Source organism: Schistocerca americana, chromosome 1, assembly GCF_021461395.2.
Source record: "Schistocerca americana isolate TAMUIC-IGC-003095 chromosome 1, iqSchAmer2.1, whole genome shotgun sequence".
Taxonomy (NCBI): Eukaryota; Metazoa; Arthropoda; class Insecta; order Orthoptera; family Acrididae; genus Schistocerca; species Schistocerca americana.
The window spans coordinates 1,047,312,156-1,047,384,244 of NC_060119.1; the positions used below are offsets into that span (position 1 = coordinate 1,047,312,156).

General features: G+C 41.1%; 1 protein-coding gene across 1 annotated transcript; it reads left to right on the top strand.

The window, feature by feature from the left end:
* The first annotated feature begins 20,910 nt into the window (after nucleotides 1-20,910).
* On the top strand, nucleotides 20,911-33,216 carry LOC124596179 (putative uncharacterized protein DDB_G0286901). Its single transcript, XM_047135223.1, has 5 exons — nucleotides 20,911-21,075; nucleotides 21,153-21,687; nucleotides 22,422-22,996; nucleotides 32,880-32,942; nucleotides 33,103-33,216. The coding sequence occupies exons 1-5, from the start codon at nucleotides 20,911-20,913 to the stop codon at nucleotides 33,214-33,216; spliced, it is 1,452 nt and encodes a 483-aa protein (XP_046991179.1).
* The last annotated feature ends 38,873 nt before the right edge of the window (nucleotides 33,217-72,089 follow it).

A 72,089-nucleotide genomic window follows, 5' to 3' on the forward strand; every position in this document is an offset into this window, starting at 1 on the left:
TAATGGAAGTGGTGGAATCGGTAAAATAAAAGAGACGTGAAGAATTTTTTAAACTGTAATTACACCCTTTATTCCTCACCATGTATGTGACAGTGACGATGTTGGGGTGGGAGGGGGGGGGGGAAGGCTACTGGGCAGTGTGAACCAACACCCAGCTGGTATGAGTGTGGACACAGCAGAAGTTTTTGGATGATATACACCTATAAATGATAGTAAAAAATGTAATACTGCTTGAACGTAAAGTTACTGTGGCTTAGGTTCCAACATATCACCACACATATGTGGGAAGTGATCGAACTACTATTCATGTGAAAAAATTATATATGTCTGTTAGTAAGGGGTGGATAGATTTGACAAGGGTAATTGCGATTTCAGCGTCAATGTTCCCGATCGTAAGGGGGTGATAGTTTCATTTCGTAAACAGCTGCACAATATTGCAATGCATGGTTTCAACTGGATATGCTATAGCGTACAAACAGGGTGGGCAATACTGCTGTAACAAAATGGATACATAGAACGTCTTCTCATCAGCTACTGTAAGCAGATCTTTACATGTTCTTTGTAGCACTATCGACTGTGTTGTTTATTACAATACACCAACCCATATCATTGATGTCTTTCCAACCCCTTTATCTATGGGAGTGCTGCTGATTATCACATAGTGCTGGGCGCCTGTGCTTTACACCACTTGTTTGAGAGTCTTGGCAGAACGCAGCACGTTCTGGAAGCACTGACAGAAAATACCTGCAGTCTATTCTGATTGGCTGCAATATATTGTATGTGTTCGAATGTAAGTTACTGTAGTCAGTGCTCCAACAAGTCTGATCGTAAAGGAGGTATGGATTTGACTTGGAAAACTGAGATTTCAGCGCATTGGTAGCCATAAGGGGGACAAAAGATAAATTATGTCCAGTCATAAGGAGGATAAAGATACTGACGTTTCCAGAGTCACAGCCAGCTTCTGATACTTTGCTCATTATCGAATGTCACCAGATTGGTGCTGCAATCGCTTAGTGCCTGCTGCTTCACTTGTGTAGACTGTATGGCCTGTAGAGACTTTTTGTTTGTATTTGATTGAATTTTTATGTTTATGACAAATTCCAACACCTTTTAAGTTTTTCACACTAAGTAAGGCCATATAAGCATGGTCTTTTCCGAATGTACTTCATACCAAAAAGGGGTTCTGGTAGCTGGAGTCCAAAGTTTTAATTGATCATGCCTTTTGCGTTCTCATGGAGATATTTCCATAGCAACTTTCATCCCCTAACAAACATTTCTTTATATGTAAGTGATAAGTATATTGGTGATTTCCTAGGACTCTGTCAGCCATACAGCTGTGTAGCAGAAGTAGCCGGTGACCATAGTGAATTTACATTTCTGGCTTAAGGTGCAAGCCATCGCTAAGCCTCACAAACTGGTCAGGTGGGGCACACTGTGTAGCCCTCTCACCAGGTGACTAGCGAACTAATACTCTGTATGTGTTGGTCAGCCTTTGTGATCGCGTGTGTTACGAGTATTCTCCAATTGTTATGTGGACATTTGAGATGATTCATTATCAATCACTGACAAGTGTTGATGCTGGAGGTATTGATAACCTCTGAATTCCTACCACTGCAGTCATCACTGGAGGCTCTCCATGGTCGTGTAGCCCTGCCCTGGTGCGATTGTTGAGATATGCCTACACGGTGGCAGCTAACACTGCACTGTTCTTTGGCCGAGGCCACTGTGTGAGGACATCGAGACATGAGTGTGAGGGATGTACAAGTGTTTCAGCGATCTCTGACGTGTAACCGAGAAAACTACTGTGAAATGGGAGGTGCTTTAAGTGTGTGGTGTTTACTGCTTCTCAATACAGTCCAGTTGACTTTGTCTTGCAGCGGAAAGGTGGGAGTGGTATTCGTTGTGGTTACTATTCTGTCATGTGCTAGACCCATCCCCTACTTTCTTCGTCCTGATGCAGCTGAGGAAACCAACTTTGGCGATATATAGTGCTTTAAAAAACCAAATCGCAGTGTCAAATTGCCGATTGATGAATTTATTGTTTCCAATTGTGCTATTGTGAGCACACACATGAATCCCAGCCCTTTGCAGATCGTTTAATGACACAGCAGGTAACGGAGCTGAAATTTGAAATTTTCAGCTCCTCTGATGGAGTGGACTTCCTACCAAATAACCTACCTGTGCCAGTATCGACCAGTAGGAGACAAAGGGAAAAATTCTAGAAGGGTTTGAAAACCGGGCACTTGTGGGATCGAATCCTTCCAAATATACCAGTTCTTGTGTGTACCAAAAGGATGCAAGAAAAACTGGTTGCAAACAAACGGGATCGATTTAATAATTAGTCAATCAGTGTGATAGATTGAGGGAATATTTCCAAGACATCCACAGCTGGGGATTTACTACGTATCCACTTCTTTGTTCAGGACAAAGGAGGGATTAGTGTGGTGGAACATGACAGATGCTACCTACTTCTTCTTGAATGTCTTTGTTTCGTCTGTTACAGGTTTCTACAGCAGTGGAAGAGTGAGAACAAAGTGATTCATGTGGAGAGGGGGATAGGGGGGGGTGGAAGGGAGGAGGACTGGGGAGGACATCTTGGTCTGTGTGTTTTTGCATTTGTTGGTTCACACAAACAGGATGTAATCACTTGAGACAGAAAGAGAGAGATAGAGAGAGAGAGAGAGAGAGGGGGGGGGGGAGAGGGGGGAAGGAGAGGCAGGAAGCATGTTTAGTATCAAATTTCAGAGAGATGCCGCTATCTGATTCTTTGTTCGCAAAGTATTAGTGCAGTTCCAGTGCTGCAGTGGTCCCTGACTGGTGGCGTGCGCTGCATGTTGCGATTGGTCCACCAGTGAGCGATGTGATCATGAGTTTTTTTTCGCCAGATATGTTTAGCGCGATATACGCAAATGTAAGGGCCGGCCGAAGTGGTCGAGCGGTTCCAGGCGCTACAGTCTGGAACCGCGCGACCGCTATGGTCGCAGGTTCGAATCCTGCCTCGGGCATGGATGTGTGTGATGTCCTTAGGTTAGTTAGGTTTAAGTAGTTCTAAGTTCTAGGGGACTGATGCCCTCAGACGTTAAGTCCCATAGTGCTCAGAACCATATGAACCATTTTTTTTGCAAATGTAAGTACATGTGTTGAGTGTTTCATGATAGTATTCTTTGCTTGATTGGAATAAGAAAGCGCCACAATTATTTGAATGTCCTATATTTTCATGTCACCCAGAAATTGTTTAAATAAATAGTATTCCATACACTGCAGTCAGTTTCCCCTACAAATTCTTTAAATAAATAAACTATATTCCATGCATTGCATTGTATTGCACAACTGCTCAATATAGAATAATGTATGTATTGCTATTTTATCAGAAATTGTTTAAACAATAATCCATACACTACCAAATGGTCAATCAACTGAGTCTTTTATCCACTAGTTTCCAGGTTGGGGAGTGCAGGGGAAGGCAGGGAGTGAGGAGGCGTGGGAGGAGTGGAGGGAGCAGGGGAGAGGGGATAGGCTGGGTGATTTCCTATTGTAGAGTAGTTACTTAATTGATCAATTTAATTAATTAGTCAATTAATTTTGTATCAGTGGTGTGCTTGTATCGATGGATGGTGTTCCCAGAAGGATGGAGGAGGTGCAGCAGGAGGGGGAGGGGTCGAGGGTTTCTCGTGAGTATGGATTATCCCCAGGGGGTCATAAATTAGCTCCCAGGGGTCATAAATCAATTAACAGAACAATATGCTAAGGGGAGAGGGAGGAGGAGGGTTTACATATAAAACCATATAGCAGAACAATAGGTTAAGTTTATAAATCAATCGCCTGTCACACTTTAATTAATTTGAATTTCAATTTGATATTAAAAGTGCATCAGAACCGGCTGCTCTCTACTACTAATGTACCATCTGCTGCTCCATGACAGGCATGCAGATTGTGCGGGGCCTTCCACTGTCAGTGTTCTGAGGTGCAAGTATACCTGTGCCCCTCAGATGTTGGAAATTACCGCTGAACAGATTGTTAAAGGATACTCTGTGCTGTGGATATTTTTCAGTGTAGGGGGCACAGACTTTCAGGCTATGTCCATTTGCTAAACCATAGCAGAATTTTAAATTGACCATTTCACTTCTCAAATAGTGGGCTCCCATTGCTTACAAGTAGTGGAAGATAAAATATGTAAATGTACTACACCATTTGTATGTACAAACAGCGCAGTAACAGTACACACAAAAGTGAATCCGCGTTTTAAGAATGTAAAACGCCATGCCACATACCAAGGGTTGACAGTACTTTACAATAAGGCACACAAACACGACGAAAACTAAAGTAGCTTACAACACGACTTGAAACCACACAACCGACTGCAGACCACCTAATGATAGATAGAGTACTGTGTGTAAGACATCACAATAGCCTACTGACACATTTTAAGGAGCGCCGATGCAACGACTGTGCTAGTATCCGCAACCAAGCCTCGTGCAGCCCTTCCTATAAAGATGTGTTTATCTCGGAAAGTATGCTTTTCCAGACCCATGTTTGGACTTATATTCGACAAATTTTTGAACAACTTATATATATATATCGCGATATAAAGAGAAGCAGTTGTTAAACTGTGTGCTTTTTTGAAGACATTCTACTGGTTGTCTTAGAGGTAAACTAGATTTATTTGTTTATTTTCCGTGTCCTGAACACCATACATTAAAAGCTAGTATAAATATAAATACTTTTCTCTCAATAATCATCTACACAGCTGGTCTTATCATTAGGTGTAAATGTAGTGGGGTACAGCTTATGCTGATGTTTGGGCATATCAGTAGATGGTCGTCAATTTGGACGTTTCCACAGTCACATTGTGGTTTCCCATTGATGAAGCTCCATCGGAAAAGGTTATACTCGAAATTTTAGACCCTGGTGCTCAGCCTGTGAGAGCTTTCCAGATTGTGAAACATTTGTCAGTTCCAGCTGCAAGGTCTTCCTATAGCTTCAGGATAGGATGCGGTCTCCTCTCTTAGACAGCAATGTTGATTGATTCTGACAGCCAACTGAAGCTCTTTCTTGAGGGAAGCTGCCTTTGTTGTTACTAGTGCCCATGTAGAGGATGACAGTTATCTGTCATCTGTTTCTTCCTGTTCACCTCAGGAACTACTTGTCACTGTATACTGGGGGAGCTATTCCTAGGACTGGTTAGATCTTTGTCAGTGTGGGCCTCAGACATTCTAATATGTGCAGTACGACTCATTCACAGCCACATCAATGTCTTTCATGTGGGCCAAATCCTTCCACGAGGGCTGGCCTGGGTGGCCGAGCGGTTCTAGGCGCTTCAGTCCAGAACCGCGCGACTGCTACGGTTGCAGGTTCGAATCCTGCCTCGGCCATGGATGTGTGTGATGTCATTAGGTTAGTTGGGTTTAAGTAGTTCTAAGTTCTAGGGGACTGATGACCTCAGATGTTAAGTCCCATAATGCTCAGAGCCATTTGAACCTTCCGTGAGGGTGCAGCATATTCAGCTGCCAACAAAGTGAGTGTAATGGCAATTCTTCGTAGCACTTGTGGGTCACCATCCAATTTGCTTTGGTCAGTTTACCAGTCAATTATTCCTAACATTTACCTTTTGCTTAATGTCCAGACAGTGCTGTTTAAATGACAGAGTTGTGTCCAACTTCACGCCAAAGTGTTTGGGAGTGTAACAGTGGTCTGGCTCTTGCCCTACCCAACTCACATGGAGTTTTCTTTTGGCTTACTTATTCCTCAGGTGGAAACTACAAATTTGCGTTTTTGCTTGGTTTGCTTTCAGGTGGTTTGGTGATAATGGTCCCACAGTGTTTCAAGGCTGCCAGTTAAATTTTCGTCCACTTCCTTGAAGGTGCTCTCTTGGGCAGCCACAGGTGTGTCATCAGTATATGCAAACTGCCTGCCATCGTGATGTGATGGCTGGGCGTTTGTGTATCCAGGTATATTGAACAGCAGCAGAACTAATAGACTGCCCAGAGTGAGACCCTTTTTTTTAATTCTTCCAACTACAATTTTTTCCCTGCATGGTAACATAGAATCGCCTATTCTTTGATACACACTGCACAAATCTGGAAAATCCATAATCCTTTGTCATCTGGTAAACCTTATACTGTGGTTAATAGTATTATAGGCCATGCTCAGATCAATGAAAGCAACATCATTCACCTATTTTCTTTCATAACCATCTCCAATGTGCTGGGTTTAATTATAAATTTGTTCAATTCATGAGCGTCCTGGTCTAAAGATGGCTGGTTCAGGTCTTAGGACCTCATTTAAGGGTTTGGATATTCTGTTCAGCGCCATTCTCTCGAGGGCCTTAAACATGTGGCACAATAGAGATACTGGATGGAAGTTCTTAACATCTGCTGGACCCTTTCCGGTTTTAATAGGGCTCCCATTCTTACTTGTCTCCAGGACATGGGGATCTGCATGGTGTTCATGCAGGTGTTCATTAGCACCATTAGCCACATAAGAGTTTTTAGCCCAATGTGTTAAATTTGTTCGCTCCTTAAATCTTTTTGGCCAGGTGCCTCAATATTTTACATTTAGTCTGCTACCATCTGCAGCTCCTCAACTGGTAAAAGTCCCTCAAGTAAATGGTGTTCATTTTCCAGATCTCTTATGATAGAAAGCCAAGAAAATCTGTGGTTGGTTTTTCCATTGAGAAGAAGCTGATGGGCGATTTGGTTTGATGAAACATCAGTTTGAATTGTTTTGGAGCTTGTTGGGTCATTGTGGAGACTCCTGGGCAGACTCCAGAGTTGCCTGCTGTTCTCTTTCACTTCCAGTGATATGAGTAAGTCACAACAATTCTCCCTTCTATTGGTGATTAAGGCTTGGAGCAGTTCCTTTCCGTCTCCAAGGTGTCTTCAGAAAATGGATCAGTGTTGCAGAGCTGCTTACACTTTTCCAGGGTTGTCACTAGCTTAGTGCCTGCTGCTTCACTTGTGTAGACTGTATGGCCTGTAGAGACTTTTTGTTTGTATTTGATTGAATTTTTATGTTTATGACAAATTTCAACACCTTTTAAGTTTTGCACACTAAGTAAGGCCATATAAGCATGATCTTTTCCGAATGTACTTCATACCAAAAAGGGGTTCTGGTAGCTGGAGCCCAAAGTTTTTATTGATCATGCCTTTTGCGCTCCCATGGAGATATTTCCATAGCAACTTTCATCCCCTAACAAACATTTCTTTATATGTAACTGACAAGTGAAATGCCTATTTTCATAAACTTTGCTTCAAATCTTTTAATATAACGAAGTATTTTCTTAAAAATTATCATCCCCTATAGCACTGCCTTAGGGGTTGAATTTCCAGCAACACTGAAACAAATACTTTTTTAAATTCCTAAGCGAGAGGTCAAATACCAATTGTCATACATGTAGCCTTAAAAAACCTTTATTAGTTCCTTAACAATTATTTATTTTCAAAAAAACTTTCACCCACTGTTTTACGCCATTAGTAATTGAATTTCTAAAAATGCTGAAATATATGTTTTTTTATTTTCTCACTGATAAACCAAATACCATTGTTCATAGTTCTAGCTTCGTAATTGGTGTGATAGCTACATGCTTTCAAAAAGCATTTCATCCCATATGCCACCACCTTGGGAGAGGAATTTCAGACAATCCCTTCTTAAACGATGCCTACAGTATAAGATGCACACCCTTCCCAAAGCTCAAGTTTCTATTCTTAGCAGTTTGGGCTGGGCAATGATGAGTCAGCGAATCAGTCTGAGCCTATTTCACCCCTCTAGGGGTCCAGTTTCCAAAAATACTGAGACAAGTATTTTTTTATTTGTAATCGAGAAGTTCATAGACGTAGCCTTAAAAATATTTCAGTAGTTCTTTAATAATGATACTTTTCAAAAGAAGTTTTCACCCACTTTTCACCCCCACAAGGTTAAATTTACAAAAGTGCTGAATCACCTGCTTCTTTATATTTGACTGAGAAACTAAACTACACTGTTCGTAGGTCTAGCTTCAAAATTGCCTTAATAGCGACACTTTCCAAAAATCCCTTTGTGCTCTGTTTCACCACCTTATGGTTGGAATTTCGAAAAATCCCTTCTCTATCGATGCCTACAGTGTAAGATCCACACATTCCCAAAATTTCAAGTTTCTTTCCTAGCGATTTGGGTTTGGCGATGATAAGTCAGGCAATCAGTCAGTCAGTCAGGACATTGCCTTTTATATATACACAGCGTTAATCCCAGCTAGTTGTTCCTATTGTGTGTGTTTTCGAGATATTCGTCTAGTGAACTCTATAAATGTGTCAAGGGAGCTAGTGACAGCAGGTATCTCTTCAATTTCGCCATCCAGCTCTCTGTGAAAACTGCCTTTTTTACAGATGAACTGCCTTTTAAATGAGATGATATCTGGGCACACTGCACCTTTTTCAGTCAGTGTGATTGGTCTATGTTGAGCCCTTGGTAGCATGTCTTCTAGCAACTTAACTGATAGCTGAGCTATCCAATCTGCTGCAAATATGTTGTCCGATTTGTATCCACGTCCCTATCATTTACTGTTGAAAGAGGCTGGTAATTTGGGATTGTGTATATGCTTGAGTCCAGATCTCTCTGTCCACCTTTTGATTCCTTCACCATTGGAATCTGTCTTGGTATCCCATGTTGTGCTGTGACTATCCAAATCTCCGACTATGAACTGGACTGATTGGCTTTAAAAATGACTTGGTTCTCTGAACCTGAAATCTGCCCCAGGTGGCTTGTAGATGCTGGTCACTGTGCATGTCTTCCATTCGGTTGTTAAAATTTCTTTATTATCTATATGCATAATCTATATATATTTCTTATAAGAAGCCCCTTTGTTCTGAAAATGCTATCCCTGCGAGTTGAATTTCCCATAAAATTATTTCTGCAAATAATTAGCGATTTATGCAGAACTAACTGTTTTCTTCATTTTTATATTGCCTATAGCAGCAAAGCTTCTATACTGCAAATGAAACTGGGGTGAGGTATTTCATAAATTAACGGGTGTATGTTTACCAATTACGTTTTTGATCTGCCTTCAGTCCTAAAGATTTAACCTTTTTTGCCTCTAGTATTTCACTGTTTTAGGACAGTATTTTCATACCCTCGAGTGACCACATAATGTGGATGGACTTAGCAAGCTGGGATTTTAGAGACTTTGGACAGTGATATTACCGTTTCCGCCTCACCTGTGCGCATTGAGATGGCGGTTGAAGGCTGGTGCACAAAAAGTTGCGAACTGGCAGACAGAAAGGTTGCTCAAGAAAGTGTCAATCAGATCACTCATTTCACTGCGGCTGGAACAATATAATCTTGAAATGTATATGCCTCAGAATGCTAGGATTTTGCAGATGTAGATGTAGATGTAGATGTAGATGTTGACAGACTCTGCCTATCGAAAGAAGTTTGCATGTACAATTGAATTTCCTAAGGACCACAAATTGACTGCTGTATACTGTCTAAATTACGAACAAAAGCAATGGAGGAAACACTGAAAAAGTCATGGATTTTGGCTGCACCTTTGCAGAAATTTGCACTACGAAACACAACAAAATGAAGTAGAAGAAATTCCATCCAGCCAGAAGAAATGTTGTTAAAATAGTGCACAAACATAGGATGATGGGAGTTGGGCAGTATGGAGTGGAAGATGGGAGGGATGAGGGATATTCAGTTTAAAGACATGGAGAAAGAAACGTTTGATACAGAGAAGCAGGAGAATTTTCTTTCCGCGTACTATACGAGATTGGAATAATAGAGAATAGTGAAGGTGGTTCGATGAACCCTCTGCCAGGCACTTATATGTGATTTGCAGAGTACCTATGTAATATAGATGTAGAATTGAAATTCTGGTACACAATGTTGAAAATGAAACTGTCGCTTGAATGAGAGATGGCAGGTGACTAGTCCCGGCAGCGGTTCGAGTCCTCCCTCAGGCATGGGTGTGTGTGTTTGTCGTTAGGATAATTTAGGTTAAGTAGTGTGTACGCTTACGGACTGATGACCTTAGCAGTTAAGTCTGATAAGATTTCACACACATTTGAACATTTGAGAGATGGCAGGACGCAAGTCTCCGGCTTCATCAACGCTTAATGCATATTATAACACACCAAGCATCCAGCTGGGTACTATCCTCCTACTCAGGAGGATGTCGTTAGTCTGGTGTTCTATGGATCGGAATATGGAACGTCAGATACCTTATCAGACAGGTAGGTTAGAAAATATATAAAGGGAAATGGATAGGTTAAAGTTAGATTCAGTGGGAGTTAGTGAAGATCGGTGGCAGGAGGAACAAGACTTTGGTCAGGTGAATACAGGATTATAAATATAAAATCAAATAGGAGTAATGCAGGAATAGGTTTAATAATGAATAAGAAAATAGGAATATGGGCAAGCTACTGTGAACAGCACTTTGAATGCATTATTGAAGACAAGATAAATACGAAGTTCACACCCATCACATTAATACAAGTTTATATGCCAACTAGCTCCACAGGTAATGAAGAGATTAAAGAAAGGTATGATAAGATAAAAGAAATTATTCAGATAGTTAAGGGAGACGAAAATTTAATAGTATGGGGGGGGGGCACTGGAATTAGATAGTAGGCAAAGGAAGAGAACGAAAATTACATGACTATGGATTGGGGGAATAGAATGAAAGAGGAAGGCGCCTCGTACAAATTTGCCCAGAGCATTATTTAACCATAGCTAATACTTAATTTAAGAATCAAGAAAGAAGTTTATATACTTGGCAGAAACCTAGAAACGGCAGAATATTACATATTGATTATACAATGGTAAGATGGAAATTCGGAACCAGATTTTAAATAGCAAAACCTTTCTAAGGGCAGATGTGGACTCTGACCACAATTTGTTGGTTATGAACTATAGTTTAAAATGAAGAAATTGCAAAATGGTAGGGATTTAAGGAGACAGGATCTGGATAAGTTGAAAGAAACAGAAGTTGTTGGGTGTTTCAGAGGAAGCATTAGGCAGCAAATGACTAGAACAGGGGAATGGAATACGGTAGGAGACGAATGAGTAGCTTTAAGAGATGAAATAGTGAAGGTAGCAGGGGATCAAATAGGTAAAAATACAAGGCCTAGTAAAGATCCTTCGATAACACAAGAGATATTGAACTTAACTGATGGAGGGAGAAAGTATAAAAATGCAGTAAATGAATCAGGCGAAAGGGGATACAAACGTCTAAAAAATGAAATTTGGCAAAAGAGCAAAATGGCTAAACAGGAATGGCTAGATGCCAAATGTAAGGATTTAGAAACATATCACTAGGGAAAGTCAGCTAATGCCTACAGGAAAATTAAAGCTACCTTTGGAGAAAAGAGAACCACTTGTATGAATATCAGGAGCTCATTTCGAAAACCAATCCTAAGCCAAGAAGGGAAATATGAAAGATGAAAGAAGTACATAAATGGTATATACAAGGGCAATATTATACTTCATAGAAACAGAAGAGGACATAGATGAAGATAAGATGGGAAATACACTACTGGCCATTAAAATTGCTACACCAGGAAGAAGTGCAGATGATAAACGGGTATTCATTTGATCAATATGTTATACTAGAACTGACACGTGATTACATTTTCACGCAATTTGGGTGCATAGATCATGAGAAATCAGTACCCAGAACAACCACCTCTGGCCGTAATATCGGCCTTGATACGCCTAGACATTGAGTCAAACAGAGCTTGGATAACGTGTACAGGTACAGCTGCCCATGGAGCATTAACACGATACCACAGTTCATCAAGAGTAGTGACTTGTGTATTGTGACGAGCCAGTTGCTCGGTCAACATTGACCAGACGTTTTCAATTGGTGAGAGACCTGGAGAATGTGCTGGCCAGGGCAGCAGTCGAACATTTTCTGTATCCACAAAGGCCCATACAGGACCTGCAACATGCGGTCGTGCATTATCCTGCTGAAATGTAGTGTTTCGCAGGGATCGAATGAAGGGTAGAGCCACGGGTCGTAACACATCTGAAATGTAACGTCCACTGTTCAAAGTGCGGTCAATGCGGACAAGAGGTGACCGAGACGTGTAACCAATGGCACCCCATACTATCACGCCGGGTGATACGCCAGTATGGCGATGACAAATACACGCTCTCCAATGTGCGTTCACCGCGATGTCGCCAAACACGGATGCGTCCATCATCATGCTGTAAACAGAACCTGGATTCATCCGAAAAAATGACGTTTTGGCATTCGTGAACTCAGGTTCGTCGTTGAATGCACCATCGCAGGCGCTCCTTTCTGTGATGCAGCTTCAAGGGTAACCGCCACCATGGTCTCCGAGCTGATAGTCCATACTGCTGCAAGCGTCGTCGAACTGTTCGTGAAGATGGTTGTTGTCTTGCAAATGTCCCCATCTGTTGACTCAAGGATCGAGACGTGGCTGCACGATCCGTTACAGCCATGCAGATAAGATGACTGTCATCTTGACTGCTAGTGATACGAGGCCGTTGGGATCCAGGACGGCGTTCCGTATTACCCTCCTGAACCCATGGATTCCATATTCTGCTAACAGTCATTAGATCTCGACCAACGCGAGCAGCAATATCGCGATACGATAAACCGCAATCGCGATAGGCTACAATCCGACCTTTATCAAAGTCGTAAGCGTGATGGTACGCATTTCTCCTCCTTACACGAGGCATCACAACAACGTTTCACCAGGCAACGCCGGTCAACTGCTGTTTGTGTATGAGAAATCGGTTGGAAACTTTCCTCTCGTCAGCACGTTGTGGGCGTCGCCACCGTCGCCAACCTTGTGTGAATGCTCTGAAAAGCTAATAATTTGCATATCACAGCATTTTCTTCCTGTCGGTTAAATTTCGCGTCTGTAGCGCGCGATCTTCGTTGTGTAGCAATTTTAATGGCCAGTAGTGTAAGATATTGTGTGAAGAATTTGACAGAGCACTGAAAGGCCTAAATCGAAACAAGACCCAAGAGTAGACCACCTTCTGTTAGAACTGCTAATAGCCTTGGGAGAGCCAGCCATAACAAAGCCCATCTAGTGTCAAGATGTACGATATAGGCGAAATACCCTCAGAGTTCAAGAAGAATGTAGAGCACTTGCCCGCGAAAGGCAAAGGTCCGGAATTCGAGTCCTGGTCCGGCACAGTGTTAATCTGCCAGGAAGTTTCATATCAGCGCACACTCTGCTGCAGGGTGAAAATTTCATCCTGGAAACATCCCCAGGCTGTGGCTAAGCCATGTTTCTTCAATATCCTTTCTTTCAGGAGTGCTAGTTCTGCAAGGTTCGTTAAATGCACTCGAGCGTAATTGCCAGTCAGACAGCCTTTAAGAGGGAATTTCATCAGGTTTTTGAAATACGAATATTTTGTTTTTATTTTGGTTTGCTTATTATGAGAATTTTGTGGCAAACTTGACTAAAAGAAGGGGTTAATTCATAGGAAACATTTTGAGGCAGCAAGTATTCATCAATTTGGCAATGGAAGGAAGTTATAGAGGTAAAAATTGTTGAGAAAGATCAAGACTTGAATACAGTTGCAGATCCAAATACGTACATATAGGTTGCTGTAGAGAGCTGCATTCAACCAGGCTTCAGACTGATGGCTAAACCGACAACATTAGAAGAATAAACATAAAAAAATCAACTACTAGAGTGATTGAAAATAAGCCCCGACACCCCATTGTTTTGCATGTATGCAACAGTATTTCGTAAGGTGCTCAATTTATTGATGTCACTTCATGGGAATGGGCATCATACAATGAAATTCTCAGTTAATGAATTTAATTAAGACCTCTTTTGTCATTCAGGATATGACACATTAAATAAAATTCATACACAGTGCCACAAGATTCTGGAAATCTATGAGAAGTACTACATTGTATGTAATGTTTCTTGTTAAAATATAGCAATAATGCATTTGACGTTATCCATATGTTCATGTTTTCAAATATTTTGTCTGCCTTTTCATCGAGGGGACTGGCACTTCATCTTATTCCAACATGTGTATCATCTGCAAAAGGACGAAATTCGCATCTTTTGATAACACAAGCATAAGGTTATTTATATATATCACAAATGAAACAGAATCTAAAATAAAACCATAACAACATTACTGATTACTTCAAATACCGAGTGTCTATTGTTGTGTGATTCATACAAAACTAATACAAACAGTCTTTATTATGTAGATAAGATAAAAATCATAAATTTTTCTGCCTAATGTTTAATATTATTTTAACTTTTACTTAAGGATATCATGGTTCACACAATCAAAAATTTTAATGAACTCAAAAAATATTTCATATGCCTGTAATTTTTTATTTATTGATTCTAGTATATAAAGCATCCAATTAAATACTGCCTGTTCAGTTAACATCTCTTATTGAAATCGAAACTGTTTCCTACTGAGTGTGTGCTGTACGCTATGTGTTTATAAAGTCAATTGTAAATAACTATCTCCAAAATTTTTTATAATGCTGGCAATAATGCGTTGGTCACTTATTGTGTCAGATACCAAACATTTACTTTAGTGTGAAGAATAATAAAGAACAAATTTTATTTACTCCTCAGATTATCAACACTGTATGAATTGCTATGTGAAATAAAATGAAGAGCTTCAATGATTAGTTGAAGAGATATCCCTTTCCAGCTATTGTGCTTTTATAGCAATTTTGTACTGAATTTCCTTGGTGTGAATGAAGCAAATGCATTGATTATGTAACTGATTACATGTTTAACAGATGTGTTATATTCAGTCGACAAGATAGCTAAATTTTATGGTGTCTTCAAGCACACTTGGACTTAAGTAGTTTTTAACGATTTTTAATTTGTAAAATTGCTTTCAAAGTCATTGAAATTGTCATAAATATCCTCAAAGTTATTTCACTGTCTGCGTATGCATACCTTAGCCTATACTTTGAAAAATATCCAAAATTCGATATCCAAATGGGAAGCTATGCATTGCTCATCATCAGCTCTTTCATCTGCAGTTGGGAAGCAACTATTTGGTTATATCAATATGTCTGCTATATTTGACACCAAATCAGCTGCACGTTTTTCAAGATAAGACATACAGGCTTCATTTAAGGTGTTTCCTGATAAGCAATAAAAATCAGGTTAAATTGTGAGATATATGTGAACCTGTTTTCCATTTCACTTACTAATCTAGCAAATAAATTGAAGCACTCTACCTCAAACACTATTGTCCAGTACACAATCGGCAGAAATCGGAAGCCTTCTGTCAAACATAACAAACAACAGCATAATAGGCTAAAGCTGGTCTATATGCAACTATATGTAACTTTTGACATCAGTCTTGCACCTAGTGGAATGGCCATGCAGTTTGAGGCGCCATGTCACGGACTGCTCAGTCCCTCACGCTGGAGGTTCGAGTCCTCCCTCGGGTGTGGGTGTGTGTGCTGTTCTTAGCATAAGTTAGTTTAAGTAGTGTGTAAGTCTATGGATCAATGACCTTAGAAGTTTGGTCCCTTAGGAATTCACTCACATTTGAACTATTCGAACATCTGTCTTGCAAGGTGATAGAAGACTGACTACAAGACTGGCACAAATATACAATTCAAACTTTTGCTCAGTCATTCCAAAATCGTCTTGGAGGAAGAACTTTTACTGATGATGGGAGCGGTATTTAGGTGATTCTACACCATTGGCATCTACATACCCCTCCTATAAAAATACATTTTTTCATTTTTCTACATTGATCTGGCTTATTTTATAATTGAATAATATAATTTAATTTAATTATATTCAAACACTCAATTATATTTAAACACACAATAAATTAAATGTATCATTGTATTAAATAAATTAAAAGTATTACAAAATTTCTAACAGGAAGTAAAACTATATTGTATTGTTTATGGAGAAACTGTCCATTAGTTTTAGTATGCTGCATAATAAAGAACCAATTTAAGAATCCTATTACATGTGTCATTGAGCAACTTAGCAGAGATAAAGTATATCAAAAAACTATTAGTAATTTCCCCGGACACAAATTCACCCACAGGAATGGTGCCAGATCGATTACATTGTGTCAACAAAAATATTTGAAAATCATGTCGACCTCCCTGAACAAAAATTTTGGAAAGCAAAAGACCTGGACATAACCCATGTAACTACTTGATGAGTATCAAGTTCATCATATTGCTCTCATATACTTTTCTCAGGAAGAATTTCACAATGTACAAATCCACAGATGTGTAAACATGTGGATCACTATCTTATCTACATAAGAGTTAAAATTCCCCCAAAAAAGCACATTCAGAAAATTTACACGATGATGATCCAAGAAACTAATATAGAATAGGAATAGGAGAAAGAAGAGGCAGTCACCTGGGAGCAGTTCCAAACCTAGATTATGGAGAAACCCAAAAAAGATAGCACACAGAAAAATTTCAAACTACCTGTGTGGGACTAAGCACGTGAAGGCAATTTGGAAGGACAAAAGAAAATTTCCAGAAATGTAACAGTAAAATATTACCCCACAACACATTTTCGAGATCAGAAAACAGGTGGCAACAATAAGAGACAAACAAGGAGGATACTCGTGAGAGAACAATATTAAAATATTGAAAATTACTTTATGGGAGACCACAACACGGCTTTTACAGAGCATTCAGTCTGAAGATCCAGGGATACACACCACATAATCTATGTTTCAGGAAGTAGGAAGCCAAACTCGATCTGACAAATCACAACAATTGTTGGGGGCAATTTTGATACTTCCCTGATGTATACAACTGTCTGGGACCACTTTCATAATCTCCCAGGGAGGCATACACACAACCAGAATCACAACCATCCTCCAAAGATAAAATCTACAAACATATCGTTACACTCAGAAGCAACAATATATTTGGGGAAGTTGCCTTCATTGCAGAGTATTGAAGCTTATAGGGACAAACACACTTGAAGAATTTATATATAATACACAGAAAAATCTGCAGACAACTGGAAATACACACTCTGGCCACCTCCATCCTCTTGTTGCCCAAAGTTGGTTTATTAATGTTTGGAGAAAGTTAGTAACTTGTGTCCAATCACATTTTCACAGCACTTGCCATGCTGAGATAGTGACTCACAGTAGCTAGTGACAGGGGCAGACGAATTTAAATAACCAGCTCTGTTAATAATAAAAATACTCATCCCTTTTGTTGTTCTTCTTTGTTTGCATTGTGCCTTTCCTTTTTGTGGTTTATCTTTTCACAATCGTCTAGACAATGATTGGGTTGATGCTCCAATAATAATATGAATTCTGTGGACTTTCTGCAGAACTACACATACATTTACAGTCCTTTCACTTCACAAATACAAATCAGTAAAACACGTTCTCCATCCTCGCACAACCAATAGCGCAAAAGAACCAATATAGAAGGTGAGCACAAAGTCTTGCCCTGATTATAACAATTTATTACAGAATAACCGCTTGACATAACAACTTACATTTAATGCCGTTACACAGGTTAGTGTTACTAGTATTTTTCAAGACCACTTACGTTAGTAAACCTCAGCGTGTGATCCCTTCGTAGCTCAGAGAATGTAGAGATGGTATTCCAGTTCCCGCTAGGTGTTTCGTAACATATGTTCTGTCACAGTTGCTTGTATCCTAGCCTTCAGTTCGTCGACGTCAGCAACTGGTGTGATGAAGATTCTGTCTTTGATATAGCCCCAGAAAAAAAGTCAATGGGCGTAATATCTGGAGAGTGGGGTGACCAGGATGTTGGACCGTTCCTTCCAGTCCAACGATCCGGAAATGTTTCATCCAGGAAATCATGCACTATCAAAGCCCAGTGCTCCATCTTCCTGGAAAATTATCCATGGTTGATATTCTTCTGACTGTGGAGCAATGAACTGTTGCAAAACGTCTAAGTAAATGTTAGCGGTCCAAAAACCTTGTTATGCGTGAGGCCGCACCAAACATTCACTTTTCCGCTGTCTCGCTGTAACTGTACAGTAGCGTGTGAAGACTCTGAACCCCATATACGCATATTACGCCTATTTAACATTCCACTGGCATGAAAGGTGTACTCTTCGGTAAAGCATATACGATTTAAGTAATCGTTAGCGCCATCAATCATGTTGAGAATCTCAGTTGCAAATTCAGCACATGTCAGCAACTCATTCGGTTGCAAGGCCAGCACGATTTGCACTTTGTAAGCATGCAACTTAAGCCTTTCATGAAGAATCTTCTCCACACTTGCTTGCGGTATTTGAAGTTCACGTGTTGCTTGACGAGTTGATTTAGACGGACTCCGTTAAAACGATTGCCGAACACGATCAACAGTTGCAGCACACACATGAGGCCTGCCACTTCGAGGACGATCTTCAATGCTGCCTTTTTCGTTAAACTTTGCGTACCATCGCTTTATTTATTTAACATCAGGAGGACTGCGTCCGTAAGAAGCCCGAAATTTACGCTGAATACTGATGGGCGATTTCGTTTCGTGAAACCAAAGCACACATTGCGCTTTCTCCCGCTTCAACACCATTTCGCCAGCGACTAGCGTGACCTAACAGACCGCGTCGGTGTTGTAGAGCACTACTGACATCTATTGGTCACAACAACTAGTAACACTAACCTATGTAACGGAATCAAATGTAACTTATTATGTCAAACGGTTATTCTGTTATAAATTTTTATAATTAGGGCAAGACTTTGTGCTCACCCTGTTTATCTCTAAAGCCCTGTCCACACGCAACGATCTGTCTGCGGAGACATCGGCATAGATGTCTGTACATGCAAAAGATCGCTGCAAATGTGGTGTGTTCACACGACACAAACCCCAATCTACTACTCGCCCGCCATCTGTCGGTGTAGAAAAGAAATATCGGCGGCAAGCGACTACTCTCCCCGTAAACGTCAAAAATTTAATTCAGTTATTTTGAAATACAGAAATGGAGGAAGTTCTGTTGTGGTCTGTGTTCGCAACTTGTGTTGCAAGAAACATTCAGACCAACCACAGGAAACAGAGAAAGCGGTCAAATTGGTGTAGACAGTGGCTGCTAAAGCGAAAGCAGTTTTCTCACGTAAATTTATTGCGAGAGTTGCAGGGCGAACCTAACGACTGGCGAAATTATTTGCGGATGGATGTCGAAACTTATAATTATCTCTTAAAGCTTGTAACCCCTCATATTATGAGAAAAAATACTTGTATAGAGAAGGGCAATTTCTCCTCATGAATGGTTGACGGGAATATAAAGATTCCTAGCAACATAAAGGAGCTACAAGGATTTGGAATTTTCAACTGCAATATCGAAAGAAGAGTTGAGTGAAATAATACCTGCAGTTTTTCAATTAGTGCATTGTATGCTGCTGTCTTTTTGTCTCAGTCACTATATTCTTTACTTTAATATCCCAAAAACATGGGTGGTTTCTATTTCAATGAATTCACTTACAAAGTCTCGAGAACACTGACGAGCATCAGACATTTTAATGCCCTGTGCGCACAAATACAAACACTAGACTGAGCAAACAGCTGTTTCGCGCCAGATTTGCGGCGATCTCCTGTCCACACGCTCCAACTTGTCTGCACAGATGTGGTTTGAACCCACAGATTTGAGAGGTGTCGCTCAAACCTCCAACTCAAACTTCCAGGTTTGCACACACCTCAGGTTGGTGCAAATCTTCTGTCCACACGCAACAATCTGTCTGCGCAGATGTAATTTGCGCAGACATTTGCGCAGACATATCGTTGTGTGTGGACGGGCCTTAACGAGATGTAGCAAAGATATTACTACCAGATATCGATCTATTTATGCTAAACAATCTTTGGAACATACATTTCATAAATAAAATATAATTAATTGTCTATCTTTTATGAGAAGTCCATAATCATCATTGTAATTACGTTAAGTATTCATAAACATTGACATTTAAACATTTTTGCATAGATATGTAATAGTGGATTTTTGGTTTTCATCTCTTCGGTGTTGTATCGTTAACTTCATATGATCCAGGATAGGTTAGTACATTTATCTCATCATAATCAGTTTTATTACAGCACTCATCAATCCACTCCACAAAAGAGGTGACAGATCAGATGTACGTAACTAATTCAATCTGTTTTCTTTTCATGGAATATATTGATGCAAAACTGTTATTCTGAGACCTTTTGGTGATTATCCGATGGAGATGTATTAAGAAAATCCATATTTTGACGAATACGATTTACGCAGAAGTGTTTGACCAGCCGCTGCAGGACAGAAAATTTAATGGTGAGTCACACAATTATGTTTCATTCAAACATTCAATAGCCAACTGCAGAATCCATTTTTCCCTTTCCACACATCCTGTAGTTTTCTTCTAGATTTTTCCAAAATTATCTATCTCTATTGTAGTTTGTGGTAATTATAGTATTGTTGTAGCTGCATATGAAGATCGTGAATTTGACCGCCAAACAGTCATTTGTTACGAAAAATTTGGACGCCCTGCTGCATCTTTCTCAACCATTGTTTGCAATAGAGCAATCAATTACATTGACGAGAAAATATTTCATCCTAAATTTGAGTCAAATTTTTATTAATCAGACTTATATTATTCCCTTTTTGACTTACGATTATACATCCTATTACAATGGAAGAAGGTAAGGTAGAGATAGTTTCGGCAGATGAGTTAAGTGAACTAGATTCATCGTGCAACCAACAAGAAAGTCCGCGTTTCCCTCCATGGACGAGTTCACAGATCAGTGCAATGATTTTGCCTCAAACTCGCAACATTTGTGATAATACACAGATGGCGACTTTAAATGACGAAATGTGGAGTGGATGCGAGACTAGACCATCAGCGCCATTGCTAACATCAATGTCAGAACCGAATATGAGACAAATTCAGCAATGTGACAGAAATCGGACACAGGAAACTTACAAACTGGACTGACTATTAGAGTTATTTGCAGACATGAATCGAGACGTTAGTCAGAAAATTGACATATTAAACCATACTATGACCGAAAATTTTGAACGGACAACAAAACAGATGACAGAATTAAATAACACCACTCAACAGCTCAGCCAGCGATTTGAGACATTGTCCGATCGAGTCACTAAACAAGAAGAAACTTTGGTTACATTCACACATGAAACAAAAAACAATATCACCCGATGTGAGAATCAGTTAACTCAAAAGTTAATGTGGAGCAGGAAGTGAACACTCGTGTGGAAGAGTTAGCTCAGGCCCACACTTCAGCTAGCTCCACCCAAGAAAAGCTGACTGAAGAAGTGGGAAATATTACCCAACAGCTCACAATGGTAGTTCTTGAACAAACCCACCTCAAAGAAAATATAGAAAAATTAGAAAAACGAGCGGATCTCGCGTCACTAAACAACGACACCAACATGGCAGAAAGAATTGTACATGAATGTAAATTGTGTGACGACTATCTGGACAAAAAACTTGAAACAATTACACAGGATATACTTTCAAAAGCAAAGACACATGTTAAAGACGAGACAAAACACATAGAAGACGAAGTGACTAAATTACGAGACAATGTTGTGCCGTGTTTGGTGATTGGTGCAAACGCATCGTCAGGGAACGACAAAACAGCTAAAACCATGGCTAATGACACAGACAGAACACCTATTGTGGAATCACCTATTTCCAATCAAAATTACAATGTGCCGCTTTCTTTTCCACCAAACGAGCAATATTACGATACGACACCTAGAGTAGCAAGTGACACAAACTACGTCAATACAGTTATGCCAACCGGCATGGCCGATGACACGTTTGTAAGACATGGGCATTTCCAGACATTTTCCAGTGAGGACAAGCACAATGTCTACCCTATTGTGTTTATTAGATCATTTGACGGTGTTTTTCCACGTAGTTGGTCAGAAGTCGATAAAATCAGATACGTCACCAATCTCATGAGAGGACGAGCAGCTAAGTGGGGTGCCGCTATGAAACGGCGGTGCCTTACGTTTGAACAGTTCGAACAAGCCTTCTTGGAGGAATTCTGGTCCGAGAATGAGCAACAGAGTCTAAGGAGAGAAGTGTGCAACCCCGAGACCTATGACCCTAAAAAAGAGACATTAAGACAATACTTTGAGAGGTACCTAGACAAGACACTGTACTGGTCCAAACCAGCCGACTTACCAGCGATAATTGACACTTTAAAGAGCCACTTACCCGTTCCATACCGAGACAAATGGTTCAAATGGCTCTGAGCACTTTGGGACTCAACTTCTGAGGTCATTAGTCCCCTAGAACTTAGAACTAGTTAAACCTAACTAACCTAAGGACATCACACACATCCATGACCGAGGCAGGATTCGAACCTGCGACCGTAGCGGCCTCGCGGTTCCAGACTGCAGCGCCTATAACCGCACGGCCACTTCGGCCGGCATACCGAGACAGATTAATAGGAGTACCGGAGAATGACATTAAGAGTTTTTTAAACTTCTTAGATAAAATGGACGTAGTTTACAGAGGCAATTCATGCCATTCAAATTTTACTCATATTACTAACCAAAATCAGCACCCACCCCAAAGGAACCGTAGTGACGGTGGTTGGTGGAACCATCCGTCCGCGCAGCGACACAATACGATGCCTGCGCGCAAAACATATTCAAATGGAAACGTGTATGACAGTAGGAACAACCGCAGAAATTCGTGGAATAATAATAACAACAATAATTATCACCCATATAAAAATGGTAACTACAAGCAAAATGAAAATTACAGACAGTACAACAACAACAACAATAGGAGACGTGAGAATAACCGGTACAACCCGGGCTACTTTGACAGGAACATGACATATAACAGACATAATTACCACCAAAACAATAACAATCCCAACAATCACCGACAGAATATGTGGAACACACAAAATTCACGCATGACAAATCATAACCCTCCACGGAATCCACCGCCGGTCCCCAGTACAGTTATGCACTCCCCGCCACGAAGTAGCAATAACAATTGCAGCGCGCCATCAGCTGACGCGTGGGCGCCAATCGGTACTGGTGCTGCTGCAAGTGTGATGTCAACCGCATTCTATAATGAATTGAAACAAATTATAAACATACCTACATTACCTGTACAGAATTGCCACGTGGTTAGTGCCACAGGTACTAAATCTAAGAACATACGCATGCAAGCCCTTGTTAACTTCACATTTTCCAATACACAGTTCAAGTGTAATTTTCTGATTGTAGACAAGCTTATCGTACACTGCATCCTAGGGATGGATTTTTTGAATGAACACAAAGCAATCATAGATTTAAGTAATGGCATATGTCAATTATCCGTAGGAGAACAACTAATTAATGTTGAACTTAACAAGACGATTGAACCACGACAAAAACATTACGAAGTAAGTCAATTTCAATTGGTATATCCTACCATAGTTAGTGTATGTAATTTAACACCTGAAGATTCAGACTATCAGGAGACTGAGCAGGATTTATTGTATCAGAAATGTGTCGAATCTGACTATTTAACGAAACAACAGCAAGAAGAATTGTACAAATTATTATGTGATTATGCACAAGTTTTCAGTGAGAGGTCTGGTGTAATCAGAGGTTATAGCTACAAAATGGATGTTAAGCCACATAAGACTTATTCTAGGACACATTATAATATTCCATGAGCGAAGAAACCTGCAGTTTTACGTGAAATCGAGCGTATGTTGACCTGGGGTGTCATAGAAAAATCACATTCCCCTTACTGCAGTCCTATCCTGGCGGTAGGCAAGCAAGATGGCAATGTCAGATTGGTGCTAGACGCACGTGAAATCAACAAAATTATTATACCAGTTAACACAAGACCCGTCAACTTGGATAATGTACAATACCTAACTAATATTGACCTCAGCTTATCGTACTGGCAGGTGTCCCTTCACAATGACAGTCGTAAATACACTGCTTTCCTTTGTGAAGGGCGCAGTTATCAGTTTTGTGTGTTGCCTTTTGGTTTGCGCGTAAGCGCGGGCGTGTTTATCGAGGCGCTTGACGCCGTTCTCGGCCCGTGTTTGTTGTCACGCGTCACGGCGTACGTCGATGACATTGTCGTGGCAACAAATACGTGGGAGGAACGTATTGATCTGTTACAGCAAATTTTATTTAAATTTTCACAAGCTGGAGTCACAGTAAATCTTTCGAAGTCCAAAGTAGGAAGGCGTGAAATAAAGTTTTTAGGCCATATTGTCTCGCCGGAAGGCATTCGTCCCGATTCTAAGAAGATTGATGCTTTTCGTAATTTCCATCCTCCACAAAACCGCAAACAGTTGAAAGCATTCTTAGGTTTATCTTCTTTCTTTCGGAAGTTTGTTTCAAAACAGCTTCTGAACAGCTCTCACCTGCTAACTTTACTGAAAAAGAACGCAATTTGGAGATGGACAGAGTTTAGCCAAGCTGATTTTCAGGCTATTAAAGATGCATTGGTGAACGCACCCCTCCTCTGCCACCCTGACATGACGTCAGATTTTTGCCTAGCCACGGATTCGTCATCATACGGCCTTGGAGCTTTTCTATTTCAAATTCAATCCGAATTAAGACAATCTGTCATGAAACCGATAAGTTTTGCGAGCCGCACGCTCACTGAGTGCGAGAGGTCATACTCGGTGGCGGAACGGGAGGCTCTTGCCATTATTTGGGCATTCCGTAAGTTTCGCTACTTCTTTGGGGTAAACATACTCGCATATACACAGACCACCAAGCCCTTTCTTTCTTGCTATCATGCAAATTGCTTCATTCACGGCTCACCCGGTGGTGCCTTTCACTCCAAGAATACAGCTTCGAAATTACACTCCTGGAAATTGAAATAAGAACACCGTGAATTTATTGTCCCAGGAAGGGGAAACTTTATTGACACATTCCTGGGGTCAGATACATCACATGATCACACTGACAGAACCACAGGCACATAGACACAGGCAACAGAGCATGCACAATGTCGGCACTAGTACTGTGTATATCCACCTTTCGCAGCAATGCAGGCTGCTATTCTCCCATGGAGACGATCGTAGAGATGCTGGATGTAGTCCTGTGGAACGGCTTGCCATGCCATTTCCACCTGGCGCCTCAGTTGGACCAGCGTTCGTGCTGAACGTGCAGACCGCGTGAGACGACGCTTCATCCAGTCCCAAACATGCTCAATGGGGGACAGATCCGGAGATCTTGCTGGCCAGGGTAGTTGACTTACACCTTCTAGAGCACGTTGGGTGGCACTGGATACATGCGGACGTGCGTTGTCCTGTTGAAACGGCAAGTTCCCTTGCCGGTCTAGGAATGGTAGAACGATGGGTTCGATGACGGTTTGGATGTACCGTGCACTATTCAGTGTCCCCTCGACGATCACCAGTGGTGTACGGCCAGTGTAGGAGATCGCTCCCCACACCATGATGCCGGGTGTTGGCCCTGTGTGCCTCGGTCGTATGCAGTCCTGATTGTGGCGCTCACCTGCACGGCGCCAAACACGCATACGACCATCATTGGCACCAAGGCAGAAGCGACTCTCATCGCTGAAGACGACACCTCTCCAACTGTTCCAAGATGGCCGCCGAGTAAGTGACGCCAGAAACCATTTCCAGAAAGTTAAGTGATTTAGACAGGAATATAATTTAGTTTAACGCTGACAACAAATTAAATACGTGCATTAGTGTATCGTTTAGTCTTGCCGTTAAAGGTTTGACTTTTATTTGCGTATTTTTTCAGAAAACACGAAAAGATCGTAACCTCGCGAAGTCGTGCTTAGGCTTAAATTTTGTAAACGTGTTTGTTTATTGTTTCAAGGTAATTTAACTAGTTTCTCGGTAACAAATAAGTAAACTACCGTAAATAGCGTATAACTTCATTGTTTTAATACAGATTTCAGAAAAACAGCGTAACTTTATATCAGAAACTTGCCTATATACATTTGTTTATAGGCCTATTCTCGTAACGTTTTTGGAGAATCAAAGTTAAAGTATCTCGTTTAATTGCCATTTTTTCATTCCATCGAGTGAAATATATAATAAATAGCGTATACCTTCGTTTTTTTTAATACAGATCTCAGAAAACCAGCGGAATTTTAAATCAGAAACTTGCTTATATACATTTGTGAATAGGCTTAATTCTTGTAACGTCTTTTTTGATTTTCGGTAATTTAATTGATTTATTCTAGCTAAAGTATTATTTTTGCCATGAGTGAGAAGTGCCTGACGTGCCGTAGAATTGTTAGTTCCGGGGTTTGGTGTGATGGATGCAGTAGTTTTTTTCACTGGGGGGACTGCAGTGGCGTGGGTGTTGGGAAAGTGGATCAGGCTCATCAGTGGTTATGTAGGATTTGCAGCAGAGATAGGAAGATAGTGGAACAGGAGGGGAAAATTGCTGCCCTTCAGGCTGAGCTAGATCAGGCTAGGGAAGATCTGGACAGGTTAAGGAGGGAGAAGGGCAAAGAGAGGTGGGAAGTGGCAACAGGTAGCAGAAGGAACAGGCCTAGAACTAAGTCTGACAGTTTTGTGGTGAATGTCAAAAATAAGTTTGACCTGTTGCTTCAGTTAGAAACTGATGAGCCTCAAGCAGAGGTAGGTGTAGACAGGACACAACAAACTTTCAATAGGAAATTGAAAAAGAATGTAGGAAAGTCATCGAAAAGGAAGAAAGTTTTGTTGTTAGGCAGTTCTCATGCCAGAGGTGTAGGCCAACTTCTGCAGGAGGAATTAGGACCAGAATACCAGGTCACAAATTTTTTCAAACCAAGTGCTAGTCTGGATCAGGTGACAGAGGATTTAGGCTCACTCTGTAAAGGATTTACCAGGGAAGACACCGTGGTTATTGTGGGAGGGCCAGGGAACAGCATCGACAGAGATCCTGGGTACAGTATAGAGTGTGACCTGGTAAAGATTGCGTCGGCATCGAGACACACCAATGTTGAATTTGTATCTGTCCTGAGACGCCATGACTGGCCTCATTTGAAATCTTCTGTTGGGAGAGTTAAGTTGGAGTTGGAACGGCTGCTTGTGTCAGGTGCGGGGGCTCATATTGGTGTGGTTCCTGTTGATTATCTCAGTAGGTGGGACTATACCAGGCACGGCCTACATCTCAACAAGAAAGGGAAGGGGAAACTGGCTGGGGTAATAGCAGGAAATTTAAGGGGGGGAGGCACTGCCATGAATGGTAAAATACCAGTGGTTACAGGTGTTGGAGCAGCACCTTTTTTAGGATAGGTAAGACAGAAAGATGTCAAGTTCTACAAGAGGTCAGGATTGAAACAAATCTTCAGTTTAGGAAAGAAATTCAACAGCACAATTCTAGCACATTGGATCACCAATCACAGCTATCAATTATAAATTTTCACCAATCACCAGAAATTTTATCTCCACCAAGTTGTATCTCAGTCGTAGGTAATTGCATTGATGAACTAAAGTCACCTAACCCAATTGACATAATCTGCCTCTCTGAACACCATGTGACCACTGGTATAGGAACTAGGCCTAAGCACAATGAGAAACTCAGACAGGAGAGTACTGCAAATGTTAGAATAAGGAAAGGTTCTCATAAAAGTATAATTAAAAATAATGTAAGTATATTTCATCAAAATATTGGGAGTTTAAAGAATAAAGTAGATGAGCTTCTGGTTTGTTTGGAAGATTTAGAAGCTGACAATGAAATAGATATACTATGCCTGTCTGAGCATCACATTGTTACTGATATGGATAAGGTAAATGTAAGTGGTTATAAGCTCTCTGCACATGTAATGAGAGAAAATATGGAGAAAGGAGGAGTTGCCATATATGTCAAAAGTTATCATAGTGCAAAAAGTATAGAAACAAAAAAGTTTTGTGTAGAGAAACATATAGAAGCATGTGCCTGTGAGCTTAAATTAAATAAAGGCACATTTATAATCGTAACTGTATATAGGTCCCCATCAGGAAATTTTCATCTATTTCCGAAAAATTTGGACTCCTTGTTGTGCTATCTGTCAGACAGGGGGAAGCAAATTATTATTTGTGGGGACTTCAATGTAGATTCTCTGAAAGAGGGTAATAGGAAAAATGACCTTGAAGTATTACTCGGTTCTTTCAATTTGACACCCGTTATTGATTTTCCTACTCGGGTGGTAAAGGATAGCAGCTCACTGATAGATAACTTCTTTATAGACCAAGATAAGTTTAACCAGATAAATGCTCAGCCTGTTGAGAATGGTCTTTCTGATCATGGTGCACAGCTAGTTACAATATATGACATAGCTCCATTCAGCAATACTAAACAGTCCTCCAAAGTAGTACGTTCAGTCAACAATTTAACAATTGCAAATTTCAGGGAAAGCCTACAGCAGTTAGACTGGGATGAGGTGTACCGTGAACCTGATGCCAATTTATAATATAATTTATTTCACGACATTTTTGTAAATGCATTTGAAAACTGCTTCCCCAAGAAAATAGTTAAATATACTCGTAAGAAACCTTGTAACAAACCATGGCTTACTAAGGGTATAAAAATATCTTGTAACCGGAAAAGGGAAATGTATCTGACAGCAAGAAAGAGTAGTGACCCAGAAACTTATAAAAACTACTGTGTTATATTAAGAAAAGTTATTAAAAAATCCAGAAGTATGTGTATCATGTCTGAAATCAGCAACTCTGATAATAAAATTAAAACAATTTGGAATATTATTAAAAGAGAAACAGGTCAACCAAGAGCAGAGGAAGACAGTATTACCATCAAATTGAATGAAAACTTTACGAACAAAAAGTCAGAAGTTGAAAATATTTTTAATAATCATTTTCTAAATGTTGTGGATATAGTAGGATCCAGGTGTTCATTAGAAGATGCTAGGCTGTTAATGGAAGAGGCCATACCTATGCAATTTGATACAATTGAAATCTCACCCACTTCTCCCTCTGAAATTAGGAAAATAATAAACTTGCTTAAAAGCCAAAACTCACATGGAATTGATGGCATTTCCAGCAAAATACTAAAAGCTTGTTCTCAACAGATAAGTAAGATTCTCAGCCACCTGTGTAATAGCTCTCTGGAACAGGGCATTTTCCCTGAGAGACTGAAATATGCTATGTTATACCTTTGCATAAAAAGGGGTATAGATCTGATGTCAACAATTACCGTCCAATCTCCCTTCTAACAGCTTTATCCAAAATTTTTGAGAAAGTAATGTATTCAAGAGTAGCTTCACATATCTGTAAAAATGAAGTACTAACAAAATGTCAGTTTGCTTTCCAGAAAGGTTTTTCAACAGAAAATGCCATATATGCTTTCACCAGTCAAATTTTGAATGATCTGAATAACCGAACACCACCCATTGGGATTTTTTGTGATCTCTCAAAGGCTTTTGATTGTGTAAATCATGAAATTCTGCTAGACAAGCTCAAGTATTGTGGCATGAGTGGGACAGTGCACAAATGGTTTAATTCATACCTAACTGGAAGAGTGCAGAAAGTTGAAATAAGTAGTTCTCGTAACATGCAAAGATCAGCACATTCCTCAAACTGGGGAACTATCAAGAATGGGGTTCACCAAGGGTCAGTCTTGGATCCTTTGTTGTTCTTATTATATATTAATGACTTGCCATTCTATATTCATGAAGAGGCAAAGTTAGTTCTCTTCGCTGATGATACAAGTATAGTAATCACACCTGAGAAACAAGAATTAACTGATGAAATTGTCAATACTGTCTTTCAGAAAATTACTAAGTGGTTCCTTGTAAACAGACTCTCACTGAATTTTGATAAGACACAGTACATACAGTTCTGTACAGTGAATGGTATGACGCCATTAATAAATATAGACCTTAATCAGAAGCATATAGCTAAGGTAGAATATTCCAAATTTTTAGGTGTGTCCATTGATGAGAGATTAAATTGGAAGAAACACATTGATGATCTGCTGAAACGTTTGAGTTCAGCTACTTATGCAATAAGGGTCATTGCAAATTTTGGTGATAAACATCTTAGTAAATTAGCTTACTGCGCCTATTTTCACTCATTGCTTTCATATGGCATCATATTTTGGGGTAATTCATCACTGAGGAATAAAGTATTTATTGCACAAAAGCGTGTAATCAGAATAATAGCTGGAGTCCACCCAAGATCATCCTGCAGACATTTATTTAAGGATCTAGGGATATTCACAGTAGCTTCTCAGTATATATACTCTCTTATGAAATTTGTTATTAACAACCAAACCCAATTCAAAAGTAATAGCAGTGTGCATAACTACAATACTAGGAGAAAGGACGATCTTCACTATTCAAGATTAAATCTAACTTTGGCACAGAAAGGGGTGAATTATACTGGCACTAAAGTCTTTGGTCACTTACCAAATAGTATCAAAAGTCTGACAGATAACCAACAAGTATTTAAGAAGAAATTAAAAGAATTTCTGAATGACAACTCCTTCTACTCCATAGAGGAATTTTTAGATATAATTAAGAAAAAAAACAAAAATATTAAAAAAATAAATAAAAAAATAAAAATAAAAAATAAAGAAAAACAAAAAAACACAAAAAATAAAGTTGTTATATTAACTTAAGTATGTTGTTAAATTAACCTAATTATGTCATGTATTGGAAAATTCGACTCGTTCCACATCATTGCGAAGTGTCGTATTCATGATCCATGGAACTAGTATTGATCTAATCTAATCTAATCTAATCTCGTCCCTCCATTCACGCCTGTCGCGACACCACTGGAGGCGGGCTGCACGATGTTGGGGCGTGACCGGAAGACGGCCTAACGGTGTGCGGGACCGTAGCCCAGCTTCATGGAGACGATTGCGAATGGTCCTCGCCGATACCCCAGGAGCAACAGTGTCCCTAATTTGCTGGGAAGTGGCGGTGCGGTCCCCTACGGCACTGCGTAGGATCCTACGGTCTTGGCGTGCATCCGTGCGTCGCTGCGGTCCGGTCCCAGGTCGACGGGCACGTGCACCTTCCGCCGACCACTGGCAACAACATCGATGTACTGTGGAGACCTCACGCCCCACGTGTTGAGCAATTCGGCGGTACGTCCACCCGGCCTCCCGCATGCCCACTATACGCCCTCGCTCAAAGTCCGTCAACTGCACATACGGTTCACGTCCACGCTGTCGCGGCATGCCACCAGTGTTAAAGACTGCGATGGAGCTCCGTATGCCACGGCAAACTGGCTGACACTGACGGCGGCGGTGCACAAATGTTGCGCAGCTAGCGCCATTCGACGGCCAACACCGCGGTTCCTGGTGTGTCCACTGTGCCGTGCGTGTGATCATTGCTTGTACAGCCTTCTCGCAGTGTCCGGAGCAAGTATGGTGGGTCTGACACACCGGTGTCAATGTGTTCTTTTTTCCATTTCCAGGAGTGTATTTACATTAAAGGTAAATCAAACGTAGTAGCCGATGCCCTGTCCCGTTTGCCCCAAGGCATACAGGATTTTTCGGAACTTTCCGAGCAAACATCAGACTTTAACATCTTACTTATGCATGATGGTACATACGCCCCATACTACCGCAATATGTGCAAGAACTTTGCTTCACTTCAGGACACCGACCCCAGGTGGTCAAATATCAAAAAGAAATTACGTACAGATCCTTCTTCATATTTACAAAAATATTACACAATACACAAAAATGTACTTTTTCATAGGCGTACCCCAGACTCGCACCATTGGTGTGTTTGTCTACCCGACGCGCATGTTGACGATTTTATTCTGTTCACACACAAAACTTGGGGACACTACAGAGTCACCAAATGCACTGATAAAATAGTACAGTACTATTATTTTCCCAATCTGCGTCGGAGAGTGTTGCAAATTGTTCGTAAATGTATCATCTGCCAAAAAGCAAAATTTTCCAACCGATCATCTTTGAATGAATTACATCCTATTGTACCAACCCGACCTTTGGAGTTAGTAACGTTGGATATCGCCGGACCTTATCCCAGAGCTCGTGGAGGTGTGAAATACATCGTTGCTGTATTTGATGTCTTCTCAAGATACTTAAAATTGTATGCTATCCGCACTGTCAACGCATCTGCTATTACTAGACGTTTGACTAACAGTTACTTTACAAGGTTTGGCAAACCCCACAGCATTATCGCGGATAACGGGCCCTATTTTACGGGAAGAAAATGGAAATCTTTTGTTGCCACACATAACATCAAACATATTCTTACATCAGCATTTCACCCAGAAGGGAACACCGTAGAAAGGATTTTTAGAGAGTTTGGTCAATTCATGAGAATACATTCACCTCGCAAACACACGAAGTGGATCGAATTTTTAGCACTCTTTGAGCAGATAGTAAACAATTTGCCTCATGCCTCAACAGGATACCCACCACAGGAATTATAATTAAACAAACCTGAACAGAACAAGTGGCCTACGCCCATTCCAAAGCTAACCGCACCCACAACACATACACCTTTGGAAGAGAAAGTAAGACAGGCATACACTATGTTGTGTAATAAAGCCAAGATCAGGAAAGAGAAGTATGACAAACATGTTACAAATACACAAACCTATCAGGTTGATGACCTTGTTCTTTTGCATTCACATCCCAAGTCTACAAAGTTAAAACAACTGAACAGAAAATGGCAGCTATTATATTCAGGTCCTTTCAGAATAGCATACCTCACCCAGGTTGTTACTCCCTAGAATACCCATTATCTCACAAGCCGAGGGGGCTGCATCCCCACAGACATTTGAAACCCTTTGTGCACTAAAACAACATAATATAATGACAACTAATTTGAACATGAGCAAGTTGCTGTGAAAACGAGATCATAAATATTTGTATTGAATACACGAACATTAAGTTATACAGCCTAAGAACACAAACATTCATTTATGGAAATTATATACTGCAGTTACACTTGTATACATAATTACGAAGAGAATGTAAACCCAGGTGAGTACACTTACTGAATGAGAAAAGATATTCACATAGGAACGAGACCTACACGGGTTACATTTGTTGTTAATTGTAAATTATAAGGTGAATCAACAATTAGTTAGTTATTTAAAGACACTCTAATGACAGGAGATAATAGCTATTTAGATCAGTAATGACATAGGTATGTAGCAGAATGAATGAGGATGTAAGAATGAATGATCAGTATGAATGAGTTAATATTTAAGTTAATATAAGAATGTAAGTTACTGTGAAGTAGTTGATGGAGACAAGAGATTATTTGAGGAAAATATTATTGGAGTTTTATGAGAATGGAAGTTCCAAATGGCCCCACATATGTGATATATTAATGTTTGATGAGGAATATGTTTAATGTATAAGGATATATATATATTATGATGAATATGTGAGTAAGGAATGAGTGAGAATGTTTTGGTAATATTGTGCTACATAGAGAAGTGAGTAAACAGTCTACATCTTTAAGATTACATAAGAATTTCAGTTTGAAAGAAAACATTTGTGATGAGTTAGAACACGTGAGTACAAGGCGATAAAGGTGAATCTATTTACAGTGCCCTCGAAAATGAACGAATGCAAGAAAAGCAGAGTGAACATAATGATGATTACAGCTGTTGAAAGAAGTGTAATAAGAATGTGACTCGTAAACACATAAGCTTTAATTTATTTCCGAAGTGTAACTTAGTAACCTTTCGTTAAGTTTTGTTAAGCCATTGTACGGAAGAAAACATTTATAGTTCGTGTTCAGACAGGAGAATGATATTTTAAGGAACTTAAGTTGGAAGAAATATAGTTTTTACACAGCCCTCGTGTGAATACATTTGTATAAATTTTTTTTTTACGAAAGTGAAATTTAGTGCCATGTTAGCCTTTATTATACTTATACTTACATATGACAGAAAACCCTGAGGAAGCAAAAGATAGGAGAGTTATTAAGGCTGTTTTTGCAACTCGTACAACACCTCCGCTTAAGCGAACAGATGACAAAATTACATCTATGTTGAAGACAACATTTGACTTTTCAGGCGATGCAAGGTAAGTGCAAAGGAGAAGTGACCACCCGTGCAGCCGACGTCGAGCAACAGGCACTGAGAAAGAGACATTTTACAGTCAATTATAAGACTACATTCTTTATTTGTGTTTTATAGAAAGAAATTTTATATATATATATATATATATATATATATATATATATATATATATATATATACAACATACATAATGTTTAACCTTCATTAAAGTAGAAGAAAGTTCATGGTTGAACTCTTGAGAGGAAATTTGATATGTCATTATATAATACACATTATGAGAGAGACAATCTCTGAGATACATTTTCCATTTGTATAGACGGTATCCACAAGAAGTGGAGATATTGAGGAAGTACTGTGCAGATATGCGATTCACTCATGCAAGGATTTGTTAAGGTATAATACACTAAGTCATATGAACAATCACAACACAAACAGAGAATCTGTCATGATGTTACACTACACAGACTTGACGTAAGGACACTTATATTTACCCATGATTTGATTTGGTAAATTGTAAGCACCTCCTTTCACACACCTCTTGAAGGTGATGCAAACGTTATAATATATTATGTTCTCTTTTTTATGTATTAGCTGTAGGATTTGGTAGTTTTTAGGTAGTGAATAGTTTCTTCCAGTCTATCTTTCTTTCTTTCTCCATTATCCTACCACCTCCTGCAGCTGGGTATTGTTTGTTTATGGAATGTAAGAATATATAGTATGACAGTAAACTTTCAGGTATGAATAAAAAGATATGAAGAAAACTGAGTATGGCATTACAAGCTTGGTCAACCACTAGCCAAGATATGGAATCAAAAGAAAGAGATAAATAATAAATGAAGGAAAGCCCGTGCTTTAAATGTTAAGCCTGATATCATTTGGCATGCCCAAACCTGAATTAAAAAAAAAAAATAATACCCCAATAAGAGAAAGCCAATGGGACTTTTTTTTAGTGTAAATATTTCACATGCAGATTCTTGTAAATTTATATGTATTTGTATATGTATTAAAACTTTGCATATTGTCAACATATTTTGAAATGTGACCACAAAATGTAAGCTTTCAGAATTAACGATGTAAACATGCTTGGACAAAGTGAACTTTGTTAAAATGTAAATATGGCAAAAAAGTGTTGCAAACTGTGTTAAACTGTGAACGTTATAAACGACGAATTTTGTGTTATTTGTGAAACTCATGGTGCATAAACCAAATAACTGTTTGTAAATCGATATAAACTGCAATTTACTTCGACGATAATGAGGATTTTCACACTGCAATTGAACGTTTGTCGGCGAGTGTAAACAACGTGATGATACACCTACCTTTGCGAACATCGACGCCGTTGTTCCTGGCCAGCCTTCAGATGCTTTGGAGACAATAAACTCAGCACCTGTCGTAGGCGATGTGGAGGCTAAAAACTACATCGACCATATATGCCCCGAATACAATAGTCATGAAAACGCACAAGGACCTGGAGTGTTGTGTCGTAACAGAAGACATGGACGTTGCTTCAGATCACGCACACGCTCAATCTTGCTGGAATAACAACTTGTAATGAACACTATGTGAAAGTGAATACTGTGCAAGATTGTCATAACACAGCGATTTTGAAACTGCCGCACGCGAAATTCAGTGACGCTATTGCGCATGCGCAAAGACTACATGCTGCCAGAGATGCAATGGGAAACCAACGCTTGAAGCGCACAACATCAACTGCGCTGGCGAGCAGCATGTCCAAACAAACTGTAAGTAAATATATATTAATTGTGTAAAAAGGATCAAAACTGTAATAATTGTATTTAGTATATAGGTTTAGAAAGTAAGTGTTGGGAAAGATTATCCGCTATGGATGCACGTGGCCTTTCCAATGAAAATATGCATATATTGACTTTTAGGTTTGCTAGCCTGCCACGCTAAATGTTTTAGCGTGACAGTGGAGGGGGCGATGTAGCGGGACTTTTGAATATCGCCGCGATACACTCGTTCCCTCAGATAAAAAATATCCCGTCGCAGCGGTATGAGCGCTCGACGGCAGAGAAACTACTAAAATTGTAACTCTTTTTTTGTTTTCTATTCGTTTCTTAATTGTCTCTTGATAGCCAAAGCTGAAGGCAGACGTGATCTGATGAAGACGTAAAAAAACCTATTAGCTAGTCTTGATCTGATTTTAATGTGTAGACATATTGTGGAAGTTGTTACGAAATTCGGAGGATGGAAGTAGCAAAGTAAATTAAATTGCATACAGTATCAAGATGATTTTAATTGGTATAAATTAGTGATTCCTGGACGATTGCAAGATTTCGGAGCAGACTTTTCACGCAGAAATGAAAGAGATTTTTGAAGACCTGGACGCCGCACGAAAGAAGACAAGTTTACCTGGTAAAGGATGAACTCTTATCTACGTCATTTCCCCCTGTCAGTTACATTTCGTTATTCTCTGTTCTTTTTCAATACTTTTTGTAGTGGAAATTGGTTTAACTTTTGCTCAAAAACGCCACAAGGACCACCCCAACAATAGCTTTTCTGTAATACGAAGTCCGATTTGCTTTTCATTCTTTCCCTTTTTTTCACGGTCATTTACGATTTTAAAACCTCCTTTTTATTCACGATTTCTTCCACATTTTCAACCTCTTTTCTTCTCTCTTATTTTTCTTCTCTTTTTTATTAACCACTACATATGTCTGGCAGTTGGCTAACATCCGAAAGTGGTCATGTGTCTGCCCTCACTAGCTACGTTTCAGACACCATATCGGGTTCATCATATTTCGGTTGTTTTAATGTTATAACTTTCGTATTATGACTGTATGCATTTTAAGACAAAGGTGCAATGAAGGTTTTCTCTCTATGTGTGATTAGTTATAGTTAATTAGGGAAATAACGCATTGTCTGTAGTAGTTAACTATGCCTTCTACCAACAATTTAAAAACATTCTTGCAGTAAATTGTAGTTGTGATGTTATAGTTAGAGATTAGATACATACTGTTGCAATGCAAAAGGCAACAGATTCGAAACTGTGTACACGCAAATCCTTTTCTTTTCCTCCCCTCATTTGTGACAAGTTCTGAGAATTTCTTATACATGTAACGTAAGTATATTCTGCAATATTCGATGTTATTTACATATAAAAATGTGATCTCTCAGTAGTGAGTTCCTTCCATTTTGTTGCTTTAGTCTGACTGAAAAACGAAAGATGAAATTGCTGTTAGTGAAACAACCAGCAATGATATATTCCTTTTCGAATATTGGACTTCTTTACTGAATACACCACGATTCCTAAGAGTGCGGTTAGGCAGGAGCCTAAGAGCACAATTTAAATTGTTGTTAGTACAACAAACAGCAATGATATAAGCACTCTTGCCTGTCCCAAATATTTGGCTTTTTATTCTACATCTACATCTACATGGATAATCTGCAAATCACATTTAAGTGCCTGACAGAGGGTTCATCGAACCACGTTCACAATTCTCTATTATTCCAATCTCTTATAGCACGTGGAAAGAATGAACACCTATATCTTTCCATAAGAGCTCTGATTTTCCTTATTTTATCGTGGTGATCGTTGCTCCCTATGTAGGTCGGTGTCAACAAAATATTTTCGTGTTCGGAGGAGAAAGTTGGTGGTTGGAATTTCGTGAGAAGATTCTGTCGCAACGAAAAACGCCTTTCTTTTAACGATTTCCAGTCCAAATCCTGTATCATTTCTGTGACACTCTCTCCCATATTTCGCGATAATACAAAACGTGCTGCCTTTCTTTGAACTTTTTCGATGTACTCCGTCAGTCCTATCTGGTAAGGATCCCACACCACGCAGCAGTATTCTAAAAGAGGACGGACAAGCGTTGTGTAGGCAGTCTCCTTAGTAGGTCTGTTACACTTTCTAAGTGTCCTGCCAATAAAACGCAGTCTTTGGTTAGCCTTCCCCACAACATTTTCTATGTGTTCCTTCCAATTTAAGTTGTTTGTAATTGTAATACCTAGGTATTTTGTTGAATTTACGGCTTTCAGATTAGACTGATTTATCGTGTAACCGAAGTTTAACGAGTTCCTTTTAGCACACATGTGGATGACCTCACACTTCTCGTTATTCTGGGTCAACTGGCACTTTTCGCACCATTCAGATATTTTTTCTAAATCGTTTTGCAGTTTGTTTTGATCTTCTGATGACTTTATTAGTCGATGAACGACAGCGTCATCTGCAAACAACCGAAGACAGCTGCTCAGATTGTCTCCCAAATCGTTTATATAGATGAGAAACAGCAAAGGGTCTATAACACTACCTTGGAGAACGCCAGAAATCACTTCTGTTTTACTCAATGACTTTCCATCCGTTACTACAAACTGCGAACTCTCTGACAGGAAATCACAAATCCAGTCACATAACTGAGATGATATTCTATAAGCACACAATTTCAATACGAGCCGCTTGTGTGGTACAGTGTCAAAAACCTTCTGGAAATCCTGAAATACTGAGTCTATCTGAAATCCCTTGTCAATAGCACTCAACACTTCATGTGAATAAAGAGCTAGTTGTGTTTCTCAGGAGCGATCTTTTCTAAATCCATGTTGACTTTGTGTCAATAGACAGTTTTCTTCGAGGTAATTCATAATGTTCTATCACAATATATTTCTAAACTCCTGCTACATATCGACATTAACGATATGGGCCTGTAATTTAGTGAATTACTCATACTACCTTTCTTGAATATTGGTGTGACCTGTGCCACTTTCCAGTCTTTGGGTACGGATCTTCCGTCGAGCGAACGGTTGTACATGATTGTTAAGTATGGAGCTAATACATCAGCATACTTCGAAAGGAACCTAATTGGTATAAAGTCTGGACAAGAAGACTTGCTTTTATTAAGTGATTTAAGTTGCTCCACTACTACGAGGATATTTACTTCTATGTTACTCATGTTGGCAGCTGTTCTTGATTCGAATTGTGGAATATTTACTTTGTCTTCTTTTGTGAAGGCATTTCGGAAGACTGTGTTTAGTAACTCTGCTTTGGCAGCACTGTCTTCGATAGTATCTCCATTGCTATCGCGCAGAGAAGGCATTGATTGTTTCTTGCCGCTAACATACTTCACATACGACTAGAATCTCTTTGGTTTTTCTGCCAGTTTTCGAGACAACCTTTCGTTGTGGAAACTGTTATAGGCATCTCGTACTGAAGTCCGCGCTAAATTTCGAGCTTCTGTAAAAGATCGCCAACCTTGGGGATTCTGCGTCTGTTTAAATTTGGAATGCTTGTTTCGTTGTTTCTGCAACAGTGTTCTAACCTGTTTTATGTACCAAGGAGGATCAGCTCTGTCGTTTGTTAATTTATTTGGTGTAAATCTCTCAATTGCTGCCGATAATATTTCTTTGAATTTAAGCCACATCTGGTCTACACTTATATTATTAATCTGGAATGAGCGGAGATCGTTTCTCAGGAAGGCGCGATGTGAATTTTTATACGCTTTTTTGAATAGGTATATTTATCGGGGACTTGGGGGTTGTTGTTGTTGTTGTGGTCCTCAGTCCTGAGACTGGTTTGATGCAGCTCTCCGTGCTACTCTATCCTGTGCAAGCTTCTTCATCTCCCAGTACCTACTGCAACCTACATCCTTCTGAATCTGTTTAGTGTATTGATATCTTGGTCTCCCTCTACGATTTTTACCCTCCACGCTGCCCACCAATGCTAAATTTGTGATCCCTTGATGTCTCAAAACATGTCCTACCAACCGATCCCTTCTTCTAGTCAAGTTGTGCCACAAACTTCTCCCCAATCCTATTCAATACCTCCTCATTAGTTACGTGATCTACCCACCTTATCTTCAGCATTCTTCTGTAGCACAACATTTCGAAAGCTTCTATTCTCTTCTTGTCCAAACTGGTTATCGTCCATGTTTCACTTCCATACATGGCTACACTCCATACAAATACTTTCAGAAACGACTTCCTGACACTTAAATCTATACTCGATGTTAACAAATTTCTCTTCTTCAGAAACGATTTCCTTGCCATTCCCAGTCTACATTTTATATCCTCTCTACTTCGACCATCATCAGTTATTTTACTCCCTAAATAGCAAAACTCCTTTACTACTTTAAGTGTCTCATTTCTTAATCTAATTCCCTCAGCATCACCCGATTTAATTTGACTACATTCCATTATCCTCGTTTTGCTTTTGTTGATGTTCATCTTATATCCTCCTTTCAAGACACTGTCCATTCCGTTCAACTGTTCTTCCAAGTCCTTTGCTGTCTCTGACAGAATTACAATGTCATCGGCGAACCTCAAAGTTCTTACTTCTTCTCCATGAATTTTAATACCTACTCCGAATTTTTTTTTGTTTCCTTTACTGCTTGCTCAATATACAGATTGAATAACATCGGGGAGAGTCTACAGCCCTGTCTCACTCCTTTCCCAACCACTGCTTCCCTTTCATGCCCCTCGCCTCTTATAACTGCCATCTGGTTTCTGTACAAATTGTAAATAGCCTTTCGCTCCCTGTATTTTACCCCTGCCACCTTCAGAATTTGAAAGAGAGTATTCCAGTTAACGTTTTCAAAAGCTTTCTCTAAGTCTACAAATGCTAGAAACGTGGGTTTGCCTTTTCTTAATCTTTCTTCTAAGATAAGTCGTAAGGTTAGTATTGCCTCACGTGTTCCAACATTTCTATGGAATCCAAACTGATCTTCCCCGAGGTCCGCTTCTACTAGTTTTTCCATTCGTCTGTAAAGAATTCGCGTTAGTATTTTGCAGCTGTGACTTATTAAACTGATAGTTCGGTAATTTTCACATCTGTCAACACCTGCTTTATTTGGTATTGGAATTATTATATTCTTTTTGAAGTCTGTGGGTATTTCGCCTGTCTCATACATCTTGCTCACCAGATGGTAGAGTTTTGTCATGACTGGCTCTCGCAAGGCCATCAGTAGTTCTAATGGAATGTTGTCTACTCCCGGGGCCTTGTTTCGACTCAGGTCTTTCAGTGCTCTGTCAAACTCTTCACGCAGTATCTTATCTTCCATTTCATCTTCATCTACATCCTCTTCCATTTCCATAATATTGTCCTCAAGTACATCGCCCTTGTATAAACCCTCTATATACTCCTTCCACCTTTCTGCCTTCCCTTCTTTGCTTAGAACTGGGTTACCATCTGAGCTCTTGATATACATACAAGTGGTTCTCTTCTCTCCAAATGTCTCTTTAATTTTCCTGTAGGCAGTATCTATCTTACCCCTAGTGAGACAAGCCTCTACATCCTTACATTTGTCCTCTAGCCATCCCTGCTTACCCATTTTGCACTTCCTGTCGATATCATTTTTGAGACGTTTGTATTCCTTTTTGCCTGCTTCATTTACTGCATTTTTATATTTTCTCCTTTCATCAATTAAATTCAATATTTCTTCTGTTACCCAAGGATTTCTATTAGCTCTCGTCTTTTTACCTACTTGATCCTCTGCTGCCTTCACTACTTCATCCCTCAGAGCTACCCATTCTTCTTATACTGTATTTCTTTCCCCCATTCCTGTCAATTATTCCCTTATGCTCTCCCTGAAACTCTCTACAACCTCTGGTTCTTTCAGTTTATCCAGGTCCCATCTCCTTAAATTCCCACCTTTTTGCAGTTTCTTCAGTTTCAATCCGCAGTTCATAACCAATATATTGTGGTCAGAATCCACATCTGCCCCTGGAAATGTCTTACAATTTAAAACCTGGTTCCCAAATCTCTGTCTTACCATTATATAATCTATCTGATACCTTTTAGTATCTCCAGGATTCTTCCAGGTATACAACCTTCTTTTATGATTCTTGAACCAAGTGTTAGCTATGATTAAGTTGTGCTCTGTGCAAAATTCTACAAGCCGGCTTCCTCTTTCATTTCTTCCCCCCAATCCATATTCACCTACTATGTTTCCTTCTCTCCCTTTTTCTGCTGACGAATTCCAGTCACCCATGACTATTAAATTTTCGTCTCCCTTCAATACCTGAATAATTTCTTTTATCTCGTCATACATTTCATCAATTTCTTCATCATCTGCAGAGCTAGTTGGCATATAAACTTGTACTACTGTAGTAGACATGGGCTTTGTGTCTATCTTGGCCACAATAATGCGTTCACTATGCTGTTTGTAGTAGCTAACCCGCACTCCTATCTTTTTATTCATTATTAAACCTACTTCTGCATTACCCCTGTAATCACCTGACCAAAAGTCTTGTTCCTCCTGCCACCGAACTTCACTAATTCCCACTATATCTAACTTTAACCTATCCATTTCCCTTTTTAAATTTTCTTACCTACCTGCCCGATTAAGGGATCTGACATTCCACGCTCCGATCCGTAGAACGCCAGTTTTCTTTCTCCTGATAATGACGTCCTCTTGAGTAGTCCCCACCCGGAGATCCGAATGGGGGACTATTTTACCTCCGGAATATTTTACCCAAGAGGATGCCATCATCATTTAATCATACAGTAAAGCTGCATGTCCTCGGGAAAAATTACGGCTGTAGTTTCCCCTTGCTTTCAGCCGTTCGCAGTACCAGCACAGCAAGGCCATTTTGGTTAATGTTACAAGGCCAGATCAGTCAATCATCCAGACTGTTGCCCCTGCAACTACTGAAAAGGCTGCTGCCCCTCTTCAAGAACCACATTTTTGTCTGGCCTCTCAACAGATACCTCTCTGTTGTGGTTGCACCTACGGTACGACCATCTGCATCGCTGAGGCACGCAAGCCTCCCCACCAACGGCAAGGTCCATGGTTCGTGGGGGTTACAATATGCAATCTCGCTATGTCAACCTTGTGTTCATTATCCCTGAATCGGTTTTGACGCTCATAATTAACTCAGGATTATTTGTTGCTAAGAGATCAAGTGTGTTTTCACAACCGTTTACTATTCGCGTGGGCTCGTGAACTAACTGGATAAAAAATGGCTCTGAGCACTATGGGACTTAACATCTGTGGTCATCAGTCCCCTAGAACTTAGAACTACTTAAACCTAACTAACCTAAGGACAGCACACACATCCATGCCCGAGGCAGGATTCGAACCTGCGACTGTGGGGGTCATACGGTTCCAGACTGAAGAGCGTAGAACCGCACGGCCGCAACGGCCGGCCATGAACAAACTGCTCGAAATAATTCTCAGAGAATGCGTCTAGCACAATTTCGGATGATATTTTACGCGTACCTCCGGAATGAAACATGTATTTCCGCCAACATATCGAGGGTAAATTAAAGTCACCACCAACTATTATCGTATGAGTCGGGTACGTGTTTGAAATCAAACTCAAGTTTTCTTTGAACCTTTCAGCAACTGTATCATCTGATTTGGGAGGTCAGTAAAAGGATCCAATTATTATATTATTCTTGTTGCCAACAATTACCTCTGCCCATACTAACTCACAGTAAGTATCTACTTCAATTTTGCATATGTCGCAATTTGCGATGGTGTAGTTAGGCAGAACCTAAGAGCACTACTTTATACATTTAGCTGCAATGAATGCTTAACACTACTTTCGTAAATTTGTCAGCTAAGACGAGCAACAGACGTAATTGCTTTCCGATTTTAGCCGAATTCCAAACGTACTTCTGATTTTTAGTCACACATTCTCCTTGTAGTAGCATAAACTTGACTTAATTCCTTTGGCCCCTAGGGGGGCGTAGGGCATCCAGAACTCGCCATCCGTCTCTGTCTTTGGCCATTTGCCTCAATTCTGCCCAGGTCTTACCAACTCTTTTTGCTTCCCCTTCCACTGTTCTCTTCCAGGTGCCCCTTGGTCTTCCTCTCTTCCTTGTTCCCTGGGGATTCCCTTCCAATGCCTTTTTCTCGATGGCTCCATCTGGTTTTCGCAAGGTGTGCCCAACCAACCCCACTTTCTCGCTCGTATCTGGTATTCTATAGGTATCTGGTTTGTTATTCGCCAGAGCCCCTCATTACATATTTTTTCTGGCCACCAGATATTCATGATGCGTCGAAGACATCTATTTATGAAGCTTTGTAACTGGGATGTTATCTTTTTATCCATTTTCCAGCTTTCACTGGCGTACTGGAGGACAGCCTTCACATTTGTGTTAAAATGCGGATTTTTGTTTTATATGTGATATTTCTATTTTTCCATATTATATACAAATACAGCGTTTGCCTTTTTAATGCGGTTTTTCACGTCATCTCCGGCTCCACCATCTTCCGTCACTATACTACCCAGATACAGGAATGAGTTGACAGTCTCCACCCGCTGCTCACCTATTAACAGTGGCACCCCCATGTTCCCTGAATTTACTTTCATTTCCTTTGTTTTGCCTGTATTTATCTGGAGGCCAGCAGTCGCTGCTTCTTCTTTCAGCAAGTTTAATTTAGCTTGCATGTCAGTCAGCCTTTGAGCCAATAAAACTATGTCGTCTGCAAAATCCAAATCCTCCAGACGTTCATGGATCCCCCACTGGATTCCTCGTCTCCTGCCGCTGTGACTCTTCTCATAACAGAGTCTAGAACAAGTAGAAAAAAGTGTTGGTGACAAAACGCAACCCTGCCGAACTCCAGTTGTTACTTTTATGGGCTCTGTCATATTTCCCTTGTGGAGTACACAACATTTGTAGACATCATATAGATCTTTTATGATGTTTAAGAGCTTCTGTGGTATACCATACTTCCGCAACACCTGCCAGTCCAACTAAAACATTCATATTTCTTTACGTACTTCATAAATATGTAATAAAAAATTGGGCTCTTATTTTTAAAGAACGAAGTTGATATCCGTTTGATCTGAGGCGCTTTTTATCATGTTGAAAAATGTCGAGGTATGATATTATAAAGTCTTGTATTGTGGTGATAATTTCTGAGATTTTACGGATGTGTGTTTATGACTCAAGAGCTAGATCAATTGCAAGTGTGTTTGAGTAAACTGCAAGTCTTTGTACACATATTTGACCTACGTTAATATGCAGATAACATTTATACATGAAAGTATGATTAATTTCCTCCAGTTTATGCGGATTTTCAAATCTTTGTGTGTATCTAAGTACTTCTGCCTGAGACAATTTCCTACACAGTGTCATTATAGTGTAATTAATTAGAACAAATTCGACAATGTGAATAAGTGCAATAGAAAGCCTACAAAAATATTGTTGGCTGTCATTTCTTTTATTACTCCAAAATTCGAGCATTGCTCTTGTATTTTTTAAGTTTCCTTTAATTTATGTCTATGGTCACAAACTTTTAGTTAACAGATTACCGGTTTCAGTCTTTAATGACCATCATCAGATCTGCAGCAAAAATAGGAAAAACATAAATACGCTTGCAAACTGTATACAACTTAAGATCAATACATAGCCCATAATGAAAACAAAAGAAAAATTCGGAGTAGGTATTGAAATCCATGGAGGAGAAATAAAAACTTTGAGGTTCGCCAATGACATTGCAATTCTGTCAGAGACAGCAAAGGACTTGGAAGAGCAGTTGAACGGAATGGACAGTGTCTTGAAAGGAGGATACAAGATGAACATCAACAAGAGAAAAACGAGGCTAATGGAATGTAGTCGAATTAAGTTGGGTGATGCTGAGGGAATTAGGTTAGGAAATGAGACACTTAAAGTAGTAAAGGAGTTTTACTCTTTGGGGATCAAAATAACTGATGATGGTCGAAGTAGAAAGGATACAAAATGTAGACTGGCAATGGCAAGGAAAGGATTTCTGAAGAAGAGAAATTTGTTAACATTGAGTATAGATTTAAGTGTCAGGAAGTCGTTTCTGAAAGTATTTGCATGGAGTGTAGCCATGTATGGAAGTGAAACATGGACGATAACCAGTTTGGACAAGAAGAGAATAGAAGCTCTCGAAATGTTGTGCTACAGAAGAATGCTGAAGATTAGATGGGTAGATCACGTAACTAATGAGGAGGTATTGAACAGAATTGGGGAGAAGAGGACTTTGTGGCACAACTTGACAAGAGGAAGGGACCGGTTGGTAGGACATGTTCTGAGACATGAAGGGATCCCAAATTTAGCATTGGAGGGCAGTGTGAAGGGTAAAAATCGTAGAGGGAGACCAAGAGATGAATACACTAACTAGATTCAGAAGGATGTAGGTTGCAGTGAGTACTGGGAGATGAAGAAGCTTGCACAGGATAGAGTAGCATGGAGAGCTGCATCAAACCAGTCACAGGACTGAAGACCACAACAACAACAATGAAAGATAATACTGACAAAATTTACATTTATGCGCTTTAAATTTGAAGAGACATACCTGTTCCACAAAAACAAAGTCCTAATGTACTGCAGCCATAGTGGAATCGTCAAATGTTAAATGCGGAATCAGCACCAGCATCGTCAAATACATATAAATAACATCACACGCACGAGTCATGTTGTCAGTAGTACTACTGTTTAAAACAAGCTGCCGTACAGTAGCCACAAGATGTTTGTGTTGTAAGTTCACCAGATGTCCCTAATGCCGGCATACAGTAGTTTTCAATAATTAATTGAAACAGCGAAAATAAAGGGGGCATACAATAGTTGGAGTCTGTAATAAGCTTATAACGTATAAAAGGCATTACAGTAATAAAAAGCAATACAAAGAAGAACATGACAAAAGTAATATTGTTAAAAAGAGGAAGAGTTAAAAAACAGTGGTTGACATGTGCTCTAGTGCCAGTAATCTAGATAACAACAGAAATATTAAACACCGTTGATAGTGTACGGGGTAATATTAAACAACCATAAAACAAATTGCTAAAGGAGCCACAAATGAAAGAAAACATAGTGCTGCACATAATCAGCACCCTCTATTAGTGCTAACGCCAGAATTCCGCACAGGCGGGAAGTAGTTGGAGGAACGAGACCGGCAGAGGGTCCCTCGTACCCTGCAGTACTTCGTTGCAAGAAAAGAATGATAAAATTCCGTAACAGTGGGTGATCTACATTATCTGATTAATGTAGTCTATTAAATGAATAGAGGAGGAACAAGAACATACTAGGTTCATGTGTAAAATGCGTGCAGTGATTAGACCCCTTATCTGGCGGATCCATCACCACCTCCACCGAAACCACCTCCTCCCAAACACCCAATGTGGCTTTCGACCTTCCTTCTCTGCCGATGACCAACTCCTATGTCTCTATGTCTCACTCATCTCCTTTCCCTCCAGCTTAACTCCCGTCGCTCCGCAATTTTTGTCTCCCTCGACCGCGAAAAGGCCTATGACCGTGTCTGGCATCCCAGTCTCCTGTTTAAACTCCCAACCTACGCCCTTCCTGTCAACTACATCCGTCTGATAGCCTCCTACCGCTCCCGCCGCCCCTCTTATGTTACCATCCATCATGCAAATTCCCACACCTTCTACCCCTCTGCAGGTGTGCCCCAGTGCTCTGTCCTCTCCCCTCTCCTCTACCACCTGTACACAGCAGATATCCCCAACCCCCTCCCCTCCAGTACACCTTTTGCAGTATGCTGATGACACCGCATTCCTCGCCCTCGCTCCTACCGTCCAACGGCTTCCCCAGAATCACATTGACCTTTTTGCCGCATGGTGTACCCAGTGGCTCCTGAAAATCAATCCTTCCAATACCCAGGCAATCATCGTAGGTCGTACCACTCGCTCCTTCCAGCTCCTGGATTTCTCCCTTACTGTCTGCGCCTGTCCTGTCCACCTTTCCCCCACCCTCACCTACCTTGGCCTCACCATTGACCATCACCTCATCTGGATCCCTCATCTCCACTCCATCCAATTCAAAGCCCACAACTGCCTCCGACTCCTCAAACTCCTCTCTGTCAGGACTTGGGGTTTGCACCCATCTACCATCCTTCACACCTACAAATCCTTAATCCGTCCCATTCTCTGTTATGCCAGTCCTGCCTGGATATCTGCCCCTCCAAATTCTATAAGTCCCTCCAGATCCTTGAGCGTCTTGCAGTCCGCCTCACCTACCATTTACGCCTCCCGTCCCCCATGCGGATACTCTATGACCTCATTCATTTCCCCCATCTACTCCTATTCCTTGAACATATCCCCATACTCTACACCTCCCGTCGCCTTGATCCCCTCACCCCCTGGTTGCTCCTCCCCTGTCCTGCCCCCTGCCATGCCTTCACTGTTGTGTCCCCCCTACCCTCCATCTCTACACCCCTCATCTCCTTCCTCAAGGTGGCTTCTATCAATTCCCCCTCCTGGATGATGCCATCTCTCCCTCCATGCTATCCTCAACCCCCCCTTCTTTCCTCTGTCCTTTCCCTGGGCTCCCTCTCCCCCCTTCCATCCTGTTTTCTCCACACCTAACCTCTCCCTACCATCCTCCCCCCCCCCCCGAGTCCTTTTGTATTCCCCTCCTCCGCCTTCCCCACTCCCTGTCGCGTCTGCTCAGCACTTCCCACCCCTCTGATGGGTGCTCATCTTCCATTGGCTCCTTTCCCCCCTCCCCCCTTCGTTTTTTCTCTCATTCCCCCCTTTTTATTTTCCCATCATCTGTCCCGTTTCCCCCCACCTGCTCTCGGCTGTGGTCTGTCATATTTGCCAATTTTTAGTGCAGTGTTTTAAGTGAATGTTTTATGTTGTTCGTCTTTACACAATGTTGTGAAGAGAAACCATGCTGTCGCTGGGTGTGAATTTTATGTCTTTTGCGAACAGAAACCAGACTGTCGCCGTGCTTTTTAATAGTCTGTCTATTATTTTACCTGTCTGCTTCATATTAATTTTATTAGCATCATTATCCCTTTGTTCTATGTTTTAAGTTCCACGATTTTTTCGCCATGTTAACATTTAAGTCTCCGATTTTATTGCCCGTTTTTTATTCTTTATTATCTTCATCTTTTTAAAACAAAGTCTGTAGGCCAAAGAGCGGCATACTAAGCTGCTGCCAGCTTGCTCCCTTCGGGGGAAATCGAAATTCAATAAAGAAAAAAAAATGATTAGACCATTCGAGGGTTGGATTCCCTCAGTTCCTGATCGAGGACTCACACTGCCTGGGCTACTCTCAGGGTGTATCTTCAAAGTGGAAGAGCCCCAACCGTTCCTGTGATGTTGTCGCCCGTCTGCACGCCGTCACTAGTGTCAGCCGTCCGGTCCTCGCCGCCACCTCCTCCGCCGCCGCCGTCGCCCCGCCCCCCCACCCACTCGCGAGCCACCACCATGTCCCAACCCACCACCACTATCTTTTTCACCTCTCCCTCTGCTGCTCCAACCACCATCACATGGAGCTCATCCTTCACCCCCATTCCCGTCCTTCCTTCCCTCCCTGTCCACTCCACTCCTGCGCCATTTTCGGCTGTAACTACCCCCAACTCTCCTTCCCCTGTCACTGTCGACATCTGAAGACTTTCCGCCGCTCCCTGCACCACCTCCGACAGGCTCCAAGCTAGCACGGATTTTGGCTCGCCATTCCACAGTCTCTGTGCCACCCAATCCCCCTCCCCCTGCATCATCCAGTCCTCAGGGCGCTACTGCCCCCCCATCTCCCCCTGCAACCCATCCCCCAGACCCCTCTCCACCCTGTCATGACCGCAAAACCTTCCAAGCGCCCTAATGTTGAACCTTCCCCTACAATCTCCTCAAAGATAACCCCTGATCCCCGTGACCCACCCACCCCCATAGACGTGACCCCGACCCCCACACCTGCCACGCCTGCCACCCACACCTTTTTCCTCTCCAATCCTGACCCTCAATTCCTTGATGCCCGCACCCTCACCCTGGCCATCTTTAAATACTACCCCAATGCCCCTGTCTCCCTTCTTTTTCCTCGTAAGGACTCGGTCCTCATTAAATCCCCCAATGCTTTCTTTCACACCGATCTCCTCTCCCACATCCCATGTATCCAATTTGGCCAACGTGCAACCCTCACCCCCTACCACACCCCATCCTCTCCTTGTCAGCCTCAACCTTCCCGATGTCCACCAACCTTCACCGCTGTGATCACTAAGCTTAACCCTGTGGTCACGGAGGCTGAGGTGTTGGTGGAACTCCACTCCTGGCCCCACATTGAAATCTGCTCGGTCCGTCGCATCTTTAATGATGCCGGGCCGACTTATCTAATGCAGATATTCACCGAATCCTCCTCCTCCATTGCCTGCCTCCTCTCCAAGGGAGCCCTCATCTACAATCGTCGTCATAAGGTGGACCCCTCCCATTCCCCAGTCCAATCCTACCGCTGCCAACACTGCCTCACATACAATGACCATGTTACTTCTACCTGCAAGAACCCCCCTAATGGTCCCCACTGCAAAGCTTCCCACTTCCTCAAGAACTGCCCCAACCTCACCTCTCCCCCCTCCTGCAACACCTGTATGAACCACATCCTACCTACTCCTCGAAGTATAAAGCGAAACCTCCTCCAGTTACCCCTGAGCTCACCGTCCCTGTCCGTTCTGTTGATGACCCCATCCACCCCAACAACTCGCTCCGCCCTCCGCCCTCCGCCTACTGCAGACGACATCATCTGCTTCATCACCATTGTGCTCCAAAACATCCACCCTTTCCATCGCTCCCACACCCTTTCCCAAATCGCCCTCGCTGCCCGTTCCATCTTCCATCTTACCACCTATGCCACCTACTCCCACAACCAGGCCCACTTCAACTTCACCCCCCTCACCACCCTCGTCTAACTCTCCCCTCCCATGATACAACAACACTACAGTATTCTGTACCACGATATTCGCTCTCGGCCCACCCACAAACTCCTCTTCCTCCACACTCTCCATCAGCATTGCGTGGATGCCTTCGTCCTACATGAAACTACATGAAACCTTTCTTCCACCCTGTATTTCCATCTCCACAGCTCCTTACACCCTTCACCACACCGATAACCTGTACCCTCTGGCACATGGTGGAGTTGCTATAGGCCACCTCAAGCACCTCCCTATCCGGCTCCAACCTCTCCTTAACAATCCTGCCGAACATCTCACCCTCAGCCTCTTCTTCCCTACCCTTACTGTCACCTGAGCCACCATTTATGTCTGCCCTCACACCCCCATCCCATACGATTTCCTGGCCCACATTGACCACACATTCTCCACCTAAGTGATTTCCGCCGACCTCAATATCCACACCTGTGATCCTGCCGACCTCCAGCGGTGGCATCGGTTTATCACCACCCTCCAGGGAGACTTGGTTCCCCTCCCCCAGCACACCCGACCCGAATCCAACACCACTCTCAATGTGGTCCTTGCCTCTCCCAACCTCCTTGGGCGCATCAACGCAGATGTCCTTGACCTCATTGGCAGTGACCATGCTCCTGTTCTCCTCACTATTTCTAGTGGTCGCCATCCCCGCCCCACTCCTGGCCCCGACATCCCTCCTAAACATGTCCATGATTACTCATGTGCCAACTGGGATGCCTACCGGGACTCCATTCACTCCCAGGTTGAAGGCCACGACCTTGCCCTCCAATCTCCTGATGACATCTCTCGCACTGCTGCCTTCCTGCACCAGACCTTGTCCGACGCCGTCGCCACCCATATCCCCACTAAAGCCATCCACCCTCACCGCCCTGCCCTGCCACCACAGGTCGTCCTTCTTCTTCGAGAGTCCCACCGCCTCTACCGCTCTTTTCTCCGCACTCGTGACCGGAACACACTTACCCGCCACAGGCAATTACAATGACACATCTGCAACCTGCTTACTGCGAAGAAACGCCGCGCATGGCTCCAGACATGTACACAACTCAACCACACTCCCAATAAACTCTTCCAAGTATTGGTCTGCTTTCCACCGCCTTACTGGCAACCGCCCCACCCACCAGTACCCTCTCCTCCTTGATGACTGTCCCTTTGCTGACAACCTCAGTAAGGTCAACCACTTTGCCTCTCACTTCTGCGATGTTTTTTCGATACCAGATGATTCCCAATTTGATTATTCCCGCTCCCCTGACGTCATCGACCATACGGATACCTCTGTTCCTCCACTTGCTCCTAGCTTCCAGTACTTGGGCCACACACCACCATCTGAACTTAACACTCCCATGACTACACAGGACATCAGCCTCACGCTTCGCACTAAACGCAGCACTGCTCCCGGCCACGACTGCGTTACCTACCGCCACCTCAAACACTGCCCTCCCTCCTTCCTTTCAGTCCTTGCCATCCTCTACACTGTCATCCTTGCCACTGGCTTCTCCCCTATCCGGTGGAAAACCTCCCATATCCTGATGTTCTCCAAACCCATCAAGCCTCCATCTGATGCCTCTTCCTGTCGTCCTATCTGTCTCACATCAGTGTTCAGCAAGCTCTTGGAATCCATCCTTACATGGCGCATCCATCACCACCTCCACTGAAACCACCTCCTCCCCAACACCCAATGTGGCTCTCGACCTTCATTCTCTGCCGATGACCAACTCCTAAGCCTCACTCATCTCCTCTCCCTCAAGCTTAACTCCCGTTGCTCCACAATTTTTGTCTCCCTCGACCTCGAAAATGCCTACGACCGTGTCTTCCATCCCGATCTCCTATTTAAACTCCAAACCTACGCCCTTCCTGTCAGCTACATCTGTCTGATGGCCTCCTTCCTCTCCTGCCGCCCCTCCTATTTTAGCATCCATCATGCCAATTCCCACACCTTCTACCCCTCTGCAGGTGTGCCCCAGGACTCTGTCCTCTCCCCTCTCCTCTACCACCTGTACACGGCAGATATCCCCAGGCCCCTCCCCTCCAGTACACCTCTTGCAGTATGCTGATGACACTGCTTTCCTTGCCCTCGCTCCTACCCTCCAACGGTCCCAACGCCTTCTCTAGAGTCACCTTGACCTTTTTGCCACATGGTGTACCCAGTGGCTCCTGAAAATCGATCCTTCCCATACCCAGGCAATCATTGAAGGTCGTACCACTCTCTCCTTCCAGCTCCTGGATTTCTTCCTTACTGTCTGCGCCCGCCCTGTCCACATCTCCCCCACCCTCACCTATCTTGGCCTCACCATTGACCGTCACCTCATCTGGATCCCTCATCTCTGCTCCATCCAATCCAAACCCCACAACCGCCTCCGACTCCTCAAACTCCTCTCTCTCAGGACTTGGGGTTTGCACCCCTCTACCATCCTCCACACCTACAAATCCTTAATCCATCCCATCCTCTGTTATGCCAGTCCCACCTGGATATCTGCCCCTCCAAATTCTATAAGTCCCTCCAGATCCTTGAGCGTCATGCACTCTGCCTCACCTTCCATATACGCCTCCTGTCCCCCACGCATATCCTCCATGACCTCACTCCTTTCCCCCATCTACTCCTGTTCCTCCAACATATCCGCATACTCTACACCTCCCGCCACCTTGATCCTCCTCACCATCTGGTTGCTACTCTCCTCTCCTGTCCCGCCCCCTGCCATGCCTTCACTGTTGTGTCCCCCCCTACCATCCATCTCTACACCCTTCATCTCCTTTCCCAAGGAGGCTTTCATCAGCTCCCCATCCCGGATGATGCCCTCTCTCCCTCCATTTATCTCTCCTATCAACTCTGATTCTCCTCCCCTCCCTTCCTCTGTCCTTTCCCTGGGCTCCCTCTTCCCCCCCTTCCATCCTGTTTTCTCCCCACCTAACCTCTTCCTACCTCCCTTTTCACCCCCGAGTCCTTTTGTATGCCCCTCCTTCGCCTTCCCCACTCCCTGTCGCGTCTGCCCTGCACCCCCCACACCTATTATTGGGCCTCATACTACATCGGCTCCTTTCCCCTCTCCCCCCTTCGCTTTTTATCTCCTTCCCCCGTTTTTATTTTCCCATCATCTATCCTGTTTCCTCCCAACTGCTCTCAGCTGTGGTCTGTCATATTCGCCAATTTTTAGTGCAGTGTTTCAAGTAAATGTTCCGTGTTGTTCGTCTTGTGAAGAGAAACCATGCTGTCGCTGGGTGTGAATTTTATGTCTTTTGCAAACAGAAACCAGACTGTCGCCGTGTTTTTTTTAATTGTCTGCCTATTATTTTACCTGTCTGCTTCATATTTACTTTATTAGCATTATCATCCCTTTGTTCTATGTTTTAAGTTCCACGATTTTTTTTCGCCATGTTGCCATTTAAGTCTCCGATTTTATCGCCTGTTTTTATTCCTTATTATCTTCATCTTTTTATAACAAAGTCTGTAGGCCGAAGAGCGGCACACTAAGCTGCTGCCAGCCCGCCCCGTTCAGGGGGAATAGAAACTCAATAATGGAAAAAAATGTGATTAGAGTATAACATTGTCAAATAAAGCAAATTAGGCATTGGGCACAAAGCCATTTTCCCAGTTAAGCAGTTTGGTTGGTTCTCTATTTTTTGCTTTATAAATTTCAAGCTCCTCTAACAAATTAAAAGCACGGCCTTTTTCCACTCTGTGAAGAATACGCATACAACTCTCAATGCTCCCTATGGAATGACCAGTTTCAGATCAATGCTGTCCCAAAGCCGTTTTGTTTCGTGGCTGTGGGTGTTCTTTAAACCTTAATTTAAAAGAGCGGCCTGTTTGACTGATTTAATATTTGTCACAGTTACTGCAGTCAATCCTGTATACTCCAGAGCCATCAAATTTATCGTAGTTCCCTTTCAGTTTATGTTTTATTCGTAGTTTTATGGTATTATTAACCTGAAAGCCACATCTGACATCAGACTTTTTAAAACATTTTTCCATTAAATTGCATAGGAATGGTTTTCATTCTATCTTTGCCAGTTCTCTTTTGTGTGTGGGTGTGTGTCTGCACGCTGTTTGTTAAACATTTCTTTAGCCTACTGTAGGGCCGCGTGACGTCATTTATAGAAAAGCCGTTAGTTACCACGATTCGCTTTAAAATGCTAAGTTCTTTACGTATTTAGTTTTCATCCAATGGTAGACAGAGGAGCCGGTGAACCATGGAAGTGAAGAAAGCTTTTTTGTATCGGGGAGGATGGCATGAACTGGCATTGATGATACTGTCTGTACAAGTTGGTTTCCTAAAAATTGAAAACATGTTTGTTATTAACTTTCTTAATAGTGAGATCAAGGTAGTTAATGGCGCCATCTTCTTCTATTTCAGTGGTAAAAGTTATTTTGGGGTGCATGCTACCTATTGCTTGAGCAAATGTGTTGGCTCACTGGTGTCATCTTCTATCAGTAATAAAATGTCATCGACATACCGTTTGTAATAAATCGTTTAATCTTTTAGTTGTGGATGCTTGGCAAAAGATTTACATTCTAAATCACTGATAAAAATGTCTGCTTAAGTGCCAGCTAGGCTATTACCCATCCCAAGCCCGTACTTTTGATAATAAATTTTGTCACTAAAGGTAAAAAAAATGTGAGCTAAGACAAAATCTAGGAGTTCAATTAGTTCTGTACACTCTGCAGTACTACTCTTGTTGTGGGAGAGGATGTTGCGTCTAATAATGTCAATAGTTTCTTTAATTCACAAAGACCCAACTGATAAGTTTCACAATCATTTGCGGCGGAAGATTGACAGCTCCCAGTTTCTTCTTAGCGAGTATGAAAAGAAATCACTCAAAATGATGAATGTCAAACTTCCCCAGCTCAGATCACAACTTAAGATCCACAAAGATGGAAATCCAGTTCGTCCGATTGTTAACAATATGTCATCACCATGCTATAAATTAAATAAGTTCCTTAATAATAAACTTAAATCAGTTTAGACGTTCAATAATTATTTTGGGGTCGAGAGCAGTGTTGAGCTAGCGAATGTAATTAAGGATATACATATACCAAATAATGTGACATTAGCATCCTTGGATGTTAAAAATCTTTACAGTAATGTCCCAGTTCACAGAAACCATTGACATTATTAGACGCTATCTCCTCTCCCACAACAAGATTAGTACTGCAGAGTGTACAGACATAATTGAACTCCTAGATTTTGTCTTAGTTTACAATTTTTTTTACCTGTAATGGCAAAATTTATTATCAAAAGGACGGGCTTGGGGTGGGTAATAGCCTAGCTGGCACTTTAGCAGACATTTTTATCAATGATTTTGAATGTAAATTTTTTGCCAAGCATCCACAACTAAAAGATAAAACGATTTATTACAAACGGTATGTCGATGACATTTTATTACTGATAGAAGGTGACACCAGTGAGCTCAACACATTCGCCCAAGCATGCACCCCAAAATAACTTTTACCACTGAAATATAAGAAGATGGCGCCATTAACTACCTTGATCTCACTATTAAGAAAGTTAATAACAAACATAAGTTTTCGATTTTTAGGAAACCAACTTGTACAGACAGTATCATCAATGCCAGTTCATGCCATCCACCCTGATACAAAAAAGCTTTCTTCACTTCCCTGGTTCACCGGCTCTTCCATCTACCTTTGGACGAAAACGAAATATGTAAAGAACTTAGCGTTTAAAGCAAATCGCGGTAGCTACCGGCTTTTCTGTAAATGACATCACGCGCCCCTACAGTAGGCTAAAGAAATGTTTAACAAACAGCAGGCACACACACACCCATACACAAAAGACAACCGGCAAATATAGAATGAAAACCATTCCTATGCAATTTAATGGAAAAATGTCCCTGCAAATAGAAAAATGTTTTAAAAAGTCTCAAGTCAGATGTGGCTTTCAGGTCAATAACACCCTAAAACTACGAATAAAACATAAACTGAAAGGGAACTATGATAAATTTGATGGCTCTGGAGTATACAGGATTGACTGCAGTAACTGTGACAAATATTACATCGGTCAAACAGGCTACTTTTTAAAATTAAGGTTTAAAGAACACTCACAGCCACGAAACAAAAAGGACTTTGGGACAGCATTTATCTGAAACTGGTCATACCATAGGGAGCATTGAGAGTTGTATGAGTATTCTACACAGAGTGGAAAAAGACCGTGCTCTTAATTTGTTAGAGGCGCTTGAAATTTATAAAGCAAAAAATAGAGATTACATTAGATTAGATTAGGTTAGATTAATACTAGTTCCATGGATCATGAATACGATATTTTGTAATGATGTGGAACGAGTCGAATTTTCCAATACATGACATAATTAGGTTAATTTAACAACATACTTAAGTTAATATAACAACTTTATTTTTTTGTGTTTTTTTTTGTTTTTCTTTATTTTTTATTTTTATTTTTTTTATTTTTTTTAATATTTTTGTTTTTTTTTCTTAATTTATATCTAAAAATTCCTCTATGGAGTAGAAGTAGTTGTCATTCAGAAATTCTTTTAATTTCTTCTTAAATACTTGTTGGTTATCTGTCAGACTTTTGATACTATTTGGTAAGTGACCAAAGACTTTAGTGCCAGTATAATTCACCCCTTTCTGTGCCAAAGTTAGATTTAATCTTGAATAGTGAAGATCGTCCTTTCTCCTAGTATTGTAGTTATGCACACTGCTATTACTTTTGAATTGGGTTTGGTTGTTAATAACAAATTTCATAAGAGAGTATATATACTGAGAAGCTACTGTGAATATCCCTAGGTCCTTAAATAAATGTCTGCAGGATGATCTTGGGTGGACTCCAGCTATTATTCTGATTACACGCTTTTGTGCAATAAATACTTTATTCCTCAGTGATGAATTACCCCAAAATATGATGCCATATGAAAGCAATGAGTGAAAATAGGCGCAGTAAGCTAATTTACTAAGATGTTTATCACCAAAATTTGCAATGACCCTTATTGCATAAGTAGCTGAACTCAAACGTTTCAGCAGATCATCAATGTGTTTCTTCCAATTTAATCTCTCATCAATGGACATACCTAAAAATTTGGAATATTCTACCTTAGCTATATGCTTCTGATTAAGGTCTATATTTATTAATGGCGTCATACCATTCACTGTACAGAACTGTATGTACTGTGCCTTATCAAAATTCAGTGAGAGCCCGTTTACAACTAAACTACTTAACTGGCAAGATGACTTTGTGTCCAATGCCTACTTTGCTTTATTTGACAATATTTTACTCCAATCACTGCACGCCTCTGTTATACATAGTGTGTTGATAAGTTCACCTAGTATTGAGTGCATCACATATTTACTTCGTTTGCATATATTTTACACATGACTCTAGTATGTTCTTGTTCCTTCTCATTCATTTCATAGACTACATTAATCAGATAATGTGGATCATCCACTGTTACGGAATTTTATTATTCTTTTCTTACAACAAAGTACTGCAGGGTACGAGGGGCCCTCTGCCGGTCTCGTTCCTCCAACTACTTCCCGCCTGTGCGGAATTCTGGCGTTAGCACTAATAGAGGGTGCTGATTATGTTCAGCACTACGTTTTCTTTCATTTGTGGCTCCTTTAGCGATTTGTTTTATGGTTGTTTAATATTACCCCGTACACTATCAATGGTGTTTAATATTTCTGTTATTATCTAGAATATTGACACTAGAGCACATGTCAACCACTGTTTTTTAACTCTTCCTCTTTATAAGAATATTACTTTTGTCGTCTTCTTCTTTTTATTGCTTTTAATTACTGTAATGCCTTTTATACGTTATAAGCTTATTACAGACTTCAACTATTGTATCCCCCCTTTATTTTCGCTGTTTCAATTAATTACTGAAAACTAGTGTATGCCGACATAAGCGATATCTGGTGAACTTACAACACAAACATCTTGTGGCTACTGTACGGCAGCTTGTTTTAAACAGTAGTTCTACTGACAACATGACTCATGCATGTGATGTTATTTATATGTATTTGACGATGCTGGTGCTAATTCTGCATTTAACATTTGACGATGCCACTATGGCTGCAGTACATTAGGACTTTGTTTTTATGGAACAGGTATGTCTCTTCATATTTAAAGCGCACAAATGTAAATTTTGTCAGTAATACCTTTCATTATGGGTTAAGTATTGTTCTTAAGCTGTATACAGTTTGCAAGTGTATTTATGTTTTTCCCATTTTTGCTGCAGATCTGATGATGGTCATTAAAGACTAAAACCGGTAATCTGTTAACTAAAAGTTTGTGAACATAGACATAAATTAAAGGTAACTTATTACATATACGGGTCGCTGTTCTTTCGGGACAATGTCGCAGCTTGTGAAACTTGTATTTTGTAGTTTTTTTTATGTATAGTGTATGATTTTACTTTTCTGAGACACAGCGAAAAAGTGTTAAAGATAATTTACTTGTTAATGAAAATCACGATAATAAATAATAAAAAACTGATAATAATAATGGACAAATAGGTGGTGCAAATCGCTAACCATGTTTAGTGTAACAGATTCATAGTCACAAATGCATTGTTTTCGTGACATTTAGGTGCCATTTATGGTGTCATTGTAACATAATTAATTAGAGCAGAGATTTGACAATATGAATAAGTGCAATAGAAAGCCTAAAAAAATATTATTGGATGTCACTTCTGATCCTGTTATTGAATGAATGTAAATGAAGTGGAATCTGAGCTGCAATACCATGGCGAAGAAACACGATACTGTTGCTCTTCACATCTTTAAGGGAACTTCATTTCCTGATAACAGATGTCAAGATGTTCGTAAAACTCGTATACAAAGCTTCGGTGTACTTCTGAATGTGGTCTATGTGTAGGTGCGAAGTAATAACACTCGAAATACCTAGCTCTATACCAGCTAAGATAAGCTGTCCCAAAATCGTCTAGCTCGAGCAGCAGGAGATATTGTAGACAGAATTCTCGTTCTGCACATCCACATGCTCACTCCATAGATGTTTATAGTCTATGATTATGCGTAGAACCAACGCCACCTAGATGGATGTCTCGATGCGGTGTGACCAAATACTTACTAAAAATAACTAGACTGCTCATTGATGCTTGTGTAGCTCTCCCATATTGAAGGCGCCGTTTAGAGGGCAATGCTGTGTTTGCATTAGGAAATTGGTGTCCTATATCTGATAAAATGTTGCAGATAAAATAACTTAACAGATGCAAAATTTAAGGTTCTCATATGTTTTCTGCTGTTGTAAATAATCCACCTTAACTCTACTGGGGCAAAGGTCTACGAGCGCTTTGCATGAGTTCTGAATAAGATAACTGACTCTATGTTTAGTTTTACCTGTTTTGGCTTGCTTGTCAGTCAGTTGTGCAGTCCTGGGGCATTCTTATTTGTGGCAGAGTAGCGAGCAGTTGAGTTTTTCAGGAGAAAGAGATCTGTTCATAAATCTGGGATAAAATATCTGTAATACTTTATTATGGAGATGAAAACTCATTTGCAATAATTTCTTGTTCCTTATATTGATGGCGAAGATTTTATAGGAATTTCGAAGGTATGTTTGTAATTTTTATAATGAGAGAATATTGTAGTTGTTTGACTCTTCTTTTGTTAGCTGTATTTTTCTCAAAAAACCCACCTCTGTGATGCATAGTAAAGCTTTAAAATTTTGTCATGTGTGCACTGCTCCTTACAGTACACACAGCAACACTTTCTTTCTGACAAGCAAGGGAAAAAATAGAGCAGATTAGTTTCCTTTACCTGCTAAATCTGCTGATTTGTGTTTGCTTTCAAGAACGTCAGTATTTCCGACACAAGAATAGCATGCTGAGCAAGATACAAGTCACTTTTATTTCAGGACAGATATCACCTTGCATTCTTGAGCAAACATTGGTTGTCGGGATTGTGAGATGTTGTGTTAACAAGAAAATTTATTTTCAGTGAACAGTAGTGGTAATTTCAAATAGCTAATTTCTTGTGAGTAGAACAGTATCTTATTATTGTGGTTATTCCAAGTCAAACATTGCACTTAACATCATGCAATATTCATAATGTATTTCGGTACTGAGGTCTAGTTAAACAGTTTTCATTGAGTGTACAATTGATTTCTTTTGGCATTTAATCAGATTCATTCTCTTTATTTAAAATTTTGCATTTCATGAATTTTAAAATTTTTATTTAGCAATACTGTTCACATGTGCAACACAGGGCTAACCAACAGTCAGTTTTGCTGAGCAATTGAATACGATACTGAAAGTATGTGTTACGTGAGGAGAAAGTTTTTGAAAGCAATATAGTCAGTCTTCTCACTTACAATTTCTTACACACTCCTGGAAATGGAAAAAAGAACACATTGACACCGGTGTGTCAGACCCACCATACTTGCTCCGGACACTGCGAGAGGGCTGTACAAGCAATGATCACACGCACGGCACAGCGGACACACCAGGAACCGCGGTGTTGGCCGTCGAATGGCGCTAGCTGCGCAGCATTTGTGCACCGCCGCCGTCAGTGTCAGCCAGTTTGCCGTGGCATACGGAGCTCCATCGCAGTCTTTAACACTGGTAGCATGCCGCGACAGCGTGGACGTGAACCATATGTGCAGTTGACGGACTTTGAGCGAGGGCGTATAGTGGGCATGCGGGAGGCCGGGTGGACGTACCGCCGAATTGCTCAACACGTGGGGCGTGATGTCTCCACAGTACATCGATGTTGTCGCCAGTGGTCGGCGGAAGGTGCACGTGCCCGTCGACCTGGGACCGGACCGCAGCGACGCACGGATGCACGCCAAGACCGTAGGATCCTACGCAGTGCCGTAGGGGACCGCACCGCCACTTCCCAGCAAATTAGGGACACTGTTGCTCCTGGGGAATCGGCGAGGACCATTCGCAACCGTCTCCATGAAGCTGGGCTACGGTCCCGCACACCGTTAGGCCGTCTTCCGCTCACGCCCCAACATCGTGCAGCCCGCCTCCAGTGGTGTCGCGACAGGCGTGAATGGAGGGACGAATGGAGACGTGTCGTCTTCAGCGATGAGAGTCGCTTCTGCCTTGGTGCCAGTGATGGTCGTATGCGTGTTTGGCGCCGTGCAGGTGAGCGCCACAATCAGGACTGCATACGACCGAGGCACACAGGGCCAACACCCGGCATCATGGTGTGGGGAGTGATCTCCTACACTGGCCGTACACCACTGGTGATCGTCGAGGGGACACTGAATAGTGCACGGTACATCCAAACCGTCATCGAACCCATCGTTCTACCATTCCTAGACCGGCAAGGGAACTTGCTGTTCCAACAGGACAATGCACGTCCGCATGTATCCCGTGCCACACAACGTGCTCTAGAAGGTGTAAGTCAACTACCCTGGCCAGCAAGATCTCCGGATCTGTCCCGCATTGAGCATGTTTGGGACTGGATGAAGCGTCGTCTCACGCGGTCTGCACGTCCAGCACGAACGCTGGTCCAACTGAGGCGCCAGGTGGAAATGGCATGGCAAGCCGTCCCACAGGACTACATCCAGCATCTCTACGATCGTCTCCATGGGAGAATAGCAGCCTGCATTGCTGCGAAAGGTGGATATACACTGTACTAATGCCGACATTGTGCATGCTCTGTTGCCTGTGTCTATGTGCCTATGGTTCTGTCAGTGTGATCATGTGATGTATCTGACCCCAGGAATGTGTCAATAAAGTTTCCCCTTCCTGGGACAATGAATTCACGGTGTTCTTATTTCAATTTGCAGGAGTGTAGAAAACTTGCAAAATGACTTCGATAAAGACTCCAGAAACCTGTTGATAAAAGAAGTGGGAAAATAAATGGCTAGATCCAAATTATACTCTAGATTACAATTATTCAAGTCCAAGTTAGCTGAAGGAAAAATATAATAAAATTGTGCAAAGGAAAATTATGCCACATAAAAATAGCTGAAAGACTAAAAAGTAATCGCAAAAGACAGGTGCAGAGTATGCACCACGAAATATTAAATAGGAACCGAAACTGAAAAATTTACTGCATTTTCGGTTCTCCTTGTAAGAAAAGAGCCCTACATTGTTGAATAGATATTTATTATTTCACGTCTTTTGGTGGAGACTTAATGCAGGAAAGTAGGAAGCTGCATTCATTTAAGATAGACTTGAAAACTGAGTAGTAATTGTGAAGTAAACATCTATTTAATTTGTTCTTTTGTCATCAATGTTGTCTGTCATATCCTTCAAAACATAGGCCTGCATTGATATACGTGACTTTGATTGTATATACATCACAAGAGATACTGTGGCTGCACTCCTTTCAAAGATATACTTTGGTTTTCTTGAAGGCATCAATAGATGTCTCTGTTGTCAAGGTATAGTTGTATTGTGGAAGCCATTCCAGCAGACGAATCAAAGCAGAAGCTCTTTATGTATTCAGCTGCTTCATTCACTGCATTTGGAAACTATTGCTATCTTTTCTTTCTTTGTAAGTGAGGAGCTGTCCACTTGATACTCGTTATTTACATGGCAGTACATAGTACAAGAAGAACTTAGTAAGCTCCACCAATACTAAATAAGTATACTGGTAGTGTGAAGAGTATTCTAACTTGTGCTAAGAATTACATCTTCCTGTGTTTTGTTTCTATACATGGTGGTATGTATCACAATAAGTTCTTAATAAGGAGCTCCCCCACTGCTAAATAAATTTGCTGGTTGTGTGAAGTATTTCTAATTAGTGTGAAAAATTTCAATTCACTCCCAAGAAACTCAATTCTTCCTTTTCTCTTGAAAGTATCTGTAACGACCAGAAAAAATAGCAGTGGGGATATGCCTGTACCTATACCAGAATATATTTCATCTGCATATTTGTTTTATCTGAAGATGTTCTTGTTTGGAAAAGAAACCTCCTAAAATAACTAGCTTGTAAATTTTCTTTTATATAGGCAGCTGACAGTCAGGCTAAGTCACCTTTTAATTGAAACTTCCTGGCAGATTAAGACTGTGTGCCGGACCAAGACTTGAACTCGGGACCATAACCTTTCGCGGGCAACTACTCTACCAACTGAGCAACCCAAGCACGACTCATGCCCCATCCTCACAGCTCTACTCCTGCCAGTACCTCGTCTCCTACCTTCCAAACTTTACAGAAGCTCTTCTGCGAACCTTGCGGAACTAGCATTCCTGAAAGAAAGGATATTGCGGAGACACGGCTTAGCCACAGCCTGGGGCATGTTTTCAGAACGAGATTTTCACTCTGCAGCGGAGTGTGCGCTGATATGAAACTTCCTGGCAGATTATAACTGTGTGCCGGACCGAGACTCGAACTCGGAACCTTTGCCTTTCGCGGGCGACTGCTATACCAACTGAGCTCTGTAAAGTTTGGAAGGTAGGAGACGAGGTACTGGCAGAAGTAGAGCTGTGAGGACAGGGTGTGAGTCGTGCTTGGGTAGTTTTGCTATTTGGTGAGCAAACTAACTGATGATGGTTGAAGTAGAGAGGATATAAAATGCAGACTGGCAACGGAAAGAATAGCGTTTCTAAAGAAGAGAAATTTCTTAACATCGAGTATAGATTTAAGTGTCAGGAAGTCATTTCTGAAAGTATTTGTAGAGAGTGTAGCCATGCATGAAAGTGAAACATGGACAATGAATAGTTTAGATAAGAAGAGAATAGAAGCTTTTGAAATGTGGTGCTACAGAAGAATGCCGAAGATTAGATGGGTAGATCATGTGACTATAGAGGAGGTGCTGAATAGAATTGGGGAGAAGAGGAATTTGTGGCACAACTTGACTAGAAGAAGGGATCAGTTGGTAGAACACGTTTTGAGGCATCAAGGGATAACAAATTTAGTATTGAAGGGAAGTGTGGAGGGTAAAAATCGTAAAGTAGACCAAGACGTGGATACAATTACCAGATTTAGATAGTGTAGGTTGCGGTAGTTACTTGGAGATGAAGAAGCTTGCACAGGATAGAGTAGCATGGAGAGCTGCTTCAAAGCAGTATTTCGACTGAAGACCACAACAATAGCAACATTACTGTAGCACAAGAATTGGCACTGGACTAACAATGAAACCTAACCTTAAACAACCAATTTTTCATAGTATGTAATGACAACCTGTAACATTGCCTTTCTGTTAGTGATTCTGGGTGCAGTTTGACATAACAAATAAAAATTATGGTGCTTCGACTTCCTGAAATATAAGATGAACATTCCTCTTCCTTGAGCTCCTTGTATAATGTGTGAAAGTCCCTTTCTATGCCACATAATGATTTTTTTTAGACCTACATTTTTTGTATTGTTTTGCACTTCTGTCTTTATTCTCTAACATACAAGCTCTCCCTGGAAGCTGCAAACCATCTGAGTCCAATAAACGTCATTCTCAAACAAACGTGGACTCAAATATCTATGTATATATGCTACCACACGTGCGTATGTACACTTTGTGAGTGAAAATAACTGAAAATCAACCTGCAAAGATCATTGACTTGATGTGCCATGACATGAAGGACAGTGTGAATACACCATGATGTGATGGTGCCGTGATGTTGCTGGCTTTCTAAAAATATAATGATGAAATGGTGCTGTGGTGAGGCCCTCCACTACATACCCTCCAACTCAGAGTTGAAACATTAAAAGTTTTGCCTGGTTTCGTTTCTAGGGGCTGGGATACGTAGTTGTCGAATTACAAGCCAAATATTGTTGAGTCTACAGTATACAGTATTAATATACACATGGATCGAATGGTCAAAGGTTCCTATCATTTGGCAATTGCGAATGTAAAGTAGATACCTATAAATGAAAGATTGCAATTAAATGAAATCTAAAGGTATTATCTTAACGGCTTTAAATGATGAGTACGGTAGTAGAAGTACTTTTGAGAATGTGATATATTTCTGCAAAACACTTATCGGTGTCGATGCAAATAAAATATAAGTTGAATAACAGGGAAACAATAGATTCCTTCTGCACATAATTAGTTATGAACAACAACATAGCTCATGAGATATTCACTTCTAAATGCATACTAACTCTTCACTGTAGAAGCCATGGAAATCTCGTAAGTGCACAAGTCAGCACTACGAAATATTTCTATCTTCCGCAACCATGTGCAAACCGCTCCACACTGTCTAAGTCTTTCTGCTGACTCTGTGTCCGTTGCGCCGTCGCGTCCAGCACTTCCAGTGTCCTGTTCCGTGCTCCCCCGAACTCCTCGTGTCCTCTCCTGAAACGATGCTCGTCTCTCACTTTCATCCAGTCTCCCCATTCACGAGCGCTGTGATTGGCTAGAACGCTCCTGCCATGTCTTCAAGCCAATGCACATTCACAAACATAATGAAACAGTTTCGAATTACTGGATTTTCATTTAAATAACTTGAAATTGAATAAATATTCCTATGGCTGGACCATAAACATGCTCTAACAAGCATGATTAAATACATAAACAAATTAAATAGACATATATCAAGCAATAGCAACAAAAGGTAGGCCAGTAGCCTAATGGCTATGTGCTTTCTAAAACGCAATAAATATTTAATCAATTTCTCTATTAATAATATATATCAGATATAAACAAAGACATAGATGAATAAATTATTTATAAGCATGCTGCTACCGTTTTTTCGTGTAACTGTGGAGTACTTATGGCCTGACATGATCGATAGTAATCGGCCACTTTGATCTTCAATAACTCATGTACTATTCAAGTTACATGCCTGTAATTCATATCAATTTAGGTGTACACTAATAGCTTTCTAAAGACACATGGGTCGACGAAAACGGATGAAGCGTTGGGACTTGGAAATTCGTTGGTGGGTGTTACTTGTATACTGTCAGATAGCAAACTTTAATAAAGATTTTGAAAATCTGATTACACCATCAGAATCGTCGTGCAAATAATGGTAATGTACATGTTATTTTGAGGTATCATCATACATTGGGCTACTATTAATTTCTATGCGAACTCTGAAATGTCTGCTATTATGGCTTCACCAAGTCCGCCATCTTTCGTACTCCTGGCAAGGACATCTCCTTCATCGACCCAAAGCATCGTCCTCGTGACAGCATCAACATGGAATTCCCAGCCACGCGATTGGGCTGGACCCCTCTTGCTTCAGCCAACGTCAGGCATCACGTGGTCGGCCTGCCGAGTGGCCTTCGCCCGCCGAGCGAGCCATGCAACCATGCCAACTTCAAACGTAGAGTATTTTCAGGGCGCCAGAATTCGCCCGTTAACTCACAATGTGATGTTGCCATAACAGCTAGTGTGAATTGGCCTTCATATCAAATGAAGTATTATTATGATGTTAGCTATAATGCAGTTGCAATATAAAACACATCAAATACGAGCTTGTTAAATACAATATGGCCTCAACAAGGTGCTTCAGCCAAAGCATATATCTGGATGGAGAACAGCCGCAGTTCCTCTCATAATGTATATGCAAATAAAGGCACATGTATTCATATTCGTCCTTGCAAATGGCTGCGTTCGATTTGCAAACTGTTGCCCCATTTCTACACTGTCGTTTGGTAGGCGCTTACACATGACAGAACAGACATGTGGATCAAGAGGGCGGCCATTGAAGATGTAAAAATCGTGACTTCCAGATATAATGGCAATAGCGTGTATAGAAGAGTTCTTTGTGTGAGGAGTACAATGCAGTGATTGATGATATATGTCGGCCGTGTCGTACTTTAATAAAAAAACATTGGCTGAAAAGTGTAAGTAAATTCGTGTATAAGTACAAGTGACAGTGATCAACTGGAATAACATTGGTGTTTGCACCAAAATAAAGAGAAAATACTTTGTGAAAAAGCTACAAAAGAAAAACTTATTAACACCCTGTGAGGCCATATAATCAAGCTACAAATGGATTTGAAATATTTTCAGTCCTATACGATTTCAAATGCATCGCAAATTTTACCAAACAAAAGTGTGACGTTATATTAGGCCTAAAAAGTCCAATCGCGGGAAACGCAGCGAGAATGTGTTCCCAGTATCATAAAAAATCGTCATAGTGTCCTAGAGACATACAAAAGTTCAGACAAACATGTGAAAACGAAATCACAAACAACAGTGCATCTACAAGTATGATGAGAAAGATAGGAAAGAAATCTTTTGATACAAACATATACTCTGATAGTCACAGATGTAGATACACGAAAATTTTGCATGAAGAACTTGATGTACAAACTTGTTCTTATGTGAAGCCATGGGCACCAAATGTTCGAAATCTCAAAAAACATAAAAGGTGGGACTCCATCAAATGCAAATGAATATAGAGTAATAGTGGGGGGGGGGGGGGGGGGGGGTGTCAAGGATGTTTACTGGAATGATTTATCTAGTGCTGTCCAAAACTTGAATGTACACTCCTGGAAATTGAAATAAGAACACCGTGAATTCATTGTCCCAGGAAGGGGAAACTTTATTGACACATTCCTGGGGTCAGATACATCACATGATCACACTGACAGAACCACAGGCACATAGACACAGGCAACAGAGCATGCACAATGTCGGCACTAGTACTGTGTATATCCACCTTTCGCAGCAATGCAGGCTGCTATTCTCCCATGGAGACGATCGTAGAGATGCTGGATGTAGTCCTGTGGAACGGCTTGCCATGCCATTTCCACCTGGCGCCTCAGTTGGACCAGCGTTCGTGCTGGACGTGCAGACCGCGTGAGGCGACGCTTCATCCAGTCTCAAACATGCTCAACGCGGGACAGATCCGGAGATCTTGCTGGCCAGGGTAGTTGACTTACACCTTCTAGAGCACGTTGGGTGGCACGGGATACATGCGGACGTGCATTGTCCTGTTGGAACAGCAAGTTCCCTTGCCGGTCTAGGAATGGTAGAACGATGGGTTCGATGACGGTTTGGATGTACCGTGCACTATTCAGTGTCCCCTCGACGATCACCAGTGGTGTACGGCCAGTGTAGGAGATCACTCCCCACACCATGATGCCGGGTGTTGGCCCTGTGTGCCTCGGTCGTATGCAGTCCTGATTGTGGCGCTCACCTGCACGGCGCCAAACACGCATACGACCATCATTGACACCAAGGCAGAAGCGACTCTCATCGCTGAAGACGACACGTCTCCATTCGTCCCTCCATTCACGCCTGTCGCGACACCACTGGAGGCGGGCTGCACGATGTTGGGGCGTGAGCGGAAGACGGCCTAACGATGTGCGGAACCGTAGCCCAGCTTCATGGAGACGGTTGCGAATGGTCCTCGCTGATACCCCAGGAGCAACAGTGTCCCTAATTTGCTGGGAAGTGGCGGTGCGGTCCCCTACGGCACTGCGTAGGATCCTACGGTCTTGGCGTGCATCCGTGCGTCGCTGCGGTCCGGTCCCAGGTCGACGGGCACGTGCACCTTCCGCCGACCACTGGCGACAACATCAATGTACTGTGGAGACCTCACGCCCCACGTGTTGAGCAATTCGGCGGTACGTCCACCCGGCCTCCCGCATGCCCACTATACGCCCTCGCTCAAAGTCCGTCAACTGCACATACGGTTCACGTCCACGCTGTCGCGGCATGCTACCAGTGTTAAAGACTGCGATGGAGCTCCGTATGCCACGGCAAACTGGGTGACACTGACGGCGGCGGTGCACAAATGCTGCGCAGCTAGCGCCATTCGACGGCCAACACCGCGGTTCCTGGTGTGTCCGCTGTGCCGTGCGTGTAATCATTGCTTGTACAGCCCTCTCGCAGTGTCCGGAGCAAGTATGGTGGGTCTGACACACCGGTGTCAATGTGTTCTTTTTTCCATTTCCAGGAGTGTAGTATTGGGCTCTAACAAGAGCAAAATAATGGATCTCATTGGAAGACATGAACTTATAAATGACTTGTGTATCAATTATAATAATATAATAATAATTGTTAAGGTCAACAAAGAGTTAGAAAAGATCTCCAAAATTCATCCAAACACTCAGTTGTTAGCTATTGACTAACTGCAGAGAGACAGTTTGACAAAGCATGATTTGCACCTAAAATGAAAGGTCAAGATTCTTCTCAGCTATATAACTCTGGAAATGATGACTGCAACCTGCAGAAGAAGAAATAATGTACCTAAAATACCAGAACCAACTGTAGCATGACAGCTACAAACAATAGCACAGCAACCATCACGACCTGAGGCAGCACAACTATTAACAGCAGAACCACCAACACGAACAATGCTAGAAGAGCCATGGCCAGTGACAATGAAACCAGAATCAAATGAAGCAAAATCATTACCATCAGAAGCAGTGGCAATGGCAGAAGAAGCAACATCATCATTCTAACCAAAAGCAGAATCAAAACCACCATCAGTGGCAGCAGCAGAGCCAGTGTCACCTGTGGCAGCAGCATCGCCTGAATCATTACTACAAGAAACACAGGCAGCAAGGGAAGAAGCAACAGCAACAACAGAAGAAGAACAACAACAGAAAACACTACATCACCAGTAGTAGAAACAACAGTAGCCACTCACCCCTTTAACAAGAGAAGAATTTCACCACTATTCCATGTGAGCGATTTTAGTAGAAACTGGTATGAAGAAAACACAGAAGTAAGAAATCTACGAAACGTTGTGCATAGACAGATAATCAAAAATGGAAAAATTTACTAAATGCATTGGAATGTAAGTGGTTTCAAGGCAGATAGTGCCAAATTAAAGAAGTGAAAATCATTCTCAATGAAAGCAACAATACCAAAGTTATATTTTTAAATGAACATTGGATAACTAGTTACTCTACAAAAACTGTTAATAAAATGGAACATTTCAGGGTAGCAAGCAGCTTTTGCAAAAGAGAGAGATCGATGGAGGCTTGTGCATACTTCTTGATACCTGCTTAACATATGGGATAAAGACATATTTTGATTACTTAAATGAGGAGTGCTCTTTTGAAAGCTGTTGAGTTTAACTAAAAGAAATGACAATTTACAGAATTCCAGGAAATATAATAACTAATACTTTCTTCTCCAAACTCCACCGTCTTCTCGATAAACTTAAGAAGAAAGGAAGAAAAATATTATCTTAGCAGCTGACTTTAATGTAAATGTGATAAGTCGTGACAATAGCTCTAAACAGTTTACAGACTTAATTCATAACTCTAATTGTAAACTTAACTTTTGTGTATTCACGTGAGAAAATGCCCATTTAGCTAATTTTATAGACAATATTTTAACAAGTTACATACTTGTTAATGAAAACAAGAGCTGTTTGGCTGTGGAATTTCTGGCCATTCTGCTTTGTTTATTCAACTGCCTGGAATAAATAAACCAAATATTAAGAAGTATTATATGAAACGACACTTTTGTAAAACTTACTTAAACATGTTCTGTGATGAAATAGATGAAGTAAAATGGTCCATAGGTAAGAGTGTGTCAAATCTGTAAAAAGTTTTCTATAGTTGTTCTGTGAATCATTCACACCTAGGGCCTGGCACCGAAAAGTCAAAAGTAAACTAAACTGGATTGTTTGAGGCTTAAAAATATCTAGTGCTACAAAACGAGAGCTGCATGAGAGCTGAAGTACAATAAAAACTCTGACTTTATTAACTATGTGAGACAGTGCAAAGTTGTATTTAAAAATGTTGTTAACACTGCCACAAGAATATCAAAAGATAAATTCATTTTACGATATTACGATAAGTCTAAGGTAGTATGATCTGTTATTAAAACCAAATTAGGTAAAACAGTTAGCCACCAGGAAACTTAAAAAATTAAACAAAATATCAATACTATTTTGAATCCTGTTCAGATATCTCAATGCTTTAATAAACTTCTCACAAATGTTGTTAAATCCTATGTACAAGCGATTTTTTTATGAGATCAGGGTAAATTTTTTTTGCCTTGACCACCATTAAGAGCCCCTTGTAACATTTACTAAAGTCTCAACCAGTGATGTAAAAAATGCTATTTTTCCCTTTAAAAATGCTGCACAGTGGGATCAGTCATCCATCAATGTAATTAAATTTGTGTATAATAAAGAAGCATACCCTCATCTTTAATAATCAGTTATTTGAGCTGGCCAGCTTCCCTGGTGTACTTAAGTATGTAGAGATAAAACCACTACACAAAATGGATCAAATGGGAAATTATCACCTTATCTCTACCCTCCTAGTGTTGTCCAAAGTATTTGAAAAAATAGCTGCAGACCAGATAACAACTTTTATTATGAAAGATGATGTTAGTCTCAAAAACGGTATGGTTTTTATGAACGGGAAAAAGTACCATGAACGCAATTAATGAATTCATCGTAAAACACAGCTCATCATTGGACAAAAGTAACAAACTGGCAGGTCTCTTCTGTGAAGTTACAAAGGCATTTGATTTGGTGAGTCACTCGATGCTGCTTTGTAAACTAGACAGATATGGCATCAGACAAAAGGCTCTGCATTGACTCAGATCTTCTCTGACAAACAGGAAACAAAATATACTGTAAGATATAGTACCATAAATTATGCTTCTCAACAGGATATAATTTCACAAGGAGTCCTCAAGGCTCAATATTAGGGGCAATCTTGTTTCTCTTTTGCACAAATGATTTACCTGTCTATAGCAATGTCCAACCAGTCATGTTTTCTGATGCTACTTCAGTACTTATTGAAAAAGAAAACATGAGAGATATTTTGGATGGAGTAATAAACACACTAAACAACCCAGGTACGT

Excerpts from the sequence above, each read along its gene's own strand:
- LOC124596179 (XM_047135223.1), top strand. The coding sequence starts at position 20,911 with ATGAATCGAGACGTTAGTCAGAAAATTGACATATTAAACCATACTATG. Across the intron at positions 21,688-22,421 it reads TACGACACCTAGAGTAGCAA|ATAAAATGGACGTAGTTTAC; the intron begins GTGACACAAACT and ends TAAACTTCTTAG. Across the intron at positions 32,943-33,102 it reads ATAAGGTGAATCAACAATTA|TTGATGGAGACAAGAGATTA; the intron begins GTTAGTTATTTA and ends ACTGTGAAGTAG.